This window comes from Mesoplodon densirostris, chromosome 5, assembly GCF_025265405.1.
Source record: "Mesoplodon densirostris isolate mMesDen1 chromosome 5, mMesDen1 primary haplotype, whole genome shotgun sequence".
Lineage (NCBI taxonomy): Eukaryota > Metazoa > Chordata > Mammalia > Artiodactyla > Ziphiidae > Mesoplodon > Mesoplodon densirostris.
The window spans coordinates 91,042,022-91,114,110 of NC_082665.1; the positions used below are offsets into that span (position 1 = coordinate 91,042,022).

At 37.5% G+C, this 72,089-nt stretch overlaps 1 protein-coding gene across 1 annotated transcript; it reads left to right on the top strand.

Annotated features, from left to right (window-relative positions):
* Nucleotides 1-13,907: 13,907 nt before the first annotated feature.
* Nucleotides 13,908-41,271, top strand: SERPINI1 (serpin family I member 1). Its single transcript, XM_060100020.1, has 8 exons — nucleotides 13,908-14,157; nucleotides 15,582-15,812; nucleotides 17,451-17,645; nucleotides 19,111-19,315; nucleotides 25,408-25,505; nucleotides 39,277-39,363; nucleotides 40,764-40,853; nucleotides 41,195-41,271. Exons 1-8 carry the CDS (start codon nucleotides 13,908-13,910, stop codon nucleotides 41,269-41,271), a joined length of 1,233 nt encoding a protein of 410 aa, XP_059956003.1.
* The last annotated feature ends 30,818 nt before the right edge of the window (nucleotides 41,272-72,089 follow it).

The following is a 72,089-nucleotide window of genomic DNA, read 5'->3' on the forward strand; positions in this document are numbered from 1 at the left end:
TTTTTTTTTTTTTTTTTTTTTTTTTTGCGGTACACGGGCCTCTCACTGTTGTGGCCTCTCCCGTTGCGGAGCACAGGCTCCGGACGCGCAAGCTCAGCGGCCGTGGCTCACGGGCCCAGCCGCTCCGCGGCATGTGGAATCTTCCCGGACCGGGGCACGAACCCGTGTCCCCTGCATCAACAGGCGGACTCTCAACCACTGCGCCACTAGGGAAACCCCATTTGAAGTAGTTTAACTCTGCCTTGTGGAGAAGAAGTACACTAGCTTCCTTTATTTTTATTTTTATTTTTGTCTATACAACAGTTGCATTGGCTGATTTCCTTGATTCATCTTTCTACACACTTCCTAAAGCTGTTACTATATTGTAAATATTTTTCTGAATATCACAGAGAAGTGTACCAGAATACTTTCGTAGAGCCCTTTATATCTACATACTTATGTTTTACTTGTTTGCCCACACTCAGCAATAAAAATTACAAGTTGCTTTTTCAGTCATTCACAGTGATGAACAGGAAGAGGAAACCAAAGTACTGTTAGAAATCCCCTATTACAGTGTGGCAGGTTTATAAATAGAGTTAATAGGTGGATACTTTCAAGCAGCATTAATACAATGTTAGTCAATATCAGGAAAATTTTGTACTTTAAGTTTATAAGAGTATTAAAAAACAAAGTAGTGAAATTATTTTTTGACATGTTCTTTCTCGCTTTCACTTTCCCCACAGTCTGTAGTCCAGCAAGAGACCATTTAAAAAGGAATGTATGTAACTTAATTTCCACAGGGTACAGAAAGTATGAGCCATGAGGATTTTGTATTTTTTCTTTTAAAGAAAGAGACACTTAATTTAGGTTGGTGTTTTGTATCCGTTGGAGAGTTCCTTCTGTCAGTTTCTAGCGTTTCTAGCACAAGGTGAAGAGAAAAGGATTCTAAGACAAAATCATAATTTTTTTTCCAGATTTCTTAAATAGGATGCATTTTAAAAATATGAGACGGGCCTCCCTGGTGGCGCAGTGGTTGAGAGTCCGTCTGCCGATGCAGGGGATACAGGTTCGTGCCCCCGTCTGGAAGGATCCCATATGCCGCGGAGCGGCTGGGCCGCTGGGCCTGCGCGTCTGGAGCCTGTGCTCCGCAACGGGAGAGGCCACAACAGTGAGAGGCCCGCATACCGCAAAAAAAAAAAAAAAAAAAGAGAGATATTGTGAGCTCTCAAAACAGTGAAGCAACTGTGAAATATTAAGTAACAAAGCAGCCTATGAATGTTCTAATCATCAGCCTGGCGCACAATAGATGCTCAGTAAGGAGTAGGTTGAAGCATATGAAGTTGCTGATATCTGACCACTTTGACTTACAAAAATGGCAATTTCGGGCTTCCCTGGTGGCGCAGTGGTTGAGAGTCTGCCTGCCGATGCAGGGGACACGGGTTTGTGCCCCGGTCCGGGAAGATACCACATGCCGCGGAGCGGCTGGGCCCGTGAGCCATGGCCACTGAGCCTGTGCGTCCGGAGCCTGTGCTTCGCAATGGGAGAGGCCACAATAGTGAGAGGCTCACGTACCGCAAAAAAAAAAAAAAAAAGGCAATTTCACAGGATTCGATATAATACTAATATCCTTCATTATTCACCTTGGTGTCAGAATCCCATGAGCCTAAACCATCTTACTAAAAGAGCAAGCAGATCTTGGTAATGTTATAGTTATTAGCCAAGATAAGGAAGTATATTTGTGTGGCCTTAACAGACACTGAGGCAAAGTGAACGTATGCATTTCGCCTCAGGAGAGTTTAGATGTCCCCAAACCCTCACACACAATCTTATAAAACAAGGCAAGAGGGTAAAGCTAAAGCAGCAAAATAACAACAGCCGTGAGGGCTGCATTATAGTGGGGAGAGACAGAGAATCTGAAAAGGAAAGAAAGAAGGAAAAGGAAAGAGAGAGAGGGAGGGAGGGAGGCAGGGAGGAAGGAGAAACAGAAACACTGTAATTATAACCCAAATATAATTTAATAAAAATACAAATATAAATACCTAGTATCTGAGATACTTTGGTGTGTCTGGCCAGGAGCCCTAACCACTACTGTCCTCTATTAGGATATCATCACATTACAACAGTGTATTAACACTTCTGACTGTAATTATCAAGACGTTTAAAACTGGCTTCGAGTGCTCTGAAAGTCTTTCTGTGAGAATTTTTTCTTTAGGTTGGTGCACCAAATAACTTCTCTGCATTTTTTACCTCATTTCTCAGCCTTTCAGGGTGTGCTCAAGTGTTAGTGAATGACTGCAAGATGAGTCAAGCTACTACTCCCTCCACTGGCAAAATAATTGAGAAGCAACCTTACATCTGGGTATTTTTAGATTTTTAGGGACACATCCAACTTTTAAAAACTTTATTACACAAGCCACATTTTAATACTGAAAAATTAGAAAATCAAATATTTTTGAAGCTCTGAATAAAAAGTTGAATATCTCTTTGAACAATGTAGACCTAACACATGAAGGAGAACACCCCAAAGGCATCTCTTGCGTCACCCTGTTCTCCTCTACATCCCTAGTAACTAGTTGTCAAGGATAAATATTTATCGTACGAGTGAATGAAATTCTGTATTCACATTTGAAGTTTTTGGCTTTTTTTAAAACATCCATAGTAGCTCATTAAATATCCTTTGTGTACAAGAAGATGTTCCATATAAATGACTTCCCTTCCTCATCTATAAAATGAGGGGCTGGACAAGGTGTTTCCAGCAGAAACATACAGTCTTGTAAACAGCTAAACCTTCAGGCCAGGGAAGAGAGCAAGCAGAGGGATTTCTTAAAACATTAATGGGTAAGCTAAGACCATTAATGTATGGCTTAGTTCCAAAATGGCCTTGGGCCATGCATGACCTTGCTAGATGATAACTTTTTAACCTGTCTCTCTGAAACTGTTCACTGAATTTTGCCTAAGGGCTTGTGTGTCACTTGTTTAGCTTTCCTGACAGTATATTCCAAAGGAAGTCATTCACTGGCCAGTACGAAGTCTCCCCTAGCTGTGCCAAGCAGAATCATTCATTACCATTTAATGGAGAGCCCAAATCATAGTTCCAGGAGGGCTAAGGACCTGCCAGCTCACTGGTTCTTGCTGGCATTGACTTTGTTTTCCTCAGCAGTCACCAGCAGTAACCAAATGCCTTTGGAATTCCAAAAGGAGCCTACTTATCAGTTGAGATCTCTCAAAGAAAGTATGTTTTTAAAAAGAGATGCGTTTTGTGAGGTTCATGCTACTAATTTTCTGTTTTTGATTGAAACACTTGTACTATGGTCAGGAATCAATGTTATTGAAGACTAAATCTGTTTAGCCTACTTCTAGCTCTGTACTTTCAAATATGGTAACCACTAGCCACATGTGGCTGTTTAAATTAACTAAAATTTAATAAAAGTAAAATTCTTGTTCCTCAGTTGCATTAGTCACATTACAAAACCCAATAGTTACTAGTGTCAAATGGCTACTTTATGGACAAGAACACATATGTAATATTTTTATCACTGCAGAGAGTTCTGTTGGACCACATTTTTCTAACTTTCCGAAGGATACAGAGTAATCAAGTATTTTGGATTTTAATTTTAGAATTTCTTATGGCCTAAGGTAGGAAAAGTTTTGGCCAGAGATTTATTTATCCAGCACTTATTTATTGAGTCAAAACAATTTCCCAAGAGGCTATTTCTGTTGTGAAATATTCTTATCTACGAGATAGATGATGTGGCCCAGGGAGGTTACTGGGAAAACTCAAAAACTCCTTGGAAGCCTTCGGTACTGCCAAAGAAAGGCAACCTTCTCAGTTACTGTTCATCTTCATTCCAATTAGCCTGAGGACTATATATTAATTATATTAATATATACCAAAGCACTTTATAAATTCTGGGAAGTTTTGGCACCATAGCTTCCTTTAATTATTTCTCCACATTTCTAGGACGAGTTAGTCCCTAAATGAGCAGCCTGCCATAGACTCTTCCAGCCCTAATCTACCTCTTGGATGCATGCAAAATACTCAAGAACTTTAAACCTATAGCAGAGCCAGCTCAGCACTGGCTGCTATATGATCAGTAATTCCAAGCCACAGAATTCTACCAAATCACTTTGGGATACCACTGGTACAATACTAATTCCAATAATTAAGGAATATTCAGTGATTAAGAAAAGGCTAATATTGCAGTTTTTTCCTATTCTGATTATTGAGGTATCCCATGAAAATAAACATTTTTAAAAGAAAATTTTCTAACTTTGATTTAAAAAATTAAAGGAAAATTATTTTTTAAAAGGTTATAGTCTTGATTTTAATACAAATATAAAATGAACAGATGTCAAAGATTTTATTTAGCCCATTAATTAGTGAGAGATACAGTAAGATGTTACAAACAATTCACAAGAGACTCCAGAAAGCAGATGAATATGTAAGTTTGTCAGGAATACTGAAATATGTTTGCTTAATAGGTGCAAAACTGGTCAATATCCACAGGACAATAATCAGTTGCATCCCACCATCCATGTACACTGTGCATTCTTATAGACATTTGCATCACTATCAATTCTCTGCAATTTAAAGAATTGTAAAATTGTTCAAAGACTATGAAGGGCCCAAACCCATAGTCAGATAACTTGGAACGGTATTTCTAGGTAATGTATAGTTTTTCATTGAAGACACCCAGTAATCATCTTGGTCCATTTCCAAGCCTTTTATAATTGTTTTAGGGTAGAAATCTTTATAGGTTACTCTCTCCCTAGTTCTGCTTCTTTGATTTGCCTGGCCATTTTCTCCTTGTTTGAGAGATACTTGATGAGCTTTCTTTTTTGCTTGATTCAGTAGAACAGGAAAAAGAACATAAAGATATATCTTATTGAAAACTCTAAGTTAAGAGACTATTGAAAAGGGTCACAGTGGGCTGAATAGCTGAAGGGAGAAGCAAAAGAAAGAAAAAGATGAGAAGATTAAATCATTTACATCAAAATTTCATAGATGTTGCAATTATAGAATTAAACCTCTTTGTTTCTCTTATTTCCTTGTTTCTGACCTCTTGGCTTTAAGACACATCTCAATTTAATAACACCTTTTTTAGGACAAAGAACATTTTAAAAGGAAAAAAGTGTACACTTCTTTTTAAAAATAGCACAATGGAATATATTTATTCATACCATAGCATATTATTCCCTTAATAATCAGAGTTTAAATCTAAGTCTTCCTATCTTTCTTCTGAATTACATTGGGCCATCATTTATCATGCATATGACATTATACTTTTCATAATGTATTTTCTGATCAAAATTTTTTAGTGCTGTTGTGATTGCAAATGTAATCTTAAGGCATTTCAAAGAATAGTGATGTGTTCTCTACACTTCCATTTGATTCTTTGATTAGTCCATACCCATGTACGTATACAGCTAATTTTGAAAGTTAACAGCAAGTTTTTGACAGCTTAGCACCTGAACAATAGTCCTTCACAAAGCATGCATAGGTAATTCACCTTTTCTTGCTTTGAAAACACTATGATTTATCCTGAGAAATCTGGCAAATTCTTCTGCCTTTAATTGTACTGCTTGGGATCCAACAGACAGTTCTTTGTATATATCCCAAGGACAAAAGATTTATCTACTAGTGCAAATTAACTCTTGCATGTGTCTTCTGTTCTTGGGTGCTTTAGAAAAAAATCTGGTTTTTGTTTTACAAGAAAATCAGTTGGTTCGTTTCTCTAGTAATGAATGCTTGCATCACTTACAGTAGGTTACATTCTCCTTTCTGTTCTCGTCCCTGTATGTGGTCCTCTTTCTTTTAAGTACTGCCATCATAGTATGGTCCTGATAATTCTAGATCCAGGTTGAAGCAAAAAACTTAATTACGGGAGCCAGCATCAGTGGAAATAAGTCAGCTGAGAGAATAAGGATAGACAAATAGCCTAAAGTTCACACTTTTCCAGGCTATGACACTTATACAGGCAATGGGAACAGTCTCACAATTTGCCTCTCTGCCTGAGGGCCAGCTGGACATGATTATAAGACTTACTCCAATTTCAGAAAAGGTAAAATTGGGGGTGGGGAGGAACACCGTGAATGTTACAGTTGAGGAAATTTGCTAAATTATAGGTTGCTTAAATACATATTGTTTCACAAGGTAATGATTTTTTTTTTTTTTTGTATGTGACAAGTCTTTGAAAAATTTCCCAGCTTCTTTGCTGCTGATCTAGGTTAACACTTTCTCTTAATAAATCAGGAAACACAGACCTGGAAACTTCAACTTGTTCCAAATTTCATCAAGTGAGCTACTACTAACCAAAATTAGAGTAGTGATTTCCAAACACTCAGTGCCTACCCATGAGGGAAAAAACAAACAAACAAAAAAACTTTCATGAATTCAAATATATCCACTTTAAATGACTGTCTTATTTTCATGTTGAAACGTTCACTCTTTTATGTGACTGATGTGTTCAATCTTTCATGGGATCGATGTGTTCATTCTTTCATGTGATTGTAAGAGTCATTATTCTTGTTAATTTTTTTTGCCCCCATCCCAATATATTTACTTGGTAAAATAAAAATTTAGCAACCCTATATTGGTTCCCTCAGTTAAAACATTACAAGTCCTTTACATGCAAAAATCTGAGAATTAATAGGCCAGAGGGCTTTAAGACAGTGTTCTTTGCATTAGGCATTTCTCCTTAGTTATTTCCCATGGCTGTTTCTTGCTGAAGAAAGGACCTTCTTCAGCTATTTGTCTCACCTTCTAAAGAGCACCTCCCTTGTTTTCTCTACTCAAAATTATGAAACCGTTTTTTAAAAATTTCAAATAATTGGGTTATCTAAAAAGAAATGTTTCATATATGAATAATCAGCCTCTCTATAAATAAGACTAACTACTAAGGAAGTTAAAAAAAACTATCTTTTTTTACTGTTCTAGCTTTAGTTCTGTGATTCCTCACACGTCGATTACCAGAAGATTTAGTTCTCCGACCTGTTTCAATGAAGTGTTTTCTGAAGCAGGATACTCACATACACATGCCCATAACCTACCTTACTACTGGCAATGGGAGGAGAATTGCAAGAATGAATGTGGTTTATTCACAGCTCAGCTGCCTTTGCCTTTTCTAGCACAACAGCACAGTCTACTACTAGTCTGGTACTGCAGCCACTTGCTTTTATGTAAAGGCATTTTATTCAGTAGCTTGAAAGTAATGAATCTACAAAGTAATGTTCCATGTGAGAGTAACATATTTTAGAATGCGTTGATTATTATGATTAACGGTGGGGCCCTGGCATTTTGTAGATGGATGTTAATACAGTAACATTTGGGTATCACCTTTTGCAATTTTTCAAGGTGGTATACTTGTTTGTATACACGCATCCCATGTCCAGTCATTGCATTATGCCAACATTGGTGACAGTGCCACTTTGTCAGGCTGGAAAGACAGTCTCATACTCAATAAGGAAACACATTATCAAGGGAATAAAAAATGGAAATGAGCTACTACCTGTGGGCTCAAATTAAATTAGCCTGGAGAATTTAGAAGCAGCAGCCCCTCTTGCTGTTCCTTCTAATGCAGCTGTGTGGGTCTTTATATCTCATGCTGTATTCATTCAACAAATATTTATTGGGCACCTACTATGTGTAATGCATTACATATCCTAAGATATAAAAGATGAATGCAGGGGCTTCCCTGGTGGCACAGTGGTTAAGAATCTGCCTGCCAATGCAGGGACACGGGTTTGAGCCCTGGTCCAGGAAGATCCCACATGCGGTGGAGCAACTAAGCCCGTGCACCACAACTACTGAGCCTGTGCTCTAGAGCCCACGAGCCACAACTACTGAGCCCACATGCCACAACTACTGAGCCCACATTCCTAGAGCCCGTGCTCCGAAACAAGAGAAGCCACCGCAATGAGAAGCCTGCGTACCACAACAAAGAGTAGCCCCCGCTCCCCACAACTAGAGAAAGCCTGTGCACAGCAACAAAGACCCAATGCAGCCAAAAATAAATAAATTAAATTAATTAATTTAAAAAAAATGGATGCACTTCCATTTGTGCCTTCAAAAAGCTTAGGAGGGGCTTCCCTGGTGGCGCAGTGGTTGAGAATCCGCCTGCCGATGCAGGGGACACGGGTTCATGCCCCAGTCAGGGAAAATCCCACATGCCATGGAGCGGCTGGGCCTGTGAGCCATGGCTGCTGAGCCTGCACGTCCGGAGCCTGTGCTCCACAACGGGAGAGGCCACAACAGTGAGAGGCCCGCATACCGCAAAAAAAAAAAAAAAAAAAAGAAAGAAAGAAAAAGCTTAGGAGACGAGATGACACATGTACGGAATTATCTGTAATAGAAGGCAACAGTAGTACATGCTATTGGAGAGGTAGAGATAAAATATGCCAAGATTTCAAAAAAGGCGGAAATAGTTGTTTTAACTGAAGAGCTAGGAGGGTATTCATAAAAGAAAAGGAAGTGGAGCAGAACCTTGAGGAGTGGTTAGGATTTGAACATATGGAACCATGTTGAAGCAGTTCCAGCAAGAAAACTCCACAAGCCAGCAACAGGAGAGGGAAATTCTGGGATATGTATTGCAAAAGGGATTCTGGCTAGAACTGCAGCATCCAGGAAGGAGAGTGGTGGGTAGAAAGAAATTCTGGAACACAGTGCAGTGGGTTATGTTCAAGATTTGGGGCTTTAGTCTCCAGGTATAAGGGCATGTCTAAGGTTTTGTAAATATAAGAATATCTGTTCATAAGAGCACATCAAGACAGTTCATCTGGAGGATATGCAAATGTTGGATTTCAGAGAATGGCTGAGAGTCATTGATGGAGTCCTTGGGAATGCATTAAGAGGAAGAACTGCCACCATGACCATGGCAATGGCCATGGACGATGGCTAGGAGAAGTGTCAGGGATGCGGTATGGAATAAGGGTTGATGTTCATTGAACATAAGGGGGAAAGGGATGGGGAAGAGTCAAAGACTTTGATGTTTTAAGGAAATAAAAAAGTGGGTGTGATTGATAAGACAGAGATTCTTATTTGAGCCACCTTGAATTTAAAGTGCTGGCAAGAGTAAAAGACTAAATATCGCAAGAACAGTTTGCAATGCACGTCGGAAATGAAGATAAAAAATAAAGCCGGAGCTAGAATTTTACTTATTTGGGAATAGTATGAATAGGGATAATAGTTGAAGCACATTTTTGTTTTGAGAGAAGTTCACAGGGGCAGCAGCAAGGAGAGCATTACAGAGGAGAGGGCCAGGGATAGGTCCATGGAGGATGCCTGTGCTTTGAAGGGGAATAGGAAATCTTCCCCTCTCCTCTGAAAAAGATAAAACAAAAAAACACTCATGGACTTCCCTGGTGGCGCAGTGGCTAAGAATCCGCCTGCCAGTGCAGGGGACACGGGTTCGAGCCCTGGTCCGGGAAGATCCCACATGCCACGGAGCAGCTAAGCCCGTGCACCACAACTACTGAGCCTGTGCTCTAGAGCCCTCGAGCCACAACTACTGAAGCCTGCAACAAGGGAAGCAGCCACCGCAATGAGAAGCCCGTGCACCACAACGAAGAGCAGTCCCCGCCCACCGCAACTGGAGAAAGCCCGAGTGCAGCAACGAAGACCCAACGCAGCCAAAATTAAATAAATAAATATTTTTAAAAAAAACACTCATAAGGAGGAGTCTGTGGCGGCAGAGGTGAAGGGGGCCAGGGCCAGGGGTGGAGTAGGTGGGATCAAAAAGGCTGCATCAGACTGGCAGAGGTCATTTTGCTTGCATATGGTAAATCTTGTCTTCGAAAGAAGGAAAGATCACTTAACCATAGATCAAATGTGTGTTTCCAGAGCACAGTTCTTTAAATCTTTATTAAGGAGTTTCCCAATGTGACTCAGTGTCCTGCTGCTTGCTGCCCTGGGAAGAGCCCTGTCTCACAAACATACGGGTGTTCTTTCCAGGAATCCTCTAGAAGCTTGAAAGAGACATGAGTGGTTTTGACATCTCTTTCCCCCAGTAAGGCAATGTTGCAGAGCTGCGGGTCCATCAAACACTTCTTCTTTCTGCATTGGACCATCTGCTGTAGACCAGGGGTTCCTAACCCGAGGCCAGCAAATATCCTGGCCAGTGAATGTAATGTTCTGTTCCACATGTGTGCATTTCTTGAGGAGATGATTTACCCTTCACCTGATTCTTAAAAGCATCTCTTTTCTTAAAAAGATAAGAACCACTGTAATGGATCATGCCCTGCTGCACGATGATGTAAGTTCCCTAAAGACAAGAGCCTGTCCTTATAAATTTTGGTATCTTCATGATACCTCTATCAGTTTTGGCTGAGTGAATGGGTAATGGTGCTACATTCCATGGACCAACAGGAATCATAAAATACTCATTTTGACTCTATAGCCTCTTGCTTGAATTAGCAAGTATACAAACCTAGAAAACATATTTTTTAATGATAATGTCCTTTATTAGTATAACCTGTAGCTTAAAGTGAGTGCTTCAGACACACACACTATCTCCTTTATTTCTTTAATAATTGTGCAGAGTAGGGATTGGTATCTTCATCTCATGAATGGCGCCAAGACTGAAAGAATGCACATGATTTGTCACAGGCCATACATCATATGCCAGCTATTATTATTATCTCATGGTACATACATAAATAAAAACGCCTACAAACACAATAGACTTGGCCTTACTTTCTGAGATGCTTATTGGTTGGCAATAGGTTTTTGTTTTATATGAATGTAATCTTTTTATTAGCTTAAAATGTAATCCTCATGTTAAATGCAGTGGTTTCACAATAGTTGTGTTATTGAATGACAGATACTACTATCATACAGTGAGTTTAATTTCTTGGTCTTGTACTAGATAACATTAAATGAAAGCAATGGGTCTTTGCTTGGTAGAGTGAAGATGGCACGTCAGATAGCAGTATAGTGTCATGATGAAGAGCAGGAGCTTTTGAACCAGACTTGGATTTCAGAGTTCCCCTAAACACTATTACATCTTAAGTATTAAATACCGGATTTTTGTTTGTTTGTTTTTTGCGGTATGCGGGCCTCTCACTGTTGTGGCCTCTCTAGTTGCGGAGCACAGTCTCCAGACACGCAGGCTCAGTGGCCATGGCTCACGGCCCCAGCCACTCCGTGGCATGTGGGATCTTCCCGGACCAGGGCACGAACCCATGTCCCCTGCATCGGCAGGCGGACTCTCAACCACTGCGCCACCCGGGAAGCCCCCGGATATGTTTTAAGTTCTCTTTCAACTTAGAAGAGCACGTGCTATATTTCTTCCATCTGAAAAGAGAGAGAGAGAGAAAACTCATTTCTTCCACTTAACTTTCCCTGGAGAGGACAGAGGAAGAGAGAATGGCACAGCAGCCTCCCATCAATGGCCTAAGCCAGCGGACCCGCAGGACAGCTGTGCTCTGGCATCTGGCTTCTGTCCCAGTGCTGCCTGCACTGCAGACTCTGTTCTGCAGCAACATACTTCATCTCCTGCCAGTAGCTATTCTCAGCCTCCTCACAGCGTGGGTTGTGAGAGTTCATATTTACATATAGGCTGAGCTTTACCTTCCTAAACATGCAAGAATTATTTAAACCTTAATACAAAAGTGGGGGGCAGGATACAGGGGAATTTGGAACTTCTCAGACAAAAAACTGATACCTGAAACTGAACCCGAAAATGTGAAGGACTTGCAAACTGATCAGGCAAAGTTCTCTGAAATTGGAATCAGAAATATTACAGGGCTGATTGGGACAGTCTGACTCAAAAACCTGTAGGAAACATGCTGCTCTTAGGTTAAACATGTGTGCACTCTGTTAACTGAGTAGTGGGGACTGTTAATGCTTCATACTAACAAAATACAATTTTCCAAATGTGTTTGCTCAATATCACTTTACCTGTTTTTTTTTTGAATTTTTGAATTTTATTTTTTTATACAGCAGGTTCTTATTAGTTATCCATTTTATACATATTAGTGTATACATATCAACCTCAATCTCCCAATTCATCCCACCACCCCCACCCCACCCCAGCCACTTTCCCCCCTTGGTGTCCATACATTTGTTCTCTACATCTGTGTCTCTATTTCCGCCTTGCAAACCAGTTCATCTGTACCATTTTCTAGGCTCCACATATATATGTTAATATACAACATTTGTTTTTCTCTTTCTGACTTCTTCACTCTGTATGACAGTCTTTAGATCCATCCACATCTCAACAAATGACTCAATTTCATTCCTTTTTATGGCTGAGTAATATTCCATTGTATATATGTACCACATCTTCTTTATCCATTCGTCTGTCAATGGACACTTAGGTTGCTTCCATGACCTGACTATTGTAAATAGTGCTGCAATGAATATTGTGGTACATGTATCTTCTTCTTTTTTTTGCGGTACGTGGGCCTCTCACTGTTGTGGCCACTCCTGTTGTGGAGCACAGGCTCCGGACGCGCAGGCTCAGTGGCCATGGCTCACAGGCCCAGCCGCTCCATGGCATGTGGGATCTTCCTGGACCGGGGCACGAACCCGTGTCCCCTGCATTGGCAGGTGGACTCTCAACCACTGCGCCACCAGGGGAGCCCCATGTACCTTCTTGAATTATGGTTTTCTCTGGGTATTTGCCCAGTAGTGGGATTGCTGGGTCATATGGTAATTCTATTTTTAGTTTTTTAAGGAACCTCCATACTGTTCTCCATAGTGGCTGTATCAATTTACATTCCCACCAACAGTGCAAGAGGGTTCCCTTTTCTCCACACCCTCTCCAGCATTTGTTGTTTGTAGATTTTCTGATGATGCCCATTTACCTGTTGTTTTAATGATGGTTTTTTTTTTTAAGATCAGGAACAAGGAAGCTGCTTAACTGTTTGAATCGGCAGTTTACCTTTCAGATGCCTAGAGTGACAAAGTGTAAGAATGCAAGGAAAGAGGGAATCCTGTCCCCAATGTGTGCCAGTCAGACTGTTTGTGGGGAGACAAAGCGTGTGGAATGCTGGTGTGCCAAAAGGCAGGAATATTATTCTGAGATATCTCGGCACTGACACTGCTTTCTCTTCCCAAGAGAACACGGTTCAAGTACCAGATGAGCTTGATATTTAGAAACAGTCATTTAAATACAATCACTGGAGTATTGGTGTAAGCTGAAATGGTCATGTAAATCTAAGAATGAAAGGACATTGTTGTAAGAGGGAGGCGTCTCCCTGCACAGAGATGGTCACTGAGGGCAGCAGCCTGCTAGGGAACAAATAAATAAGGAAAACCACACAAGGATGTGCCGAATCTGCTTTTTCTCTGGGTTACCACTTCCTGTGGGTTCTGCAGCCTGGGCTGAATAAACTGGGGCTCCTGGCAGATGTGTGTCTGACCTCTCCCCACTAGTTGGTGACCCAGTTGCATGGTACATTAATTTCATAAATTGTAGTAAATGGGTAAAGGGGCATTTTCAAATGCCTAACTTCACTAATTCTTCTTAAACCCTGTGAATACCTTTTGGGTTTCATTTTAATTGCCCTGTACCTGTGTAGTTTAGTGTATGCTAGAGTGAATTGTTTCAAAGTCATGACTGAAATATGCATGATGAGGCTATGAAAATTGATAAATTAACCTCACCAAACATTGTTGAATATATATCTATATATACTCAGCCCCATGAAGGTGAGACCAGGGCTATCTTGTTCTTGGGAGTATCCTCAGGACTTAGCAGTGTTATTCGCTCATCTGACTATTAATTAACTTAATAGGATCTTCCAACAAATCCTTTAATGGGTTTTTGCTATAGAGACACTAACACTGCATATGTTTAAAAACTTTTGTTTTACTCACAACTTTGCCATGAAATTATTATTATTTTTTTACCTTTCACTCCCTTTCACTGAGGTAATTAATAGTTAATATGTAAAATATTGTTCTCCAGGCTTGAAACTATTCCAACATGGCTTTCCTTGGACTCTTCTCTTTGCTGGTTCTGCAAAGTTTGGCATTAGGGACCACTTTCACTGATGAAACCATTGCTGAGTTGTCAGTGAATATGTATAACCATCTTCGAGCCACTGGAGAAGATGAAAATATTCTCTTCTCTCCACTGAGTGTCACCCTTGCGATGGGAATGATGGAACTTGGGGCCCAAGGGTCTACCCTGAAAGAAATCCGTCATTCAATGGGATATGATAGTCTGAAAAATGGTAAGTGTGCTTAGATTTAATTTCTCAAGATGGTTTGACATTAACATTCAACTCAGTTATGTTGCCTTATGCCTGAGGCAGCAGTATTTACGAAGGGTGAGAAAGAGGTCTCACTGAGGTGATATGGGTAAGAGAACCATTAGGAAACCCAAGAAAGTTCTTAGTTCCAGCTGTATCCCTGGCTGAGTTAATCCAAAGAAATTGTATCTTTTATTATTATTGTTTAAACAAACCTCACTGTGATAAACAAAAGCAAACATGGTTCTTGCTCTGTTGGAGTTTCCAGTTTAGAGGGAGGGCATATATTAATCAATTATCACATAAATAAATGAGAAATTATAACTGTGATGAGTGCTATAAAAAAACCATTATTCTCTAAGAATATCAGAAATTTTTACTTAAAATCAACAGTACCTTCATTATTTAAATGGCACCCAAGAATTTTTTTTATACATTTATTTATTTTATTTATTTACTTTTGGCTGCATTGAGTCTTCGTTGCTGCACACAGGCTTTCTCTAGTTGCGGTGAGCGGGGGCTACGCTTTGTTGTGGTGAGCGGGCTTCTCATTGTGGTGGCTTCTCGTTACAGAGCACGGGCTCTAGGCGTGCGGGTTTCAGTAGCTGTGGCACATGGGCTCAGTAGTTGTGGCTCACGAGCTCTAGAGCGCAGGCTCAGTAGTTGTGGTGCACGGGCTTAGTTGCTCCGCAGCATGTGGGATCTTCCTGGACCAGGGCTCGAACCTGTGTCCCCTGCATTGGCAGGCAGATTCTTAACCACTGCGCCACCAGGGAAGTCCCAAGAGTTTTTTTTTTGAATGTTGTATTATCATGAAAAATTTTTGTACTGGAGAAAATTTCTAGCCAAAATGTATTTTGTATTCACTTTTCAATGATGTATAATTTCTATTTTAATGTTTCTAATATACATGTGAATTAACTCATTAAAAAGTTGAGAACTAAAACAATTTCAATTGGATTTTCTAGTTGTAAGGTTAAAAAAAAGTCTACTTAAAGTAAAATTTAAAGGAATATTTTGATTTTTAAACTAGAAAATTAAACTTGATAACAGAAACAGATTATTTCTGATCATCATAAAATAAGACTCATTTAATTAAAGTAACCTAAGTACTTTGAAAGAAAACAATCCAAGTATCTCTACTTTATAGATTTTACCAAGAAAGTCAATTAAAATGAAAATAGTATCAGTTGATAATACTAAACTGCAAAAAGTTAATTTGAACATCTAGAAACAGCACAAATATTGGAACCTCCTTACCATGTCAGTGTGGGGAATAAGCCAGTGCTTTTCCTTTGGGCCTCTATTCTATTAATCCCCCTTGCTGTGTTTTCGTGCTCCTCCACTCTCCAGGATCTTTCACTGTGTTTGTTCCACTAATAAACTTATCTTTTGTCATTTTGCAGGTGAAGAATTTTCTTTCTTGAAGCATCTTTCTCACATGGTGACTGCTGAAGAGAGTCAGTATGTGATGAAAATTGCCAATTCCCTCTTTGTGCAAAATGGATTTCATATCAATGATGAGTTTTTGCAAATGATAAAAAAGTACTTTAACGCAGAAGTCAATCATGTGGACTTCGGTCAAAATGTAGCTGTGGCCAACCATATCAATAAGTGGGTGGAGAATAACACAAATAGTAAGTCATTTGGTTCCTTTCTTTCTCTAATAGCTTAGTTTTAACTCCCTTTTACTTCTGAAATTATTTGTCCCCTTGTTCCTTTTACATTTTGAAGGTTAGATTGCATTTAGTTGAGTATCAACTAAATTATTGCATTTAGTTGAGTATCTACTAATAGATTACGGCCTATTTTAGAAGGATTGTTTATGAATAAACATTTGAGAAAGGAGTTAATTCTTTTGGCATGTATAGAATATTGGCACTGATAAATTAATATGAAATCTGTGCTCTCCAGTTGGTGAGTTTCATCTGAATAGTAGTAATCTTAACTACTGTATGGAATTTTGCTTGAGCTGACCATTTAATAAGTTAGATACTTGTTAGAATCACAGTTGCTGGTTCTCTTAACAATATGATAAAAATAGAGTAAGAGAGTTTAAAGATATTTGTTGGCTTTTAAACCACAGAACTTGACTGCTAATCAAAAAATTTATACAGGATTCCTTTAAAAAAAGAGCAGCCCATTTTAAGCCCAAATAAAATATTTGGAGAGGAATTAGAAAAGGTTGCATTTGTTTCAAATTTTAATTCTAAATCATATTTTTAAAATGTATTTAAGCTCTCCAAATGTTTCATATTTTACCATTTTATTTTCCGATTTTACCAACAAAATCATTGAAATTAGGATAAAAAAATGAGACCAAATTGAAAGTAGATTACTATGGCTGTTCCTTAAATTAATTAATTCATGTTGTCAAAACTCCGAAAATAATGTTAATCTAATACATTTTATGCTGGGACAGCAACAACAAAAGACCCTCATCCCATACCCTTTGTCCTATACTCCCCAAAATGCTGAGGCACCTTCTTAAGTACCTAAAGAAGTGCTATGACTAATAAAATGAGAGAACACAGAGTGAATGTTGGTCCTATCTTTTCTAACTATTAAAATGTAATATAAACATGGTTATTTTTTAACATTCAAAGAATAAATTAAGGATAATAATTCAGCTGCATTAGATTGGATTATTGAAACCTGTTTATTTCCAAACTCTTCTTAAACAATTTCAGCCATTAATAAAGTCCCAGTGTCTTTCAAAATGGATTTAGAAAGGAACATTATAAGTGATAAAAAATAAGGTATCATTAGTTAAATTGGCTTTTACTCATCTCTTTTCACCTAATCAAAAGCAGTTGTCATATCTGATAGATATCCAATGTACATGGGGGAAAAGTTTGAATTGGATGACATTTTAATCATGTACATTGTTCAAGAATATACTTAGAAATATCTGTTGAATGCTTACTCTGTGTTAAGAGTTTTACATGCATCATTGCAACTAGAAAGTAGTGAAGCCTGAGATTCTGTTGTATGTGGTTCTGTAGTTTGTGTAAATGTCAAGATGCTACTAGTTAGTGTTATTTTAGGTGGTGTATAAGGGTATTTTTGATGCCTTTAGTCTGTAAGTATATGTGTGTGTGTGTGTGTAACATTTTTTCCTTTGAAAGTTAGATACTTTTAATTTTTTTGTAAATTTTATAATGATATAAAGTTCACCTCAAGCACTCTATTGGATGGTAGTTTGATAATCTTTTGGTTTCCTTTCACCTTCAAATTTAATATGAATTTTCATCCATTCATTTTTTCCTGAATAGGTCTGTTGAAAGATTTGGTATCCCCAAGGGATTTTGACGCCGTCACTCATCTGGCCCTCATCAATGCTGTCTATTTCAAAGGGAATTGGAAGTCACAATTTAGACCTGAAAATACCAGAACTTTTTCCTTCACTAAAGATGATGAAAGTGAAGTCCAAATTCCAATGATGTATCAACAAGGAGAATTTTATTATGGTAAGACAGTTTGGCTTTTATTTCTCTCTTCTTGCAGTATATCAACAAACTTCTAAGAAAAAACATGAAATATTCGTTACTCAGATTTCTCAACAATCTGGTTTGGGCTACAATTCAATTTTCTTGGCCCCATTTTCAAAGGCCTCTAATTAGATCCTGAGTGAATATTATATGTTTTGATAGTTTTCCAATATGTTTCTTAATTTATAAAGTTGATTACACCTACAGAGTGGCTTTATTTATGTGAAAATATCTGACCTGTGTAAGAATGTTCTGAGTCACTCCAGAAAGTCATTCACTTTGGGGTGGTTTTCAGTGAGCCATAGGTTCCACCCAGCTCTTGATTTGGACACCTCATCACTTTTTGAATTATAAGCATTCCTTTAAAATTTTGCCTTCAGACTTGTTTATGTTTAGTCAGGCATAATTATTCATTCATAGTTTCACTTACTGAGAGTCTATAATTTGTGATACAAGTCAGCATCCTTGGCATTATTTTCAGGGATATTTCATTGGCCTTTTCAGAAGTTTAGGGTGCTAATCCTTTCCCCATACCATACTGAACTATAATTATTTATTGTCATAAGCAGAAATGTAATTGCAAGCTAAGTATATGTTAGAACTAATATTTTATCCTATTTAAAGGTACACAGTAAAATTAAAATATTATAATCACAGTTAATCAAATTAACAGTGAAAATAAGAAAGGGAAATACCTATTTATTTGAGAACCAAAATGTTTAATGTGACATCTAAAGGACCTAGATCAGTTAAATGAAAATATTCAGAACAAAAGCATTACATTTGTTTTGAAAATGGGGGAAATTTTAAAGTAGTGGCAGGACCATTTGTTTTAAAGACTTTTTTTTTTTTTTTTTTTAATGAAACCCTGGTCAATTTAGCTAAGTTCATAGAACACGAAGCCAATTACCTAATTTACCTAATTATCTAATTTGGAGATTTTAATCACCACAAAAGCTCTAGATAACTACTGCCGAATGAAGTAGATTTCATTTTGGCTGTGCTACCTTGGCCTCAAAACTTTTAGCTGCGGTAACCAGGTATTATGTGGTCAGTTTTTCCCTTCTTAGAAATCAGGTGGATATTGGTAAATGTGATTTACATCCAACTTGGATCCAGGGCTTTATTTTTCTAATCATGACTTTTCATTTTTTTAATGATATCCTTAAAATATATTCATTTGAGATATCTCATTTAAAAATAAATGAAAAAGTAAGTCTAGAGAACAAATGTGAAACAATTCTGGGGATCCTAAAATAAAATAAATTCTGTAGGGCTGAGGATTCACTTGAATTTCAGGGCTTACTTTAAAATAAATCCTCTTCTTCTCAGATGCCTGAATTTTTTATATTCTACACACTATTTTGGAAGAAAGTTATAACAAATGTAAACATTTTATTTAAGCCTTGATAGGGGCCTTTTATCACCTTTCTGTTCTTTTTAGGGGAATTTAGTGATGGCTCCAATGAAGCTGGTGGTATCTACCAAGTCCTGGAAATACCCTATGAGGGGGATGAGATAAGTATGATGCTGGTCTTGTCCAGACAGGAAGTTCCACTGGCCACTCTGGAGCCATTGGTCAAAGCACAGCTGATTGAAGAATGGGCAAACTCTGTGAAGAAGCAAAAAGTGGAAGTGTACCTCCCCAGGTGAGAGGTTCCTGTGTGACTCCCTCTGATAGCATGGAGGGAGGGTATCAATGAAGGTTCTGACGCAGAGAAATTATTGCCACTGATGTTGAATTTTGTCTTGTGTTGCTCTCTTCCTCCTCCTCTTCCTTCTCTTCCTCCACCTCCTCCATCTTTTAAAAAGTATTCTTTCATACTCATTCAGTCCTGCCCAGAGACATAGGCTGACTCATTGATCATTCTATACTACTTATCAAGACCTAGTTTCAGATATGAATCAATATTCTTAGCTTCATTTTAGAAGATTTTTCAATAGATTGCCTCTGAATATCATTTGCATCTACAGTCTTCTGTATTTCATTAATATTTAAACTGATAATAGCTGGAGAAAAAATAATCTTCTACTTTGTTGGAAGAAATGCAAGCAAGTCATGGGCTAGGTGCCAAGATGCAACCATAAACAAGCAGGAAGAAGCTTAAAATTCTCCCTGTGGCTGAAAGAATAAAAATCCATGCAGGGCCTTGATGTTCTGACTACCGTCCACTTCCTCGACCCTATCTCTGGCCACTCACCACGTTCAATTTTTTGTAGTAGATACTATCCCTGTGCTTGTAGTTATGCCACAGACACCATATGCCCTTTTATGCCTCAGGGTCTTTATGTATGTTTTTGCATTGGCCTAAAATGCCCTCCTCACGTACGTTTGCCAGATATTATTTACTTAGCCTTCAGGGTACAAGTCTGGCACCAGTTCTTCTAGGAAACCTTCCATGAACCACGTGATGGAGCATTTAACCCTCACTTTGCCTCACTTATGCACCTCCCTGTTATGACAGTACATTTACATTACTACCCCACAACAAAATTACTTTTTTTGTAGGTCTTGCTTTCCTTCTGTAAATTCTTCTAGGGTAAAGTCAGTTCTCTCTCCTGTCCTAGAGATACAGTGTGTTTGCCAAATCAAACCCAACCGAAGATATTATTCTGCCCTTGAATACTTTAAAATGTAATAGGGGAGCTAGACCAGCAAACCAAACAACAAATTTATAAACATAATATATAAATTCTAGGCTAGAAAACAAAACACGCAAACAGCCAATAAACATGTGCGTGTGTGTGTGTATGTGGAAGTAGAGTTCCAATATTCATTCCATGTAAGAAAATTACACAAATATGATTAATTAGTATGAATATTGAAGGATGATAAATAAGATATTAGTATTAAAATTGAATTACTAAAACCTCATTGACTCATTCATATTTATTCTAATTTTAGGAATTGTCATTTAAAATTACATCTTATATGAATGCTTATTTTTCCAAAAACTTAGCTGGTGTTTGCTACATTATGTTAATGAAGGAGAGCTATTTGGAACTGTAGACATTTTTGGCTAGAAATATGCATATATTGATGCATTATGTTAATGTTGTAGTTCATAATATATAGCCATATATAATATATAGCCAAAAACTTCTCAGTCTACATATAAAAATTAAGGTAATCATAATCCAAATGTTTTTTCTTTTTAGCTAAGATATTTAGCTTGCATAACTTTCCATGACAATACATTTGTGTAGAAAGATTTCACTGTAAGTCTATTCTCAAGGAGAGGTAGCCAATGAATATCTAACATACAAAACCAGGGTTTTTTTAATATATGATAATTGACATCTACATATATAATATATGAACAATATATCTTAACTCTAAAAGAACAATTTACTTTTAAGTATTAATAATTAAATGTAAGTAACTAAATCAGACTTAAACCTTCATCTAGTGACCTTTTATCATTAATTTTGTATTTTTCCCTTGCATTTTTATAAGGAATTCTTTTTGATAATATGAGAAATTCAGTAGAGAGTTAATGCTTCTCTTATTAAATTCTATGAATTGACTGCAGCACCTTCAAATGCCTTAATTCTGTAGGGATGCAAAGTTATTTAAGAATATTTTAAAAGAATTCTAAAGGAATGTTTATTAAGTATCACATATTGTAATTCAACCACATTCATTAGAAAATGTGGCCTTCGGGTACTGTCCACTGAGAAACTGAATGCGGCAGCAGAAGAAAATTAAAATTTCATTTTCTAAGAGATACTCCTCAATTATGAAAGAGTTTAGCTTGCTTGCTCATATTAATGCCTGTTACTAAACTAGGCATGGTTAATTACCATGTATCCATTTCTCCAGGAGTTCCGTGAATTCTCCTTCTGCATGGCTAATGCATAGCATGGGAGGCTAAGTAGCTAGATAAGATAAATTTGGTGTCCCTTTTTAAGAGATTGACTGTTTCCAAATACCAATGTGTTGGTAATAATCAATGGGAACTACCCACCCCTCCATTTTACAGCATTACAACCCACCAAATGTTCAGTGAAGGAAGTGATTTATGTGACTCAATTTTAGCAAAGGTAAAAGTTTTCTAATAGTTGTGCTCCAGCTTTACTCAAGTGTCTGTCTTAAAGGGTATGTATAGTTTTTTCACATGGAGACATTACTCTAAAAATGCAACTTTGCATTTCTGAATTTGACCACATTCTTGTCCTACTTCACAAGTACTTTTACTTTCTATTATACCAGATTTTATACAAGTTGCTTTAAAATACTTTCCCTTAAGGGGCATAGGGTACATGGGGGGAGGGGGAGGGGGAGAGGCAATTACTTTTGTATTCATATTTTTTCCCCTGAACAATAAATCCTACAGGAATCAGATGCTGGATTGAAATTGTATTTTTATCCAAAATACAAGAATCTATTCAGAAGAGGGTGAGATTGCTATCTCTATGTGATATCACCAAATCCAGTGAAATACCACAAGGTTTATGCACAGTCATACATCTCTAAGATTTAAATGAGATTGCCAAATATTCTTCCAATTTATCCATGGTAGAAAAAATAGTTTGGCTAATATGTAAAAGTATATATATATATATATATATATATATATATATATATATATATATATATATATATATAAAATATATGTAAAATATCTAAAAAGCACTTTAGAATGATGCCTGCCATAAAGTAAGCATCATATAATTATTATCTAATATTACTATCATCGTTTATTTTTAAGTCCTACTATTTATCTTTTGTTAATCAATCTTTTTATATACTTTTCTCTAAGTAGGATTTTTTAAAACTTGGTTCTAATGAAATTACCCTCTTCATTGTATATTCTTACTTTTCAGTCTTACTGATAAAGCTTAGGTATAAAAAGATCTTTCTATTGATAAAATCAAAAGGAAATCTCTAATACTTGGGATGCAGATGTACCTGGCTGTAGTATCTTTCCACTCTTACCTTTGTAGTCTCAGGTTTGTCATTTGTGATTAGAGTACTAGAAATCAAAGGATAAGTATTCTCTATTTTGTAACCAGAAACCATCCTGCTATTCTGAAGTGATTGTCTACTAATAAAGCACATCAGTTTCATGTCTGTTAAAGAAAACCAGTGCATAAGCCATCTGATTTTATTTTTTATCATGAGTGCTTTTATTAGGTTTCTCTTCAAATAATTTGATTAATTCTTACACATTTTTATAAATCTCCTTATGTGTAATATATATTTGCTTTTTTCTAACACTTGCTCCACACCGTCCCTGCTTAGTCTCCGATGCTTCTGCCCTCCGCATACCTCTTTAATTTATTCAGATAGAAAATTGCAAATACAAGATTACATCAAATGCCTTTACAAAAACAGCCATGCCTTTTGGTTTTGAAAAGGTAGCATTGTGGCTTTTTATTTTTAAAATCAGTGGGTGAAATGTAAAATCTTCCTGTAGTTTGTTTGTTTTTAAATAAGCCATTGTTGAAATTATAGTGATTAAGTATGGGAGGACTTCGCAGTCAGAAAGATGTCAGTTCATATCTTTATTCTGCCACCTACTAGCTAGCTGTGTGATTAGGGAAGTTGTTTAGCTTTATTGAACTTCAGTTTGTTCTTCTGTGGAATAGAAGTAACAATACCTGTCGCTTAGGACTGTGTGAGATTATCACAGGGATGATTAAATGAGATACTAGGGCTTCCCTGGTGGCGCAGTGGTTGCGAGTCCGCCTGCCGATGCAGGGGACACGGGTTCGTGCCCCGGTCCGGGAAGATCCCACATGCCGCGGAGCGGCTGGGCCCATGAGCCATGGCTGCTGAGCCTGCGCGTCCGGAGCCTGTGCTCCGCAACGGGAGAGGCCACAGCAGTGAGAGGCCCACGTACCGCAAAAAAAAAAAAAAAAAAATGAGATACTAGACATAAAAGGATTTGCATAGTGCCTGGGACATAGTAAACACTCAGTATATGGGAGATGATGATAATTATTTATATTAATATTAGTCTATATAAAGAGGAAAGAGAGAGTATATGGATAATAGCTATTTTTTAATAGTTTGATAAGGAACAAAGACAAGGAACGGATAAGTGGAAATTGTTTACATCTTGTCTTCAACTTTAAACAAACACTCTCGTGGACACCTAGATTTTATTTCACTTCACCCTACGTATTTGGTCTTATGCCAGATACTACAAATATTAAAATGAAAAAAAACACTAGATCTGACAAATTTACAGTTAAAGTAGCAGAGATTAGTATACCTATTTAATCAAATTACTCCACCACTACTAAAATGCAAATATTCAACACCTTAACATCGATAATAATGTGAATGTTACACATTACTGCAATATGGTAAGTACTATTAACATATCTGCCCTTTACTGCATGCCTCCTACAAGCCAGCATCATCCTAAAATGTTTAGAAAACTTATTTAATCCCCTCAACAATACTGTGAAGTAGGCATTATTATTGCCATTTTCCATATGCCAAAACCAAGGTTCAGAAATTAGGGAACTTGCCCAAATTCAATCTAGCTAAAATATCATCGTCACCTAAACAGCCTAAAAAGTGTGAAACAAACCAAGCTGCTTTTAAGAAGTAAAATGAACCCTTACTGACATCTTCCTTCACTTTCCTATTTTAGGTAGATCAGGATATATATAATACTACCTGGATCCATATCCCAACTCTGCCACTTACTAGCTTATGAACTTGGTCAAGCTATTCCATCTCTCTGCTGCTCAGTTTCTTCAAATATTAACTGAAGATAATAATACCTACCTGAAAGAGCTGTAGTGATATTTAAATTAATCTGTTTTTGTTAAATTAATCTGTTTTATATTGTTGGAACAGTTCCTATTATCTAGTAAGCTACATATGTGACCAATAAACAAAAAACTAAATAACAAAGCACACAGAGAAAACACTTTAAGAATTCATTCAAGTCACTGAATATATTCTCCAATGTATTTCCCTACTCATCCCCCTTTTCTACTTTCACAGTCAATATCCGCTTTTTGTGGAAAACAAAATAAACAATGTTAAGTGCAAGTTAAAGTGTAAGATATAGATAAAATTTAGTACTTAGTCTAATATTTGTTATACCTTTACTCATCTGTTGGTTTTCCCCTGATTATTCCTCTAGGTGTCTGAGTCTTGTTTATAGCAATCATTCTTCTTAAAACCAGACATCAGAAATGATGCTAAAGTAATGTTTAGTGACTATTACAGACTTAGCTTTTTTAAGGACACAGCCCATTGCCTAAAAACTTATATTTATGATCTGTATTGATTAGGAGGCAACATCTTTTAAAAAGGAAATATTTAGTTCTAACCAGTTGTTTTTCACTTTTTATAAAAAAGTAATAAAAGCCTTTGCTTTTAGAAACTGCACTTGTTAATATAGTCATGCTCAGTCCATATCTTTCACTGGAAAGGTGGGTGATACAATTCATTGGTTTGATACAATCTCATTGGGAGAGATTCCATATTAAGACCAATCTGGCTTCCTACTTAATAATTTAATACTACTCTGTTATGTTATTCTTTTCGATGCTCCCTTTTTTTTTTACAATAACAATCAAATACTACTTATAGTCAAAATCCAGTTTTAGTATAATTTACCCTCTATAAAACAGACTTTTAAAGATCAACATATCTAACATTTTATTCCTGTCCCAGGTAGCAGGATGTTGTAACTAAATACTTTTTAAAGGCTGTAACTAAATACTTTTAAAATGCTGTAACTAAATACTTTTTCCTCTCTGTGTTCTCCAGGTTCACAGTGGAACAGGAAATTGATTTAAAACATGTTTTGAAGGCTCTTGGAATAACTGAAGTTTTCATCAAAAATGCAAATTTGACAGCCTTGTCTGGTAGGAAATAAACACCAATTAAAAAAAAATGTTATTCCATAAAATTTTTTTAAAATGATGGTGGTGAATCCTCTATTTATTAAGGAGTTCTGAAGTAAAATATAGTTATCAGTTGCCAGATAAATATAAGAAATATATTTAACTTCTACAAGCAAAACTATAAATACAGTCACAACATTGTTTGTATTATTCTGCTCCATGTCTATCTTTGATAGCAGATTATATTCTCCAGAAGACCTGTCTTATGCATCTTTGAATTCCCCATCACATCTGACAGAATGCCTTGTAGAGCAGATAATCAATAAATGTGTTGATTGAATATCTCAATATGTCCAGTTATAATAAATCATATGGGAAAGAAAGAAGGAAGAGAGGATAAATGAGTGTTTGCTGTGAGAACTAGATGCTTTTAAAAAGGACACCTGTGAGATGATGTAAATATTATCTTAAGTCTTCAATAAAAAACAGTGGTTTTGAAGAAGTAGCTTCAAAATATACTTCACATATTGGGTGTTGAGTAATTTATTTAAAATATCCCAAGGGAAAACAACCAGTTAAATTATTTGATTCAGATGCCCTAATTTGGTCAGGATAAAAATCTTAACATATTAGTAACATTAAAGTACTTAGAAATGTAAAATCCTTTTGGAAATATTTTTAAAGCAGCTAATCCCAAGACACGTATTGAAATAAGGTACCTCTCAGTGTAAGATTTAGTTAGCTTAGATAATGATAATTTTCATCATTTCTGTAGAACATGGGAAATAACACAATATGTTTTCTGATGAGATAAAGACAGATTTATATCAAGATAAAACAAGAGTTCAGAGCCCTAGGAGCTTGGATGTGAGCCATGAAGGTAGAATAAGTACCTATTCAAAGGGTAATGGGTACATTGTACTTGAGGCAGAAATATATATATATTTGTGGTTCAAGCACAGGATAATTTAAAGTTCTTATGCTCCTTTCCTTATGAATTCAAAGAATGCTATACTGGCCAAATTCCAACTAAATAATTATATTTTGCTTTCTTACCATGGCTCTATTTTCAGTTTGATTAGAGATTCCTCAGTGTGTCACCCAAACATTTAGGCAGTTATTTCACACACATAGAATATTTACTGCTTTTCAGTCCTGGGGGAGTATCACTGCAGTGGCAAATTAATTATTGTGGTCAGTGTAGGTCAAATTTTTTGACATATCTGGAAGGTTTATAAGGTAATGTTTAATTGCCTTTACTATGTACAGAGACAACAGAGCATAAATGTACATATGAGTGCAGATTTGAAATCACACTAGGCTCTTTCAGAGTTCATAGAGTCTATAGCGGAAAGTCTTTGCTCTTTGATCAAACCTCCATCAGAACTGAATCCTTCTCAGCATCTTGCTCACAGTTGCATTCCCAGTACCTGGCCCAGGGCTGACAACACATAGTTGGCACACAGTAGATGTCTGCTAGAGTATAAATCAAGAAAAGGAGGAGAGAATAGATTTACCCAGGGCCACCTTGTACATTATATTTCTTGAAACATTTAACTCCTTAAAATATTAGTAAGAGATCTAGGATTGGTCATCCTCAAACACTACCAAGTTCAGGTCTTCAGGATAACTGATCTAAAACCAACTTCTCAAGTTTTCAGTGGGAATTCTTTGATTCTTAAATTCCTAGTTTTGCCACAGTCTTAGAAGTCCTGGCATGCCAGCTACCTCAACCGATACATTCTTCATTCTCTTTCTCTCTCTCTCTTTCACTCACACACACACACACACATACACAAATATATACATTACTTTATGAATCATTCATTCAAGAACTTTCTAGTGACACAGCTATAAAACTTTCCTCTCTGCTTCCTCTAAATTCAATAGCCTTTATTCCCTGCATCATTTTGGGGCACCATATGCTCTGCCTTACATGATTGGTGTCCTGTTCACATGTATACTTCTTTGCTTCCCCAAATTACATGAAAACCTTGATGATTAAAGTGTTTAGGACACTTAGTAACCCCACAAGTACCCAGGAAAATTATTAGCATGTATTTGCTTATTACTTTCTACTTTAGTGAGAATTTTCATGGTGTTTAGGATATACAAATTAATTCCATTCAATGCCATGTCTATTCCTTTCATTTAACAACTCTTTGTGAGGCAGATAGTGTGAGCAAAGTACTAGGTCATAAAAATGAAGAAATAATTAAGATATCATATCTGTTCTGAAGAAGCACATAGACTCGTGGGGAGAAAGACATAAACAGCTGGATTAAATAAAAGGAAGAGTGATAGAAATGTTTTATTGTAGTAGTGGTTCTTAACCAGGACAATATTGCCCTTCAGGGAACATTTGACAATAGCTGGAGACCTTTTTGGTTGTCACAATTAGGGAGAGCTACTGCCATCTACTGTCTGGAGGCCAGGGATGCTTCTACATCCCTGTGATCTACACTGCACAAGACAGCTTCCATGACAAAGAATTATCCAGCCCAAAATTTCTATAGCAATGAGTTGAGAAACTCTGTACTAGAGAAAGCATTACGGAAGCAGAAAGGAAAAAAATCAAAGGGGAGAATGGGAGGGAGCATATTGGGTCAAAAGATGGAGGAAGAGACTATATGTATTTTTCTTCTTTCTATTTTCTTATTGAGGTAAAATTGGTAGCTAACATTATATAAGTTTCAGGTGTACAACACAATTTGCTATTTGTATGCACTACAAAGTGATCACCACTGTTAAGTCTAGTTACCATCTGTCACTGTACAATTGACCTACTTCACCAGTTTTGCCCACCCCCTTCCTCTGGTAACCTTCTCCTCTGGTAACCACCAATCTATTCTCTGTATCTCCATTTTAATGGGTCTTTTTCTGGGGTTTTGTCTTGTTCTTTCATTTGGAATACACTCCTCTGTTCCCTCATTCTGCTTGACTCTCTGTGTTTGTTTCTATGAATTAAGCAAAACAGGTGCCTCTCCCAGTCTTGAGGGAGTGACCACGTGTAGGAGATGAACCTTATTGTTCAACCTTTCCCCAGCTCTTGGTTGACTCCTGAACCCTTGTGATTGTCTAAGTAGCCTGGTTAATACTTGATAAATCCCAGTTGTGGACAGTGTGTGAAGACCCAGCAGTGTTCCAATAAGAGGGAACTCAGTCAGCACCTGGTTTTAGGCTGATTAGAAGCCATCTCTTCAGGCAGCAGCTTTTAAAGTATGCAAATCCATGCAGCCCTGTGGGTCCACAATTATAAACCCTGCTGACTTCCAGACCAGATCTGAACATGTTCCTGGGTGACAGTTTGCAAAAATCAGGATTTCAGATGAATGAATAAACTATGGGGAGGTACCAGTAGGTTGTGGCGAGGCCAAGGGAGGGCTGAAGGATGGTATTTCCCTGCCTACGTTTCCTGCGAGCTCCTCTGTAGCCCCTAGATGTGTCACAAACCTGTAGCCTGTCCCTCAGCTTGAAGCTCCAAGACAAGGAAATGGACCTTTTTCACAGGCAGACTGGGGATGGTTTTAGTCTGCTGTCTGTGCAGTGCCCCGGGGGGTGATAGCCTGCACAGAACTGTTTCTCTGATTGTCACAGTCCTTTGGGGCCCAGAAATGCAAGCCCCTCTGGCCACCAGGGCCAGGCAATCAAGGGGCGCCCCCTGTGTGGACTGTGCTCACCCCCAGCTTTAGCGATGCAGGTGAAGAGCATTGGGAGAAGGGCACACCCTTGCCTCTAGCGAGGTAGAGAAAGAGCGCTGGGAATGGGGCACACCCAAGGCTATAGCAAGGCTATGCTTGTGTGCGCCCACCTGCACGAGCAAGGTATAGGGAGAATGCAAAAACGGCGCTCACCCATGCCTCTGTCCCCAAAGAAAGTCCCAACTTGTCCCTGCCCCTCCAGCAGATGCTTTAAGATTAGCAAATGAACCTCCTTCACATATAGTCCAGGCACTTCTCTAACTGCTGCCTTTGTACTGGGTCCTGGGATGAGTGAGACAGTGTGCAAGTCCTTTCAAAGGAGTATCTCAGGTCTCTACACTGCCCTGGGTGCCCTGGACATAAGCGCCTTAGGTTTCCAAAGCCAGATGTTTTGGGGACCTCGTGTCTCCAGTGCAGGTCTCTAGGGTTGGGGTGCCCAACGTGGGGCACAAATACCCTGCTCCTCAGGGTGTAGTTCTGGACCTATGAGGTCCCTCCCTGTTGGAGGTCTCTGCACAGGGGCATGGAGTTTTTGGTGGGACTGACCCTCTGCATCTCCTACCATGAGGCCCTTTTATCCCTTGTTGTGCCTCCAGTTGGTCAGCTAATTATTAGTTCTTTTTCAACACTCGTTGTTCCATATGTAGCTTTAGATTTGGTGTGTCTGTGGGAGGAGGTGAGCTCAGGATCTTTGTACACCACCATCTTAGATCACCCCCCTCATAAGTATGTATTTAAGCTTCTAAATGCATAGAACATTTTTGAACAACATCTTAGAAAATGATAGAAGTGGTTGCCTCAAGAATACTGGACAGAGGCTCTTAGATGAGAGAAGGGGTTGCGTTTCATAGACCACTGTGTACTATTTGGAAATTTACCTTGTGTATGTATTACTTCTTTAATTAAAAGCCTTATGTAAAAACTGGGGACATCTTTTAAAAATAACATTATTAGTAGAATTTGAAAACTCGAAAGTACCCAGAAACCAATTCAGTACTACTGGGACACTGCTACATTCTAAAATCATGTAATGAGATTTTTATCTTTCTTTAAAAATAGTTAATGTGATTTAGCAGTGGACCAAAAATACCCTACATGACATTCTCTTGCTTCTGGAAAAACTGAATGACTTGAGAGTCTTTTGCTAAGGCCTCTTGAATCCATGCTTTCATTTTCTGTTCCATGGCGTCTACTTTCATTTCAGACTCTCATTACTGCTGCCTTAGACTATTTCAATAGCCTCCTAAACAGTTTCCAATCTCTCTACCGTCTAATCTGTCTTATCTACCACTGCCAAGATTAATCACCTTAAAACTCACTCTCTGATCATTCCAGTTCCTGTTCAGAGCCTCCCTTTGGTCTGCTGTTCACCGTCCACCGCTCGGCAGGGCGTTCAGACCTCATCTCTGACTGATTCCTTACACACAGCGTGTGCTCCAGCCAAACTGAACATTTACTCTGCACCTCACATCCCCCAGCCCTCATCTTTATGAAATTTCTCCCACCTGAAATACCTTTAGAACTGAGCCTCAGGTCAAATATCTCCAACTTTATTAAGCCACCGTGATTACACCAACGAGAAGTAATCACTCCTTTTTAAATACTACAGTATTCTATTATTTTTCTCTTTTTTTTTTTTTTTGCTGTACGCGGGCCTCTCACTGTTGTGGCCTCTCCCGTTGCGGAGCACAGGCTCCGGATGCGCAGGCTCAGCGGCCATGGCTCACGGGCCCAGCCGCTCCGCGGCATATGGGATCCTCCCAGACCGGGGCACGAACCCGTATCCCCTGCATCGGCAGGCGGAGTCTCAACCACTGCGACACCAGGGAGGCCCTCTATTATTTTTCTTATGCCACATACATTTAATTTCATAGTATCATTATTTATGCACTGGATATCTCCCACCAGAATTTAAACTTCCACATAATTGATCCTTATGTGTGTTTAAGAAGCACCCAGCACCGTGCTTTCTGCTTCGTACTCCCTGAATGAAGGAACAAATGAGATGCTCTGTATTTATTGTGTTTATTTTTTCACCTCAGTTTGATGTCCATTGCTTTTGACGCTAAATTCCATGAACATAAACATAGTCAAGACTCATGCAATAAACATGGAATCTAGAGGGTGCTGAGAATCATTTTCTTCTCAGGCTCTATTTAAAATGCTCATCTAGTTGCAGCGAAGATCCTGTTATAGAGTAGGGCTATTTTTGTAAGGGAAATGAAGGACCATCAGCATTTGGATTAATAGATAATCCTCTTGGAAGGTGTAAGGGGAAAGAGAAAGAGAGTACTAAATCCTTCAGCACGAAGTATGAGCTTTAATAAAGGAGCCAATGAAATAAAGGAATTAAGAAGACACAGCAAAAGCCATATTCAGGTCAGACTCAAGCGCTTAGATTTATGCTGGACTGACTCTTACATCCTGCCCTTGTTTGTTCTCTTTCTCCTTCTACCTGTAAGTCAGAGAGATGTCTTTCTCTTCCAGCACCGTAATTCCAGTTCTACCCCACTTTCTTGCTTGGACTGTTGCAACAGCTGACACAGTTGATCTTGCCCCCAGCTGATTGCTCATCCAATTCATGCTTTACAGCTGCTGCCACCAATATCTTCTAAAATTAAAGCCGTCATGTCCTGTTACTTCTGGACAAAGGCTGGGCTCTCTAGCATCATGGTCGAAGCTCTTAAAATCAAGCACATCCCCCTCCACTCCCCTCCTCCTCCTAGCCCCATCTTCAGTTGGACCTTCAGGCCCTCACCACTGCTTCTCTCACTTTGCAGATATACTTTTCTGTTTGGAATGCCCTTGTCCCCTTCTCTGACTTTCACTCTTCTACTTACTCTTCAAGAACCAGTCCAGGGCTTCCCTGGTGGCACAGTGGTTGAGAGTCCGCCTGCCGATGCAGGGGACACGGGTTCGTGCCCCGGTCCGGGAGGATCCCACATGCCGCGGAGTGGCTGGGCCTGTGAGCCATGGTCGCTGAGCCTGCGCGTCTGGAGCCTGTGCTCCGCAACGGGAGAGGCCACAACAGTGAGAGGCCCATGTACCGCAAAAAAAAAAAAAAAAAAAAAAAAGAACCAGTCCAAATGTCAGCATCCCTGAGAAGCTTCCCCTGACATCTTGCCCTTCCTAGATGGTTTACTTTCCCTTATCTGGATTCTGATAGTGCAAAGTGCTCTCACAAATTCTACTTTTTCCTTGGATTGTTTGTTCTCATACCTGTCACTGAGCTCGGAGCTCCTCAGAAGCCTGGACTGTGTCATAGACATCTTTCTGTCCTCAGAGTCCAGCATGGTGTGGGGAGCAGGATAGATGCTGGGTGGGTGCGTGCCCTGAGAAGATGGTGCTGGGCTCTCCCTTGCTCCAAGTTGGGGGCTTCTCTCAAGCCTCTGGCCCTCCTCAATCCCCATGCTCCAGCCGCACAGGCTTTTTCTGGGTCTTTGCACACACCTGGCTTGTATCTGCCTCTGCACCAGCCTTCCCCCCCAACTGCTAACTCTACCTTTAGGTCTGCCTGGGACTGGCTCCTCTGTATTCTTTAGGTCTCAGCTCAGATTAACCTTCTCAGACAAGGCTTTTCTAACATCCAATGTCAAGTCGCTCCTCTTCCCTTCCCTAGTCACCAGCCAACCCATCACTTTATATTATTTCTTATACTTACCATACCCTGAAATTGTGGTCATTTATTGATTTGCTTTTTTTGTTTGTTTGCGATACGTGGGCCTCTCACTGCTGTGGCCTCTCCCGTTGCAGAGCACAGGCTCCGGACGTGCAGGCTCAGCAGCCATGGCTCATGGGCCCAGCCGCTCCGCGGCATGTGGGATCCTCCCGGACCGGGGCACGAACCCGTGTCCCCTGCATCAGCAGGTGGACTCTCAACCACTGCGCCACCAGGGAAGCCCTGATTTGCTTTTTTATTGTCCTTGTTATTTAATGTCTTCTCTCCCCCATTAGGAATGAACTATTAAGCTCAACATAGTATACCCAGTGCATCAACAATGTCAGGCACATAGGAGGTGCTCAGTACATGAATAAATGAATGAGTGAATAAATGACTGAATATTTGCTGGTCTATAACAAAATCTATGCAGAAAAACAAATAAGCAAACACTATTCCTACCTTGAAGGAGCTCAAATTCTAAAAACCTTTCTAAACTTCATGGGTGGGGCTGAAGCTAAAAGTATTTTAGCAACTAAAGTACAGAGACAGAGACATTTTTGGTATCCTAGGATTCTGTTATGGAACTCCGTTCATTCTGTTATTTTAAGCATGTCCTTGGTGATGCAGAAATCCATTAAAATCGGCTGAATTGGAACAGTGCCACAAAGGAAGTAGTGGCATACTCTTTCATGATGGCCATCTGGCTAGCGTTATGTCAATCACAGGTACTTAGAGCCTTTGGTGCCCTGCACAATACCTCATACGAGCAGGGTACTTGATAAATATTTGCTCAGTGACTGAATGAATGCCTTAGTGTTTTGCCCTGCTTTTTTCAGAAAAGTTTGAATTACTGCCCAGCTCTTCTCTGGGGAACCTAGGGTTTGCTGGCACTGTTTGCATCTTATCCATTGTGAAAAGCCTTGCTCCACGCTGCCTGGAGAAAAGTAGGATCAGTTATTTGGCAGCAATGTCTGCTGTGGCCAAAAGAAGAAGACTGCTTGGGACCAGTGTGTGGGTTTTTTTTTTTTTTTTTGTAGTTCTGTTTGTCATTGATTTATTTATTTCCATTTTTAGAGAATAGTTAACTTTTCTCTAACAAATAAGACAAACTCATCAGTGTAAATCTCTTTAACTCCCCTCATATTATGATTCCTTGAATACCTCAGTGAGTACTTGGTGGCTGGAAGTGTGCAAGGAACTCGGGATAGGGAGAGGAGATAAATAGGACAGGAGGGTCCAGGCCCTCAGGAAATAAGTGCATGGCAGGAAAGATGGCCTCGATTGACATATAATTACACGAAAATGAGCAATAGTGGAGGCCAAACATAGAAGCTATGAACTTGCCTGTATTCCTGTATGATCTGATCTCCTTCTAAGATGTGGCAGCAGACACATTCTTGCTTAAACTACTTTCAGCTTACATTTTATTTTAATGTGACAGCTTGCAGTTTGTGCCTAGAGAAAAAAGTTTCATTTTCTTTTGTTCCCTCAGTGTTCATGATGTGATTTCTTATTTGTTACATTTTCTCCTACTTGTATATCCAAAGGGGTGGTGTTTTGCTGAAGGTTAAGTGTCCTGAAGTCTTGTTTACAACTGGAGACATTTGCTGTCCTTGGTGTAGCAGTTAGTCACCCCCTGGAGTTGGAACATTGGATTCAATCTTTATTTTGCTGTCTTTGAAATATATAGGATGACAGTGGTCTGTTAGATCCCATTCCCTTTGCTCTTCAACTCAATTAGATATTTAAGTTTTCTAGTGTGTGTGTGGTCTTTGTATTCTTTCTCTCTCTGGGGCTGTTTTCTATCAATTTTCCTAGACCATCTACTTTGGATTGGTGTCACATTTTATTTATTACAAGAATAAACTTTATAGACATAATTGTGAACAGAATTGTGGTCATGGTGCCCACAGAGTGACAACACCCAAAGTCTTACAATATGAAATAACTAACACCTTTCATTCAACAGTTACTAAATGTTGGGTTAACTACTGGAAAATTACACATTACCAGGAAACTCCCTCTACTTAGGTTAGTTCATTCATTAAGCTCCCTAAATGCCAGAAGCCAGGGACACTAAGGGAAAGGACACAATCCTTGCCTGAAGGAATTGGACAGTCCAGGAAGAGAGAGATAGCAATGTGAATATGATATATTATGAAGGCTTAAATAGAATTAGATCCTGGGTTCAGTGGGAAAGAGTGGTCAGTTCTACTTTAGTGGGGGTGGGGGTTGGGAATTGGGAGAGAGCAGAAAAGTCCTGGTAGGGTTTGAAGCTGAGCCTTAAAAGTAGATTAGGTGTCTCACTGTACAAGGGTTCAGTGAGTTTCTGGGGAAGCAAAGACACAGAAGTGATAAAGTGTGGTATGATCAGGCCATTGCCATTCAAATAATCTGGAGCACAGTGTGCAGAGTGAAGAATGCTATTTGGAAGAGGCAGAGGCAACCTCACGGAGGCCCTCATATTACATACTGAGCAGGTGTGCAGGTGTGTTATATACTGAGGGGGAGATGGGATGTAGAGCTAGCAGGAGAGGTGATAAAGGGTTTTAAGTAGGGGAGTAGCATGAATTGGTTTGTATTTGATGATCATCCCAGAGGAAGCTTTAATGTGAACGGGAGGCAGTTAGAGTAGTTTTAACTGCTGTGTCATGATACACTGACATCCCCAGAAACTCATTTTAAAAAGTTATTTGTATGTGTTGCTGGGTTTAATTTTCTGATTTTGAAGAACTTTTACCTCCATATTAATAGGTGAGTTTGGTCTATGATTTTCTTTTCTTAGACAGTCCTTTTTTAATTTTAATAGCAAGTAAGATGACCCAGAGATGACTTAGATTGCTTTTATTCTCTTTCTAGAGTCTGGAATAGTTTTATCTCAGAAAATTCTGTTACTAGAAGGTTTGGTTAAAGTTCCCTAGAAAACCATCTAGGCTTGCGGTCTTTAATTTTGAGGATGGGGGAAGATTCTGTCTACTGATTCAACTACTTTAATGGTTACTGGACTATTCATTCTATTTTTTTCCTTGATTCAACTTTATAATTTAAATATTTTTATAAAATTGTAGTTGATGGCAAATCTTCTGTTTCAAAGTTATCTGCATAAAGAAGCATAAGAAACTTGTGGGGAGAGTTGGAAATATTCTTTATCTTATTTGTAGAGGTGGGGTCATAGATATATACATCTATCAAAACTTACCAAATTGTATATTATAAATAGATACAATGCGTAGTAAATAAAGTATACCCTTTAAAGTTAACATTATCTGCAGCAAATTATATAGTATTTTTCATGATTTTTAAAAATTCTCTTCTGTTATCTTTAGGTATGTTCTGCTTTTTTGCCTTAATATTGTTTACTTGGGTAATTTCTTTCTTCTTTGTGAATCTCATTATAGGTTTGTCCATTTCATTATCTTTTAAATAACTAGCTCTCTGGGAAGAACCCTCGGCATTCTTGCTTTCTTGATCTTTCTGCCATGATGTCTTGCAGCATCCCTCCCCTCAAAACGGTTCTGTGGAGGTAAATGAGAGCACATGAGAGATTTGGGGACTAGAGGAGGGTATACTTGGGGCAGACGCCAGGGTTGAAGGGAGGAGATTCCTTCTTTGAAGATGCTTAGTACAGTCAGCAAATCAGGCTCAGGGGATATTGGAGGCAGTTTCCTTTGTGCAAATTAATGTGTCTGAAATATCATTCGGTGTTATTGAAAACTCCCCTCAAATTTTTTTCTTTTTTTTAATAAATTTATTTATTTTTGGCTGCGTTGGGTCTTTGTTGCTGTGCACGGGCTTCTCATTGCGGTGGCTTCTCTTGTGGTGGAGCATGGGCTCTGGCCGCGCGGGCTTCGGTAGTTGTGGCACGCGGGCTCAGGAGTTGTGGTTCACAGGCTTAGTTGCTCCGCAGCATGTGGGATCTTCCTGGACCAGGGATTGAATCCGTGTCTCCTGCATTGGCAGGTGGATTCTTAACCACTGCACCACGAGGGAAGTTCCTCCCCTCAAATTTCTGAACAGGGCTTACCTGGCAATGTGGACACTCCTTATCCTTTAGGAACTGGGTGCTGTCATTTTCGCATTTAGGGCCATTGATGCATGACTCTACCTTAACTGGCAGACTGATGAAAATGCACAGCAGAATCTGAAAATAGTATAGCATCTGTTAACTACTAAATAGTTATGTTTTACTGTCTTGGAATTCAGTGTTTGTTTTGCCTACTAAATTACTTTGACTAGTTACTTAATGCAATTGATATTTTTCTTTTCATTTGCTAAAAAAACCTAGTCATCTGGATTTGAGAAAGCTAATTTTACTTAATTGTTTGATGTAAAACTTTATTGCTTTTAATTTTCTTCTGGTTATCAAATGCATTCTAGAAGAAAATATCACAATATGTGAGATGGACTATTTCATAATGCAGCGCTTCTATCTTAATGCTAAATATGAGCTGAGGAAGGAGTATCCCTATTAAAATATAATCAGAGATGCCACCAGTTTGTCTTGGGGCTTATTCAAAATAAGCAGGTGCTTTGCAACAGGTGTACCAAAAATGTTGTTGGACATCATTTTCTATGGGTATCAGATAATTATGAGTCTTTGAAAGTATTACTAAGTAGTTCAATGGGAAGCCAATTGTGCTTTTACTAAATAGGGCTGGGCATCAGCAACAAAGTTATTTATCTTAAATTTGAAGTAGACTTCCTGGGATTAGAAAAAAAATGGTACAAACTTGAGTAATCCTTTATCTTGCTTCTTGTGCTATTTTCCTTTTTATATATTTGAAGTATCTTCTGTTTGTTTTGTTTTAATCATGGGGAAAAGTGAGAAACCCAAGACTGAAGGCTATTGTATTGTATGCTTTGCTAGGGCTGCCATAACAAGGCACCACAGACTGAGTGGCTTAAATAACAGACATTTATTTTGTCACAGTTCTGGAGGCTGGAAGTCCAAGATTAAGCTGTCTTCAGGGTGGATTTCTTATGAGACCTCTCTTCTTGGCTTATAGATTGCCATTTTCTCCCTATGTCTTCACATGTTGTATTAGTCAGGGTTTTACAGATAAACAGAACCAACAGGATGAATGGATATATATATATATATATATATATATATATATATATATATATATATATATATATATATATATGGAGAGAGAGGATATATGCATTTGGATATATGGTTATATGCGTATATGTAGAGAGAGAGAGAGAGAGAGAGAGAGAGAGAGATTAAGAGATTTATTTTAAGGAATTGGCTTGCACAATTGTATAGACTTTGGAAATATAAAATCTGCAGGGTAGGTCAGCAGGCCAGAGACACAGGGAGGAGTCTGAAGGCAGTCGGCTGGCAAAATTCCTTCTTGCTCAGAGGAAGCTAGTCTTTGTTCTATTAAAATCTTCAGCTGATTGGATGAGGCCCACCCACATGATGAGAGTAATCTGCTTTACTCAAAGTCCACCAACTTTAATGTTAATCTCATCCAGAAAACATCTTTGCAGAAACATCCAGAATAATGTTTGACCAATTATCTGGGCACTGTGGCCAAGCCAAGCTGACATATAAAATTAACCATCATGCATGGTCTTCCCTCTGTACCTGTCTGTGTCCAAGTTTCCTCTTCTTGTAAAGAAACCAGTCATACTGGATTAGGGCCCACCCGAATGACTCATTTAAATTTAAGACTATCTCCAAATGCAGTCACATTCTGAAATCTTGGGGGTGAGCGCTTCCACATACGAATTTTAGAGAACAAATTCAGCCTATAACAGCCATTAATTTAAAAGTAAGCGTAACTAGAAAGACAATTCAAAGGGAAAAACAGTCCTCCTAATATTAAAAATGTGTTATTTCCTCTGACTTTAGGATAAAGCATGTTTTTGAATCCTCAGATAAACCAATTAATTGGAATGGGAAATAACTTTTTAATGTATTCCTGTTTCTACAACCTAGAAGTCAATTTTGTTTTCCTTTGCCAAGGATATTTCTATTATCACAGTAATTAGAGATTAGATTTTAAAAAACTTTTTATTCTGGTTATATGTGGATTTCTGTTTTCATTTTATGTATTGAAATTTCAGGTTAGGGAGAAACATGTAAGAAGTTTTATCTTGCTATGAACTAATTTGAGGTTGCTATTAAAAACAGAGCCACGTTTCTGCTTTTCCTGGCAATACAAGAAATAAACGATGGGAAAATTACCAATAAAAATGAAGGAGAAAATCAACAAGAGAATATAAAATAAGGACAAAACAGAAAATACATCTTCAATGGTTCTTTCAAATCATAAATGTAATCTTACAACATTATCTCTTATGTTTTATATCAGTATCTTATAACACTTATATTTCTCAAATCTGTTTAACTAAAGATAAAGTGCTTCCCTTTCTCTGATACCGAAGAAATGCTTCTGTTATCTCTTTTTTTTTGCAGATAACAAAGAGATTTTCCTTTCTAAAGCAATTCACAAGTCCTTCATAGAGGTTAATGAAGAAGGCTCAGAAGCTGCTGCTGCTTCAGGTGCCAAATTATTGTTTTCCAAAATCTTCTCACTTTTTTGAGATTTGTATTTTTAAAGCAACCTTGGGTTGGGAATGGGGGTCATTTAGAACTAAGCCAAAAAACTGACCCTGCTCTAACTTAGAAGTCAAGCTAATGATGGAACCTGCTAGAATTTTCCAAATAGGGTATGAAGCATGCACTCATTTCAGTGCCCCATACAGAGTAACTCCCATCTCTAATGAGAGGCAGGAGGAGATTGTCAGCTCTGCAGAATAGATTTTCCTGCTGTGCTGCCTGTTTAAATATTTTAAATATTTCCCTGCTGCCCAGTTAATCATTTTTCTTTCTACTTAATTATTTTTGGAAGTTAGTTCTTAATTTTGTCAGTGAAGAGCTTTGAGTTTTTAAAAAGCACATGCACAAACAAGAGTGCATGATAGCATGCAATACATAATTTTAAGTTAATAATAAAATAATAATTTTAAATAAAATTTTTTTTTAATTTACCTAAATTACGTGTCCAAAGCAAAATGGTAAACGTCCTTGGTTATTTTGAATGTTCTGACTTCCTTAGTTAAGCAAGAAGGATTTTTCTTTTTTTTTTTCATTTGTTTGGATTTGTTTCAATATATGTTCAACAGCCATCATGAAATTTTGGTAGGATTTTTCCCTTCTCTGGTAAAATGCAACATATCATATTTGCACAAATTATTTTTAACTTCTGCATACATTTGCCCATTAAAAGGATTTCATCAGTTAAAATGGTGTTTTCGGGAGGAAATAGAAACAGTAGTCTCAGGCATCGAGAAAGCTTAAAATCTTACATAATTTAATCTTGGCCTTTTCCTCACAACAAATCACCCTGCAGAAAGTATAAAATGATTATCCCACAATAAGGATCTCAAGGGAATTCAATTTCCCAGCTGTAGGAAACACCACTGCATCTCTCCCTGCTGTATTTTCTCTTTAATCACTGCTGTTCTGGCTACTTGTTAGAAGCCTGGTGACTTGCTGTGTAAAAATCCCCATTTCATATAAAAGAAATAATGATTTGAGAATATAAAGAAACTGATTTTTGTTTGTTTGGGGTGGGGTTTTTTCCCCTTTCCTTGACTCAAAGGTCATTTTAATAAAGCTGTAAGTATTTATCTGAGACTGAGAATAAAAATTTGTAACATGCAAAATAAATTGTCCTATATTTTTGGTGGGATGATGGGAGGGAACTGTGTGTGTGTGTGTATTTGGGTTTTTTTAAGATCAAGTAGAAATGTTAACACATTTATAATTTTTCTCTAAGTCTTTAAAATCTTGTTTCGTGTAAATCATTACCTTTGCATTAAACATAGATAGTTTGGAGAAATTACTCATTAGTCCCCGCACATCCACAGACATGTAATTACTTTCTCTCTGTGTTACAGGAATGATTGCAATTAGCAGGATGGCTGTGCTGTATCCTCAAGTTATTGTCGACCATCCATTTTTCTTTCTTATTAGGAACAGGAGAACAGGTAAGTCTGTTATGAGAACAGAACTTTAACAAGCCAAAAAGAAATCATTTTTTAATTGAAAACATTTTCCACATTATTTATCAGATGTGTTCAAATGATTTTTTAGATGAAAATAATTTACTTACATTTTTATCATTAGAATTTATGAGTATCCAAGGACACAATACTTATCACTGAATCTTTTACTGCTTGTATATTCAGAAAACTTATAGTTTATTCATAAAGCTGAGGTTATTGGAGACCAGTGTTCTTGCTTTCATTTATAATGTACAATTAGAACATTGCTAATTGTAAGCAAGAAGGAAAATAAATATCTTTTGTTCATTCCCAACCCAATGCAGGTACAATCCTATTCATGGGACGAGTCATGCATCCTGAAACCATGAACACCAGTGGGCATGATTTTGAGGAACTTTAAATCATTTTATTTAAATAATAAGGAAAATAGTAACTAAGCACATTATGTTTGCAACTGGTATATATTTGAGACTTGTGTTTTACAATATATCTTAAGATAATACTTAAAATAGCTCCCGATAAAAGCAATGTATGTAAATTATAAGCCAACTTGTCAAGGAATGTTATCCGTATTATTGAGGTAATGATCCTGTCATGTCATTGTGTTTATTGTGCTAGTATTTAAAATAAAAGTACATAGTGAACATGTGAACAGCTCTGTTTTTCATTTTAGAAGTTGTAGTATAAAGATACCTCTAGGTGAAATTTGGAAACAGTGATGTTTCTGGACATCTTAAGTCTTTTATAATCATGCAGAAACAAAGCACCAAAGTAAATTAGCATCATACACTTATACATAACAAGCAACAACAAGTGAGGTGAAGACAGGTACTCTGCAAAAATTCTAATTGCTGTTTCTCTGAAGACAGTGTACAGTGTAATATAAAAACCTGCACACTGAACATCTTCTGTGTGGCTCCATCACAAAACTTGTTACAAAAATATAGGGCTATGCCAACCCATAGATTATAGCTATAGCTTACTGACTTTGTCTTTAAAGATCATTGGCATCATAAGGGTGATGTAGATTATGAGCCTGATATATCACCATGTTTTGCTGTGGCAAGTAAAATCTGAACTGTTAACATAGTTCCCAAAAGTCCCCCAATAAGCCAAATGAGCAAATTAATGATAAAAATATGCCCTCTGGTATGTCACCAGAGAGTTAACTAGAAAAACTCTGTTAGTACAGATATTAGAAACTAGCATATCATAGGCTGAGAGCTACCCACAGGGATGTTTTTGTTTGTTCTGTGCAAGAGGTTTTCATGTTTTGAACTTGAATGTCTGTAACTGGAATAACACATTCCTTGTTTCCCCATTGGTTACCTGATGGCTCCAGGATGCATTTTTGAGACCTCTTGAGAGTTGTAATAAGTCCTTTGCATAGTATTTTGGTCTTATTTTCTAGTATAAGAGTAGTCGATTCCAATGGGGACAGTGTCTATTTCTTAAGTTCTCCAGTAAATTATTTTGTTATCCTGTGGCTGAAATAATGGCACTCCTTTGGGGAGAAGAAAAAAAAAGAATGGTCTTGTCATGTTCCATGAATGGAACCAGGTCCATTTATTGCCAAATTTTTGATTCTATGATTAATAATTTCTGAAAAAGTTTGAAACGTTTCAAAATTTAACAGAAACAGTTTGTATGTGACTCTCTTGTGTGTTAGGTATTTTGCTATGGTTTGGAGCTGTTAAGAAGAATTGATATTATTATTAACTTTAATTCTGTTCAGGAGAGTTGTGGTTTGAAGCAACCAGGCCTGACCCTTGACATACTGAATTCTAAACTTGGAGAAAAAACTTGAAAATTTTCATTTTAAACAAGTTCATTTGGTGATTTTGTTATAGACTAAATCTTGAATATTGCTAAAATAAAGGATACAGGTGGAACACTTATACACTAGTTGTTTAAATATGATTAATTTGTAGAAAATTAGGTCAATCAATGAAGTATCCTAAATTAGTGCTTCTCAAATTTATGTGTAATGGAATACTTGGGGATCTTATTAAAAATGCAAATTCTCATTTAGTAGATCTGCGGTGGGACCAGAGATTTTATATTTCTAACAAGTTCCCAGGTGATGCCATGGCTGCTGACCCACGGATTCAGGTTGGTAGCAAAGCTCCACTTAACATAGGTTTACCTGTTTGATATTTTTACTTACGGAAACAGAAAAACTGTATAATTTTCATGCAACTTGGAGAGATTCAGGAGTTGGGGTTGTAGTTTACATTAAGATTGCTATGAATTTATACAAAAAGAAAAAAAATGGTTTCACCCTAAAGCTTTTTTTTCTGTTACACATGGAAAAATACAGACTTCCTCTGCATATTAGAACACTTGAAATACAGTTTTTAAAAATATAAAGACATTTATAGGCAATGCCCATGAAAGAATTTATGGGTATCCAAGGACACAGTACTTATCACTGAATCTTTTACTGCTTATATATTCAGAAGACTTATATTCATAAAGCTGAGGTTATTGGAGACCAGTGTTCTTGTTTTCATTTATAATGTACACAGGTTGGGCTAACTAATGTTGATTCAGTATTGATATTCTGAGTTTGTGATGTTCTTTATTACCATATCACTACTTCTTAAGCATTACATATATTGCTATACCTGTGTAGCCATAAGTCAACTAAATGAGTTACCTATAAGGAAGAGTAAACATTATTAGACAAGCATGTGGCTTTTATAAAGCCCAAAATGCAATTTGTGTTAGCTGACATAAGATTAAACTCTACCATTCAGAATGTTTACCATAAAATATTTCAATACAATTTAGATGTCCCTTAAATGAAAATGGATTCTGCCTTGTTATTAGCATGTTTGTGGAGTGCTTAAAAATAGAATACTTGATAGTACGAAGTTTTTCCTATTGCTTGATTTTGTTTATAATTTCTTCAATAATTTCCTTTCTATTGAAAAAATAAATCTTTTTTTTTAGTTTCTTTTTCTTAAATTGAGGTATAGTTGATTTACAATATTATATTAGTTTCAGGTATACAACATAGGAATTCAAAATTTTTATAGATTATACTCCATTTAAAGTTATTATAAAATATTGGCTATATTCCCACTGCTGTACAATATATCCTTGTGGTTTATTTATTTTGTACATAGTAGTTTGTACCTCTTAGCTCCCTTACCCTATCTTGCCCCGGCCCTCTTTCCTCTCCCCATCAGTAACCACTAGTTTGTTCTCTATATCTGTAAGTTTGTTAAATTTTCATTATATTCATTTGTTTGCTTTATTTTTTAGATTCAGCATACAAGTGATAACATACAGTATTTGTTTCTCTTATTTCACTTAGCAGAATACCCTCTAGGTCCATCCACATTGTTGCAAATGGCAAAATTTCATTCTTTTTTATGGCTGAGTAATATTCCATACATATACATATACCACATCTTTATCCATTCATCTATCGATAGGCATTTAGATTGCTCCCATATCTTGGCTATTGTAAATAATGCTGCTATGAATACTGCGGTGCATATATCTTTTCAAATTAGTGTTTTCATTTTCTTCAGATATATACCTAGGAGTAGAATTACTGGATCATATGGTAGTTATATTTTTAATTTTTTGAGGAGAAAAATGAAAAAATGTAGTTCAGTTCCATTTCCTTTAAAATGTATGTTAGTACAGATACACACATGCACACACACACACACAATGTGCACAGCCAGTTTATGAAAACTTTTCTATTTTTCTTATATTTTGGGGGAGGAAATCAACAACAATTATACATCTGCTTTTATTTTAAATAATTTTTCAGCTTCACTGAGGTATAACTGACAAATAAAATTGTATATATTTAAAATTTACAATGCAATGATTTGATATATGTATACATTGTGAAACGATTACCACAATCAAGTTGATTAACACATTTGTCACCTCACACAGTTACCTTTGTGTGTGTGTGTGTGTGTGTGTGTGTGTGGTGAGAATGCTTAAGATGTACTGTCTTAGCAAATTTCAAGCATGCAATACAGTATTCTTAACTATAGTCACCATTCTGTACGTTAGATCTCCAGAACTTATTCATCTTATAACTGAAAGTTTGTACCCTTTGATCAATATCTCCCTATTTCTCCCACCCACCAGCATCTAGAAACCACCATTCTTCTCTCTGTTTCTATGAGTCTATTTTATTTTTTTTGGTTTTGCATACAACTGATACCATACAGTATTTGTCTTCCTTTGTCTGGCTTATCTCACATAGCACAAGGCCTTCCGAGTTTATCTCTGTTATTATAAATAACCCCCTCAGCCCTGGCAATCACCATTGTATTCTGTTTCTATGTATTCTACTATTTTATTTTATTTTTAGATTCTGCATTATGGGTGAGTTCATACAGCATTTGTCTTTGCCTGGCTTATTTCACTTAGCATGGTATCCTTCAGAGTCATCCATGTTGTTGCAAATGGCAGGATTTCCATCTTTTTATGGCTGAATAATATTCCTTTGTGTGTGTGTGTATACATTTGTGTGTATTTATATATATGTATATGTACATATGTTACACAGGAATGCATATATTACATTTCTTTATCCATTCATATATCAGTGGACACTTAGGTTGTTTTATGCCTCTTATGAATAATGTTGCAATAAACGTGGGAGTTACAGATATCTTTTCAAGATACTGATTTCTTTTCCTTTGGATATATATTTTAGATATCAACTCCTTGTCATATATATGGTTTGCAAATATTTTCTCTCATTTTGTAGGTTTCCTTTTGATTTTGTTTATAGTTACCTTTGCTTTACAGAAGCTTTTTAGTTTGATGTAATCCCACTTGTTGCTTTTGCTTTTGTGTCATATCCAAAAAATTATTGCCAAGACCAGTATCAGGATATTTTCCCCTATGTTTTCTTCTAAGAGAGCAAACCTAGAGAATATGAAACTTAACTCAGCTGCTTTGTTTCATGTCTGCCAACTAAGTTATTCTTGAGGGAGTTTGAAGCCTCTACATGCACATAAAAATAGCTAATGAAAAAAACTGTGTGTTATGAAAACTGGGAGAGATATTTCCACAAAATAATCAGTTTACTTATAGAAGATAGTTTAACATTAATAAGCTAAAAGCTAAAGGTGCATTATATATATATATATTGGCTTCTGATTTTGATGAGACAAAGATGCATGGATTTGTGAAAAAGGTGTTTCATAAAATAAAATAAAACCAATGCAAATAAAACACATACTTTCCTTTGTCCAAATTCACCCTTTATTATGTATTGAGTATAGACACACTTTTCCTCTCTGAAAATTGCAGAGTTTTTTTTTGTCTATTTGGGGGAAAATTACATGGTTATTTGTGACATATGGCATGTTCCAGAAAATGTTTTTTCAGCAGTCATCCCAGCTACTAGCTGATATAGCAGTTCTTTCTCTTTTTCAAATAGGAGACAGTGTTTCTTCTCTCCTCTTTTCTGAAAATTTTGTGATAATTCACAAATATATAAATCTGACACTTGTTCACGCAATTGCTCTTTATCTGTTATTCAAGGAAAATTGCTGATGGAGAGATCATCTTTTTCTATATGATTGAGTCACCTCCCTTCAAGTATTTTCTGCTTAAATATTTATAACCAGGTACCTATGGAAAAACATGGGCTGTGTGCATGAGAGAGAACCAAGTTTAAACACCAGATCTGCCACTTACTAGATATCTGTCCTTGGAACAAGGTTGTTTAATTTTCATCTGTATATTCAAATAGTAACACCTACTTCTCATAGGATTATCTGAGGATTAACTGATATAATGTGTATGAGGAATATAATAAGTACTTGACACATAGCAGTCAGTCATGAAAGGCTAGCAATTAGCATTAACATTACCATATTTCAGCTCTTCTAAGGCACATGATTTTTCACATTTTAACATTAAGAGAATGGAGTGATCAATGGTGTCTTACAGTTGCTGGTGAAGGTAACAACCAAGACTTAGATGGCATTGCCCACGCACACAGTAATCTTATTGCATGACGGCTGTCTGACTGTAATCTCTTGGTTTCTCAGTCCACAAACCATTTGAGAAAGAATCATAATGGCTATTTGAAGAAGCACTGTGAATCCTGGTTATTGTCTGAAAACCTTTCATTGATTTTTCTGTCAGATAAAGTGCCAGTTTCAAAACTTGTGGAATAGTTATCAATAGCTTAGAAGAAAGTCCTAGAGACAAAAGTTGCACTACGGGCATAACTGTGTCACCAGTGCTCTTAGTGCTGTAGAGGATAACGGTGTGGGCAAACGCGGACATCAGTCACGTCACAGAAAGTGACTTGGAGCTGGACTCTGTATTTTATTTTATTTTATTTATTCTTTTTTTTTTTTTTGCGGTATGTGGGCCTCTCACTGTTGTGGCCTCTCCCATTGCAGAGCACAGGCTCCGGACGCGCAGGCCCAGCGGCCATGGCTCACGGGCCCAGCCGCTCCGCGCCATGTGGGATCTTCCCAGACCAGGGCACGAACCCGTGTCCCCTGCATTGGCAGGCAAACTCTCAACCACAGTGCCACCAGGGAAGCCCTGGACTCTGTATTTTAGAAACATTTTACTTTGCTTATATTTTCTTTTTAATATATACATAAGTATAATCTACAATAAAATGTATTTAAATAAGTCTAAATAGAAGATATACTTAATGTTTCAAATGAGTTTGAAATAAACATTCTGTTTAACATGTCATAGTTTTACTGAAAGTGATTTTTTTCTTTCTAAGCTGTACGTAAAACAAAGGAGTGTCCTACAACTGATGTCTTGAATTGGATGAACTAGCATATTATTCACAGCAAGACTTGTGAAGGAATCACATTTATTAAAGTACATAGCGAGTGGAAATGTTGTCACGTATAAATTCCCAGGGAGATTGCTTTCATTGGATCTCAGAAGGGTTATTTAGAAGATCAAACTCAAAAAGAGGGGAGGGGAGAGGGTGTGAGAGAGGAAAGGAAAAAGGGAGTAGAACAGCAAATATTCACGAGCTACTTGCAAATGGTAATTATTTTCAGCAAAATGACTCTACAGTATCTGAAGCAGACTGAACTTGGTCATTAAAAAACATCTGAAAGAAGAATTTTTCTAACATCCATCACATAGAAGTGACTGTTAATGACCGGAATGCATGCAAGGAGGGCAGAGTGGGAGGGTGGGGATATTAAATCTAGTTTATCTTTTTTTAAAAAAAATTACATCTCTTAATGTAGCGTAACATTCTCACCTTACATACTGTACATGCTAATTAGAGGCAATCCATGAGGAGGCTGATAATTATCAGATTAAATGGCTGAGGTTTAAATTTGTCCTGAAAAATTTTTTTTCTTCCAATAAAAATCTTTCCTCCAATAAGATTGTTTATAATTAGCTGGTCTTAACAATTCATAAGCTATAGAAGCTATAATCACACAATACTTCCTTAGCAACAGACTTTTAATTTTTAATTTCATTGTCTTTACATGGATTGATTTCTGTGGCATTTCCTATGTTATAATGATGTCAATGGAAGCAAATTCTAAATGAATGCTAGATCTTGGTATTTCTGAAAGAAAATATTTTTCTAATTGAAATTATTCAGAAATATTTACTTGAACCAGATAAGGTGGAATGCATTTTGTTCATTTGGCTTCTACTTCAAATAGTAGTTTCTGAGTTTTTTAATTAATATCTCTTACATTAATAAAGCTAAAATTCTTTCACAAGAACTAAAGTGTTAGCTTTTACCTGGACAAGTTTTAAAAGGGAAAATAACATGCCACAAGATGTCACTGTAATCCTCATAAACTGATAAGTGTAGTAACTGCTTTTATTTCAACATTTAAAGAAGTTAGGTGAGGAAAAAACTCCTCACAATAGGCACAAAGCAGTTGGTAGCTTTACTGTCTATCTTTTCAAATCTAAACCTAACTATAAAAAGTACACCCTGGAATGAGCCTCTGGCATTCAATGACAACTTTCATAGAATAGAGTAAGAATCTTTCATTCTTCTGAAATAAAATCATCTTCATTTTTATGACACAATTCTATCTAGCCTATTTCTGATTCAGATTTCAAGTAGGATAATACTTTTGACTCATTGGAAATAAAAACTCCAGGTTAGGGCTTCCCTGGTGGCGCAGTGGTTGAGAGTCCGCCTGCCGATGCAGGGGATGCGGGTTTGTGTCCCGGTCCTGGAGGATCCCACATGCCGCGGAGCAGCTGGGCCCGTGAGCCATGGCCGCTGAGCCTGCGTGTCCGGAACCTTTGCTCCACAACGGGAGAGGCCACAACAGTGAGAGGCCCGCGTACCGAAAAAAAAAAAAAAAAACAACTCCAGGTTAAAGATGCAATAAAAGCTCTTTATACCAGTTCTATGATGCCTTTGATGTCTGTGGAAGACTCCACTGCCAGCCAGAATGGGCATAAAATTGTGAGAAAAACACAGCGTGGGCCATTAAAAAAAAAGGAAAAAAAGTCTTTCCTGGTAATATACTCAAGACAAAAATTATAAGTGAACTACTCATTCTTGTCAACTTCCAGTTGAAAATCTCCTTCTGATTCACATCCTATAGTCAAAGCACACAGATTAAAAGGGAATGTATGAACCTCGGTTTCAACTATAATGAAACACTCATGGGGAAAAGTGAGTTTAGTTGGTTCTTTCAAGATCACTTTTACCATTACTGGTAGAGAGAACAACCTGTGATTTATTAAAGGAAGTTCTTTTAATGCTTTGAACATGTAAAATAATATTATATTCAGAAATTTTAGGCTGTAGTTACAAGGGACTGATTGTTTTGCATACATGGATTTAGAGGCTTTTTTTTTTTTTTAAAGTTGTCCCTTACTTTTTAAAAAGGAATGTCTCATTGAAAACATTTTAAAAAGCAAATCCCGTTGTACACCTGAAACTACTGGTAATATAATACTATACATAACTATACTTCAATTAAAAAATTTTAAAAAGCAAATCCCTATAACTAGTTATATGAAAGCCTTTGCCACCTGCAACTTTGGTCATCACTTTTGCTTTTACTGAAATTTTTTCCATATTTAGTCACTTAATTACTAGTTAATCATGCTACAAAGAGCTACAAAGATGAATCAGACACAGAGCCAACAGACTCTTAAAGCTCTTGAAATCCAGTTGAAGGAGGCAACTATTTAAGCAGATGATGTTAGGATAGAAGCTCATACTGGGTGCAGCTGGGCATAGATGAAAAGGTGAGTTCACCAGGAGGGGGGGTAAAGAGGTCCAGTCTATATAAATTTCAAACAGGAGGCAACAAAGCCCTTCAGATGACTGTCTTTTTCACTAGATATGCTGATTTATTTCCCTCTATACTGAAAGAAAACCTGCCAAAATGCATGATTTCAGTTTTCTTTTCAGTTTGAAAAATTTACTTAACTCATCAAACCAACCATTTCATTGTTGATGTCAAAGAAATATAAGAAATTGTTTACTTGGAGATAGAAAACATTTCTAAAGAGATGTTCTCTGAAGTAATGCTCATGTGGCTGCATAATCATATTGAATCCCACAATTATTTGCTTCAGCACATAACTTACTGCAACAAAGAAGTGCTTGTCTATTGATCTCCTGGTCTGTAAAAAAGGAAGAGGTGAAAAAAAAATTACAATACTTTAATGGAGAATAGAGATACAGCAAGTCCTATGAGTTTATCTTGTCAGCTAGAAGTTCTGTCCCATTTGTAAAGCATGTTTTCATCCCCAAACCTAGTCTCCGGAGTTAGGAAAACAGCTTCTCCTCTGTGATAGCCACAGCTAAACCTACCTGTGGGAAGTCCCAGCCCAGGCATACATGGCAAACTCCTTGGCCTTGATGTTCAGGCTCAGGGAACAGAGATTACTCCAGTGCTGGCACAGAAAGAATTTCTGTGGCCAGAGGTTTTACATCATTACAAGGTGACAGAGTTCCTACGTAGTAGATTTCTAGCCATGGACAGACATATAAGCTGATCCTGGGCAATGACCTGGCTGGAAGTTGACAAGAATAAGTTCACAGTCCTCATGGTCTTCCAACCCTGGGGAGATCTCTCTCCAAAAACATCACCAGGACCACCAATTCCCGGGTAACCTCACCAATTCCTGAGTACTGTGCCCACCCACTCACATCTGGTGGTGTTTGCATCTTTGACCGGCTTCTTTGCTCTTTGGGGAATAAACTCAAGTACTGGCCACCTAAACTAGGTCCGAGACATTCCCATACCACCCCTGCAACCCTAACCATCTTCGTTGGTCTGACCTAGTACCTGCTGTGGCTTCCTCTTAAAGTAAGAATGTCAGCTACTCTCAAACAGAAGATATTTTCCTCAGAGAATTAGATTTTTTAAAATTTTAAAACAATTATCAAAACAAAAAGCCTCAATAGCAGAAAAAAAAAATCCAAACAATATGATTATAAAAGAAGCAGAGGAAACGAATAGATATTTTTTCAGAGAAGACATTCAGATAGCCAACAGGTAAATTAAAAAGTGCTTAACATTACTAATCATCAAGGAAATGCAAACCAAAACCTTTTAGAATGGCTGTCATCAAAAAGACAAGCAGTGGGCTTCCCTGGTGGCGCAGTGGTTAAGAATCTGCCTGCGAATGCAGGGGATGCAGGTTCGAGCCCTGGTCCGGGAAGGTCCCGCATGCCGCGGAGCAGCTAGGCCCGTGAGCCATGGCCGCTGAGCCTGCGCATCCGGAGCCTGTGCTCAGCAACGGGAGAGGCCACAACAGTGAGAGGCCCACGTACCGCAACAAAAAACAAAAACAAAAACAAAACAAAACAAAAAGACAAGCAGTAACAAGTACTGGCAAGGATGTAGAGAAAAGGGAACACGTGTGCGTTGTTGGTAGGAATGTAAACTTGTGCTGCCACTATGGAAAACAGTATGGAGGTTCCTCAAAAAATTAAAATTAGAACTACTGTATGATATAGCAATTCCACTCATGGGTATACTTTCAAAAGAAATGAAATTACTGTCTCAAAGAGATATCTGCACCCCCATATTCATTGCAGCATTATTTACCATGGAAACAACCTAAGTACCCATGGATGGATGAGTGAATAAAGAAAAGATGATGTATACATACAATGAAATATTATTCAGCCATAAAAAAGCAGGCAATCCTGCTGTTTGCTATAACATGGATGGACCTTGATGGCATTATGCTAAGTAAGATACTGCATGATCTCACTTACATGTGGAATCTGAGAAGAATGAACTCACAGAAACAGAGAACAGATTGGTGGCTGCCAGAGGCCAGGGGTAGGGGGGTGTGGGCTGAAGGTGGTCAAAAGGCATCTCAAAACCCCAAACCTAACAGTTCATAGAAGGCAAAAGACAGGACTAGTCCTTTGGCAAAAAAAAAAGGCTAACTTTTCACCACTCATTCCTTTTTTATCCTGGGAACAGCAGATTCCAGCTTGCCTTGCAGTGGTGTGCAGCTAAGTAACTAAATTCTGGCCAAAGGTATGTGAGCAATTATGTACGTCATTTCACCTCTTTCTCTCCCCTCATCTGCTGACTGGGTGTGGAATATCTCTCGAGGGGCTCAGGCCCTAAGAGCTGAAAGAACTCCAAGGGGGAAGGAGACTGGTTCCCTGAGCTGCCACTTATGTCCAGAAGAGCCAAGGGGCCAGGGAGACTCATGTGACCTGTGCATGAGCAAAACCCAAAACTTGTATAGTTAAGCCACTAAATTTGAGTTCGTTTGTTTATTATAGCAGTTAGTCTACTGTGACTTTTCTAAGCATACATATGACTGATTTATTCTCATACACGTGCTGTATACCTTTTTTTCCGTTTTTCTCGTCCTTGACGTTTTATCAAAATAATACACTATGTAATATACTTATCCCAGATACAAGGTGGTCTGCAATCATCAAGACACATTTATTTTACATTAATGCTCGATCTTTGTGAGGTCGCTTTCATTAGAAACTGCTGAATAATGCAGGACATTATTTTCAGGAAGGATTTTCGAATGCTGGCACCTTATGCAGCTCCCTTGCACAGGCCTACTGTGTCAACTAATAGATATTGATAGGATTTATACCATCTCTCTGCTTCTGACTCCAAGAACCACATACCTTAAACAGCTCTTTGTGTCCTGGACCAGTCATCCTCAGGACACTGCATTTTTTTTTTTTTTTACATCTTTATTGGAGTATAATTGCTTTACAATGGTGTGTTAGTTTCTGCTTTATAACAAAGTGAAGCAGTTATACATACACATATGTTCCCATATCTCTTCCCTCTTGCGTCTCCCTCCCTCCCACCCTCCCTGTCCCACCCCTCTAGGTGGCCTCAAAGCACCGAGCTGATCTCCCTGTGCTGTGCGGCTTCTTCCCACTAGCTATCTATTTTACGTTTGGTAGTGTATATATGTCCATGCCACTCTCACACTTTAGGACACGGCATCTTTTGCCTGATTCTCTCTCTCAGGAACCTTAAACTGAACTTAAGAAGAGACCTGATTGATAGATCACCCTCCCACATGCTCAGGCTGAGGCTGCTATGGGTATTAACAACCCTTACCCCCATCATTTCTTCCCAGGTCTGAGCCACCAGGAAAAGAAGTCAGGCAGGATAATAGGAGATCCTCTTAAAGAATAGTTATTCATTTTTTAATTTATTCATTACTGAGTGAGAACCAGCAGGCTATGTGAGGTCATAGGGAAGCCAGAGAGTTTGGTCCAGCCCCTGTCCTCAGAGAGCTTACACTCTTGTAGAAAGAGATGGGAGGAGAGACAGACATGTACTAAGGCAGTTAGAATCCTGTGTGAGGTGTGTAAGAGAGGGAAGCTCAGGGTGGGTATCTGTCAAAATTAATTAAGCCGTGCAAACTTTAGATTTGTGCATTTTATTGTATGTAATATAATATATTTAAAAAATATTGCCTAAACAGGAGCCTATTAAAGCATTTTTTTAAAATAGCATTTGTTATTAGCCTTCCCCCTCTTCTGTTGCAAGGAACACTTCCTTTAGACTCATTTTCATGCTGCATTTATTTAAATATATTTACCTGTTATTCTGATTTTTAGTTTGGGTCTTTATTTTCTCTTAAAAATCAAGATATTTACTGATCCTTTATAACCTAGCCTACTTTGGGGTATTTATGGCATTCTCATTTCACAGGCATAACACAAGTTAAAACAGTGCTAAAATACTTTGAAAATACAACATGCAATGGAAGCTCTAAGTGATAACAGAGCAGATGAGGAAAGACTTGCAGGCAACGTAGCAGTTTTGGGTGCATTTCTCCACCGAGAGAGGAGTTCAAGCTATCAATATAAGAACTCAGCTCTGAGAATAAGTTTCAGAATCAAAACAGAACGGATAAAAGCCCCAAACCCAAAATGACAAGCAAAAACAAACAAGTAAAAGCAATAGCCTAAAACAATCTGCCCCAAATACCACAGTGGCAATGCTAAAAATAGAACAATTTTTAATAAAAGTATAGGAAAATAATAGATCACTGAATGTGATTTTTTTTTTTTTGGTACGTGGACCTCTCACTGCTGTGGCCTCTCCCATTGTGGAGCACAGGCTCCGGACGCGCAGGCTCAGCGGTCATGGCTCACGGGCCCAGCCGCTGCGCGGCATGTGGGATCTTCCCGGACCGGGGCACGAACCCGTGTCCCCTGCATCAGCAGGCGGACTCTCAACCACTGCGCCACCAGGGAAGCCCTGAATGTGACCTTTGATACATGTATTTTAAACTGATTTTCAAAAATAAATAATTCTATTTTTTAAGAGCTAAAATCCTGACACATTCAGCATATAATACTATGAGTAATATACCAAGTAGTAATGTTCTGGCATTATGACTGTGCATGTCTACAAAGCAGACCTTAATGTAATCAGTGTTTCCTCTAATGGTGCTAATGGTGACTATTCAGCTTCGACCCTGACCAAGACTGCTTTTTATTTCACTGGTTTAAAGAAAGTATGAACATTGCTAGGACTTGGCATCAGCCACAGATGTGGCAACGTAAACGTTATGGAAACTTAATTTGTGCACATCTCAGGAACAGAATTTTTATCTTTGTGTACTTTGCACTTCCCACCAGCCCTTAAAGACCTCCTGGGATGCCTAATTTATTCTAAGGTAATGGAGGTACAAAAGCTTTGTGCTAGATGCCCCCCCAACCCAGCCCCTAAATAATCAATTATTTGCACTTAAAGAGAACCTGGTTCAATCTGCATTTTATAGTTAAAGAAACAGAGACCCAGAGAAGTGCAGCTCTTGCCCAACATAACCATCATTATCAATTTTGTCAGCGTGTTGACACTTACTGTGCACTCTCTGTATGCTGGCCATTGTGCTTTATATGTTGTACCATATCATCCTCTTAATCCTGGGTGCTATTTTCATTTCCATTTATTAATGAGGAAACTGATGCCTGAAGCAGTTGTATACTGTGCTCAGGGTCACACAGGTAGAATGTCAGTTGTGGGGAGTCCTTCTTCAGAGCCAGCATTCTGAATCACTGCACCAATGCCTGTTGGTTATGGAATCATAGAACCCAGGCCTCAGGACTACTAAGTATAAGTCAGTAGGGTTATTAAAAAAACTTGTGGGGCTTCCCTGGTGGCGCAGTGGTTGAGAGTCTGCCTGCCGATGCAGGGGACGTGGGTTCATGCCCCAGTCCGGGAAGATCCCACATGCCGTGGAGCGGCTGGGCCCGTGAGCCATGGCCTCTGAGCCTGCGCGTCCGGAGCCTGTGCTCCGCAATGGGAGAAGCCACAGCAGTGAGAGGCCCGCGTACCGCAAAAAAAAAAACAACTTGCATTTTAGGCACTCCAAAATGCTGGTGAGCAAATGAATGAGCACAAAACATAATGCTTTGTCTTCAAAAATTTATCTGCAGCAAATTTTCACCAACACATTTGAAAGAGTGGCTCCATCCATATAGTTAGACATCAGTTTCAAGATTACCTTTCGAAATTGCTTGTACATTACAATCACTATGTTAATGGAAAATAAAATGTAAGGCAGTTCAGAGAGGGAAAACGTGTACTGTCTATAAAGAAGTTGTGACCTGAGAACATGACTGAGATATCTGAATGTATCTTAAAGAAAAGAAGAATAAATGTAAACAGCAAAGAAATTATCAATGATAAAACTGAAACTATAACATTTTTAAAGAATATAACATCAACTTTTTGAAATTTCTAATAAAAAGCTAGTCTATATAGAATATAATAATATGTATATAAATATATCTATATTTCCCTAAATGGGAGTTGATTTATATGCCAATATACTGCCATCTGATACTTCTTTATTGAAGCTTTAACATCATCTAGCAGGTACTGAGTAAAAGGGACAGCAAGGCAGACAAGAATCTATTGTAATCTACCAAAATCATGTCTCAGATTTTCTAGGAAAATACCAATTTAAAAGAGATATTCTGCCCACACTCCTTATTATAAAACACCCAAATGTTTCTGAAATTTCTACATTTTAACACCAGCATGCCCTCTCCCAGACCTTCTCTCAAAGCCAAAAATCAATATATTCAATATCAATTTATTTAACAAATATTTACTGGCCATCTATTATATGCCGGGCCCCTAGGATAGAGGAGTGAGAATTAGTCCTAACTTTAGGTTCAGAAAAATAAGTAGCTTTATGTCAACTTGATGGTAAATTGTACATTAAAATTCAGTTGACCTTTAAAAAAAGCTAAAACCATCTCTTTCTGCTGGATGTGTGATTGCCTAGGAAACTTCTATTACAAAGAAGCTAAAATAGGTTTTTGTATTTTCTTTTACATTCTTTTTAGTATTTTGGAGAGTAATTAGTCTTTTAAAATTAAAGATGAAAAATTTTAAGTTATGAGTTTAAACAGAATTTATATCTATATAAGGGGAACTTATCCATGAATATTTACATTTTAGTGGCAAAATCAGATAATCCCTGCAAGATATTGCAGCCAATGTATTATCTGAATTCCATCATGTAATATTTTTTACTACTGCTCAATAATCTCAATAACTTTTGTGATTTTGTAAAAGTAATATCTATTTATTGTATAAAATATGAACTAAATGTCCATCAAAACAGGAATGGATGAATAAATTATCACAGATTCATACAATTTAACACTGTATCAGTTAAAGAAAATAGAGTTTCAGGGATTAATATGAAAAAAATTCTCAAAAACATAGTATTGAACAAAAAAATACATAGTATGATACCATTTCTATAAAATTTTAAGCCATATAAGCCAAACAGTACTATATAATACTAAATGGATGGACACAGTAAAAATATAAAAACCTGTGTCAATTAAAAAGACTAGAAATGAGATCAAGAAAGGTATCCAAGGGAGGAAGATATCAGATGTATGTGTACTACAGTACAGCAATTACCTTTACGCAGCAAGCATAGGTGACTCTAGGGCTCATCTACCTTTCCTCAAGCATCCTAGTGCTGTCTTTAGTCCAATGTCAGAAAGTGGTTGTTTCCTATAATTTAATTTTTAAGTTGTTTAATCCTCTTATTTCCTTATGGTTTGAAGTGCAAATATTATTTAATTCTGAAAAATAACCAAAAAAAAAAGAAGGAAGGAAGGAAGGAAGGAAAAGAAAGAAAGAGAAAGAAAAGAGGAAAAAAAGAGGAAAGAGGAGGGAAGGGGAGGGAAGGGAAGGGAAGGGAAGGGAAAAACCCTCTGAAATTGACATTGTAAAAAGTTGTTAAGACTTAGCATTTTGAGTTTTCAGTTCTGGGATGTTTGTTTTGTTATACTCTACTTTCCTGTATGTTTGAACTATATCATAATTTTATAAATTATTGAAGATAGAAATAAGAGAACATTTTTAAAATTCTGACAAGCCAAAAGGAAAAAAGAATTTTTCATTACTATACCACCACAAGTTTACCATCTAGAAGTAACCACTTCTACATTTTGCTGTGTATTCTACAGTCATATGTGTGGGAAATGGCACCATACTTTTTGTTACCGTTTTAAAAAGTATACACATAATTTCAGAATATTAAATATTTATCCTTACATCTTTCCTGAATGGCATTTCATTGTGTGTCTGTAACATGCTTTACTTAATCGATCCTACCTTCCTGAAAATGTATGCTGTTTTAATTTTCATAATTTTAAATAATGCTTTAATGAATGTTCTTGTACATGTATTTTTTATACATAACTATAATAATATCCTTGAATATAGTCTTATAAGTAAAATTTCTGGGTCAAAACTATACACTGTTTTTTTAGGATTAATCAAGTTTTGAAATTGCTCTCCAAAAAGATTATATTAAGTTATATCAACAGACTATGAGACACCCCATGTTCTCAGAGTAGCATTTATTGCTTTTAAAAATCTCCAATAGTTACAGGAAATGGAATTTTACTCTTTTTACTTTTGGAAAATGTTTCATGCTTTTTGTCTATATGTTAACTACACATTTATCTGTTTTCTTATAGCTCTGTAAGATTTTGATATTAAATACATTAACCTTTTCTCATATGTTGTAAATATTTCCTTCATGTTGTGTTTTGCCTTTTATTTTGGTTTAGAGTGTTTTTAAAGTCTTGAATTTTATAGTTAAATCTATCAATATTTCTCCTTATGTTTTCTGCATATATATATATATATATATATATATATATATATATAAAATCACTTATGTAATCTTTAGCATTTCTGTTTCATTTTGCATTTGGATATTCAACCCATATGGAGTTTATTTTAGTATATTTGGACATATGGTGCTAGGAATCTATTTTATTATAGATTATTACAAATAATTGATCAGCTGTTTCAAAAGCATTCATTGAATAATCCAGACTTAACCTGCAAACTTAAACTTTTTTCAATACTTAATTCTTATATATCCTGTTTGTGAATTGTGTATTTTGTTCCCATATTCAGACAAAATGTTTCTCCACAAAAATATTTCTAGTACATTTTTGAAAGAACTTTAAGAATAAGTTTTCCTAGAGTTCACATTGTGTTAAAATTTTTAATGCAATCTACGTAACTTAAACCTTTGCTTTTTCTTACTTTCACTGCTCTTAGAATTCTAGTCTTGCTCATGCCTAGAGAAGAAAAAAAATATTGAAACATGATCTATTGGTTACTGACATTTAGAACAATTATACTCAAAATCCCAGGAATTTGAACTCATAATCAAAATAGTTATAATATACCAAGCACAAAGACAGACAATACTCACTGGCTAAAATGTTAGTAACAGGAAATCCTGAAGCTGGAATATATTAGCCTTTATTTAAGCTACTGCATAGTATATTATTGAAATCTAAGTTTTTACATCTCTGTGATTTGTTCCTCCTCTGGGGCAGTGGATGGAATGAAAATTCATAGGACCTGATCTGAATGTTCTTATTCTTATCCTCTTTCTCACCCATGTACAAGGAGTACTTGCATTTCACACATAACCCCTTCTCAAATTACATGCGGTTACACTGCTATGACCATGGAAAAAAGAATGTTCATAAGGTATTTCTTCATTGGACAAGCCTCCCTGAGCCTTAAGATCTGCATCTGTTTGTTTTCTCATTAATTGAACTGTAAATGTGTACAATTTAACTCATAGAAATTTATGGATGATTAGGCTGAATCCACCCCCAAAGAACACATTTTGGCCCTTGTCTTCCCAGGTCTCTAGAAAACTCAACAGCAATTTTTCATTATGGAAATTTAAAAATACACAAGTAGAGAATAATAATAATGAAATACCATGTGTCCATCACTGAGTTTCAGAAGCTATCAACATTCTGTGATATTTGCCTCAATAGTCTTTGATATGGTGACATCTCACTCATTCTGATAACGCTCTCCTAGTTTGCCTCTAATTCCTCTGGTGGCTGCTTCTCAGTCTTCTCCTTTTTTCTTTAAACTATTAGTTTCCCCTTAAACTCAACCACTCCCATAGCTTCATTCATCAACTCCTAAATTCATATGTCCGGCTCAGGCATCTGTTTGGGGGAACATCAAACTCAATGTGACTGAATGTAACACATTACCTTTCATATTCTCCTCAGTCCAACTCATCATTTCATATCGCAAGAAATGATATATCCACCCAATTATTTATTCCAGAAACAGAGATATGATCCTTGACAATCCTTTCTTTCACAATAAATCATCAAATTACTCAATTTAGTCTCCTGAATACTTTTCAAACATGTCTACTTCTTTCCATCTCCATTGTCAACACAATGATCAGCACCGTCTGATGAAATATAATGTAATCCACACATGCAAGTCACACATATAAGTTTGTATTTTCCAGTAGCTCCATTAAAAAAGTAAAAAGAAACAGGTGACGTTAAATTTAATAAGATATATTGTTTAATTCAATATATCCAAAATATTATCTTTTTTTTTTTTTTTTTGCAGTACACGGGCCTCTCACCGCTGCGGCCTCTCCCGCCGCGGAGCACAGGCTCCGGACACGCAGGCCCAGTGGCCATGGCTCATGGGCCCAGCCGCTCCGCGGCATGCGGGATCCCCCCGGACCGGGGCAAGAAGCCACGTCCCCTGCATCGGCAGGCGGACCCTCAACCACTGCGCCACCAGGGAAGCCCCAAAATATTATCATTTTAACATGTAATCAATATAAAATATTATTAATGCAATATTTACATTCTTTTTTTCTTACTAAGTCTTTGGAATCTGGTGTGTGCTTTATAATTACAGCACACTGTAATTTGGACAAACCACATTTTCAGGTGCTCAGTAGCCACATGTGGCTAATGCCCACCATATTGGACTGAGCAGCTCTAGTCCAAACTCTGACCAACTCTTTTTGCAGCATCTGTTAATGGGCTTCACATGCCCATTTGGTCCCCTTTCACTTCATTCTTTATGGGTAGCCAGAGCAATTTTTTTCTCAATGCAAATCTGTTTTTATGAGTAAGCTTAAATCCTTCAGTGACTTCCCATTTTTCCCTTTGGTTAAAGTCTGAAACTCCCAACAGAAACTACCAGACCTTATATGATCTGACCCCATTTGATATCTCCAATCGGTATATTGTGCAAAGTTTCTTTCCATTTCACAGCCTTTATACAAGCTTGAACTATTTTTGCTCCTATCCATCCTTAATTCTTAAAGTACCACTTAATGGAAATTTTCCTTAATACCCCTTTCCTCTCGCTTCCCCCAGAACAGGTTAGAATTCCAATTACATAGCCTGATGGCACACAGTACTTTTATTTCATGGCAGAAATTACTTGTTATTATTTGTTCAACATAGGCCTCTCATTCTTGTTCATCTTTGTTTTCTGGCACCAAGAACAATGCTCGGCACTGAATAAATATATGTTGAATGTATGAATTTGACCCTCTTAGCATGATTCATCTGAGAAAAAGCCAGGGTTGCCAAGATGGGCTTAGACCAATTCACATCCCTGGGCTAAGGGAGGGACTCTTTGTCCTTGAGCACAAAGCTATCCCATTCTTGAACAAAATTAATGTTCTGTTAACAAGAAAAAAGGAGAAAGAGTTGGCTATTGGGTAGGCCACAAATACTGTCTACCAGAATTTCCAATTTACCATTGTGATAGACTGCTCACCTACTCTGGCTTACATCAGCCCTGAGAAAAGCAAGGCAGAGCCATCTGGAGATAAAGTTGTGGATGGAGGAGTTTTGTTTTGTTTTAAACTGTAAAAATAAAGTGGAAGAAACACACTGTATTTGTCAGGTTTCGCCAGAGAAAGAGAACCAATAGGATATATATATATAGATATATATAAGAGGAGCTTTATTATAGGAGTTGGCTCATGTGGTCACGGAGGCCGAGAAGTCCTACAATCTGCTGTCTGCAAGCTGGAGAACCAGAAAAGCTGATGATATAATTCAGTTTGAATCTGAAGGTCCAAGAACCAGGACCTGCAATGTCCAAGCACAGGAGAAGAGGGGCATCCCAGCTCAAGAAGAGGAAGAGAGAATTTGCCCTTCTTCTGCCTTTTTGTTCCATTAGGGCCCTTCAAAGGATTGATGATACCCATTCACATTGATGGGGGCAGGTTTCTTTACTCAGTTTACCGATTCAGTTGCTAATCTCTTTTGGAAACACCTTCATGAATGTATGCAGAAGTAATGTTTTGCTAGCTATTTGGACAGCCCTTAGTCCAGGCAAGTGGAAACCTAAAGTTAACCATCACACACAAATTATTATCCAATATTCACAAACATTTTCCTGCATCACTGCATTTGGTCCTCCCCCCAATTCTGGGCAACCTCATTAACTTGGTGTTATTACCATTTTGCCTAATTTACAAAAGAGAAATCCCAAATCAGGAAGGTTAAGTGATTTGTCCAAGGGAATTTGGAAATTAGACATTATGATTTGGAGAGGGACACAGGTGATCTTATTCCTAAATCCAGACTCTTTTCCCTACACCAGTGGTTCCCAGTATCAGCTTCACCAAGCAACTTGTTAGAAAATCAAATTCTTGGGCCTCACCCCCAACCTAAAGAATCAGAACTCTGGGAGTCCAGCCCAGCAACCTGTGTTTAACAAGCCCTCCAGGTGATTCTGATACACACTTAAGTGTGAGAACCACTGTATAATACCCTGCTACCCATATCACTTTCCCCCAAGCTGATCAAAAAATTTTCTGGTTATTTTATGATTTGGTGAAAAAAGAAAAACACTGCCTTTTCCTGGAGATCAACCCAGGAGATCTTCGTATGGGCACTCAGGTACATGATAAGAAGCCAAAGTTGTATTTACCCTACTTCCAGATTCAAAGGGCTCTTGAAAGTAAGAATCTACCCAATGGACTCCTTTTCCAAGGTTACATTCCTGAATGAAATGAGGAGTGGCCAGTTACTATCTACAGCTTGAGCTATATTTCTATGTGAGCAGACAAGGAGAGCTAGGGAAAGTCTCTATCTCATAGAACTTATTTTCTTTTGTACTTAACAGTGAGTTACAGTGAACTCTCTCCTCTGCCCAAAACTTTCTAGTTCCCACATACTTCTGTGACCCAACCTTTTTACCACACAAAGTGCAATATTTTCTGCTTTTTAAAAAACCAAAAACATTTCAGGGTCAAATAATCATCTCTGACAAAGAGGCCCTAATTTGAGCACAAGATAAATTTGTCTTCTTCCAACTTTGCCTCTGTCTTTTGCTGTGTTTTCAGGACTACAATAATTTTAACCCATAACCATGAGCTTATGCCCTGCATACTATCTATGATCCACATTTCTGGCATATTTTGTGAGAATAAAAGGAATCATAGCTGCAGGGTCAATTTCAGGCCCAACGGATATACTGGGAAAGTCTGTCTCACTCTCCTAGTTTTGGATCCCTGCTTCCTGTGTTGGTAATGTCTGACCATAAGGATTATCCACAGGCTTTTGCTGCTGCTTGGTTTCCACAAAGTTCTACTCTGTCTTACTTTACCATTTTGTTTTCCCCCAACAGCATATCTCATACCTTAGATCCTATTAATATTTACCTCTACACAAGGAGGAAGCACTGTGCTGATTTTGAAGTCATAGCTAATGACCTTGAGCAAGTTACTTAGTCCTTCAGTTCCTCCTCCTTGAAATGGGCATATGCAGTGATTCTCAAAATGTAGGGTACCTCAGAATTACCTGAAGGGCTTGAAAAAGAGAAAACAGAGTGCTGGGCCCTCCACAGAGATTCTGATTCAGCAGGTCTAGGGTAGGGCCTGAGAATTTTCATTTCTACAAAGGTCCTAGGTGATGCTGATGCTGCTTGGCTAGAGACCACTCTTTTGAGAATCACTGAAATAACATCATTAGGATGAGAAATACTATTTATAAAGAGCTCGATTCAAAGCAACCACCTAGTGAATTACTCTCCTATCTTCCACCTCTATTCTACATGTCCTCAAAGCAAAGGAAATGGATGATAAAAATAAATTAATGACATTGGATTTGAATGAAATTGAGCTAAATGCAATTATCTTTGGGCAAGGTTTTTCTGGAAGCAAACCAAAAGAGATATTTCTGTGGAAATAAACCAAAGGAAATATTTTAAGTAAATGGACCTTTAGAAGCTATTAATAAATATTGGCAAGGGCATCAGACAAAGGGCACTCCTATACGTCGTTAGTAGAAAAATAAAAATTTAGAGGATGATTTGGTAGTACCTACCGAAATGTGAAAGATACATATCTTTTGACCCAGCATTTCACTTCTAGAAATATATCCTTAAGAAAAACACACAAATGCACAGGAATATAGTGCAACATATTTGCACAGCAGCTTCTAAACTCAAGTAGGCAAGAAATGTTATTTTTTTCCTCTAAGTCAACTTGATTTATACGTCAAGCCCATTGCACTAGGTGGTAAAAATAAATCTAATTCATTTCAGGATTCATTCCCTGACATTTTTCTGGAGTTGCATCTGAGAACCAGGAGGCATGCACAGAGCAGAGGGGTTGAGGTATCTGTGGATAGCTGGCCTTCTGTCATAATCCAGCCATGTTGTCATCTCCTGACTTGGCCATCATTCTGTTGGTACTTGGTAGATTTTATACACAGATTTCTGCTATCTTATCACAAGATTTCCTCCTTGTGGTCCCATCCTGTCTGCTGCTTCTACAACCCCCATACCGTGCTGAGCTGCCAGGCACTTTGGGAGGCTGGGACCCTCATTCCTTTGATGCCATTTTCAGATGCCTGGGATCATTCTTATGTTTTTGTGCCTTGTAAATTCTGAGGTTGTCTAGGGCTCTAATCAACTACATAACTATTTATTTCAGTCTGACTAGTAGAGTAGATTAATAAAGTTCAACTGCTGGTTTTGAAAGTGTCACGGATTGCCATTTGAAATCTTGTATTACTTTAGTTTTTATCAAATACTGAAGAACGGAAAATAACCATTTCAATGGTAGAAAATCTTGTTTTCAAGATAAGTCCCAGATGTAAGCCACTCCTTAATCAATGACTCAGTGATTATAACTTAGCAACATGCAAGTCTGGGTTAATTATATATAGGTCTATTTTTGTATGCATTGAAATGAGCCTCTGATGGTCAAAATAGCTTTTTATTTTCAAAATGATAGCAGCTGTTTATCCTTAATTTTGAGAATAATTACGGGAGCTATGTACTCCACTTTTTGCTCAAAAGACAGGAATGACTTCACTGTTTAGATGCAGAAAGAAATATGTTAAAGCATTCAACCAATGCTACTTGGAACAGACTTCTTTAAAGCATATTTTGATTGTGTAACTGTTCTAAACGAAACTTGGCTTGCCAAGTCTCTGGCTGTTATATAACCTTTGAGAAAATACAAAAGTAAGAAATAAAGAGAGAATTAAATAAATGACAATAAGGTTGAGGCATTTTAGCATGCATTTTTTAAGCACCCATAATGTGCCAGATGTTGTAGATCCAAAGATAGATCAAACACAGTTCGATGAGATCTCAGACTAGGTGGAGAGATAATCAAGTAATAGAAGGTTCCATCAAACAATAGATACAAAGTACAGAGCCAGATAGCCTTTATCCTATCTGAAGAAAAGCTTCACAGTGGAGATAAAATATTTAAGCTGTGATGGAAGAGACACATATCCGAGAAGCAGGGACAGAATTTTACCCAGACAAAAAATATCCTATTTATTAGACTGTTAGCTCTGTGTTGAAAGGAAGAATGTCTGATTTTCCTCCTACATCCTTAATGCCTAGAAGAGTGCCTGGATGCCTAAGAGATAATATATATTTGCTGAACGAGTGAAAGCATGATTTCAAGCAAAAGTGAGCAGCTCCTGGTGGTTCTCTCAGGTTAAAGCACAGAAAGATTGGGGTTAACAGATAGAGGTTAGAAAGCTGGGTACGGACCAAATTCCATAAGTATAATCTTCTAAGGAATTACAATTTTGTCTTGCAGACAATGGGAAACCATTAAAAGCCTTTGAGTAGGGCAGTGACACAAGTGAGTATGCAGTAGTATGTTGGGACTAGAGCTCATAGGTGAGGACCGATGCTAAGTACTTCATATCATAAAAAGAACAGTCAGTTATTCAGGAACAGGATTTACCTTGACCTCCCTCGACCATCACCCCCCTTCCCACACATGCATACAAGCAGCATTGGGAAAATGAAAAGAGAGAGTACAGCATTCTTGGTAAGGTGGAACGTTCCCTCACTTGGCCAGGATGCCTGGGCAACCCTATAGACTCTGCTCTCTCCTGTAACCTCCATGCCCCTTCACAGGAAGCCCTGGGAATCAAAGTGGTCCTCTTCTGTTCTTTCTGAGGGCCACAGACTTGGGGAATGACTCCCTCCCTTTGACTTTCCTTTACAGGAATATCACAGAACAGTCCCTTTTGCTGGGCAAACTATTACAGCAAGCCTCCTGCTTTCATGCATTTCTAGACTATTAGGAGAGACCAGTCTCCATGGTTCAGTCCAAGAGTCACTTTCAAGCTTTCCGAACAATTCTTCCACCACGCTCTCCACTGCACTGTGATGCATCAGTGTGGTCCCAAGATCCACCACTGATCAAGCATTCAGCCAGGGATGGAAGCAAAATGCGTAGCTCTGTCTCTTGCAGTGACCTTCAAGGCCTTATTCCCAACTCCTACCTCCAAGCCTCATCGCTTGGCTTGAAGGTGGATGAAATGTGCACACAGGAAGGAGGGGGGAAAGTCTCTCTCCACAAACATTGCCCTTGGGAGTGTATTGTTTGGTGGAAGTTGGGATTGTAGAAGAAATTGTTTCCCCACATCTTAGTTTAGAGGGTCGTTGTTTAGCCCAATTTCTGGCTGCTGTCTTTGGAATGTGGAGCTAATTAGCACTTCTTGTCCTGATCTGTAGGTCCTAGAGGCCAATTTCAGGGCAACAGGAAAAGTTTCACTCAACATTCAACACTGGTTCCCAAAAGAAATATAATGTAAGCCACATATGCAATTCTAAATTTTTCTAATAGCCACATTAAAAAGGTAAAATAAAAGGGAATTCCCTGGTGGTCCAGTGGTTAGGACTCTGCACTTCCACTGCAGGGGGCATGGGTTTGACTGGCTGGGGAACTAAGATCCCGCAAGCTCCATGGAGCGTCAAAAAAAAAAAAAAAAAGGTAAAATAAAAGAGTTTGCAATTAATTTCATAACATACTTCGCCCCAACCAATCCAAAATATATTTCAACATGTGATAAATATAAAAATATATCAATTAGATAGTTTTCATTTCTTTTTTCATACTGTCTTCAAAATCTAGTGTGTATTTTATAATTACAGGACATTTCAGTTTGGGCTAGACTCATTTCAGTGCCCAGGAGCCATTTTAGACAATGCTGTTATAGATTATCTTGTGATGAAACCTAACAATGGTTCCTTATTGCTCATAGAATAAATCCAAATTTCTATTACAAATATGTTTGTGTTCTAGACGACTGTCCTGAAGGATGAAGGGGAAGGTGCTTTCTCTTACCACAGGCTTAGAGATTTCACCCTCTTCATGTCTTTACTTATGAATCAATTATTTAGAAACTCAGTTGTTTTAAAATATCCTTTAGAAAAGGATTTTTTTTCTAACTCAGGTTACTGCCTAATTAAATAGAGGCAAATATCTAGAATAATTTTTCTTTAATCTTTGTATCACAACTTTTAAAAAATTGATGAAATTTATTATCTCTTAAAACACAAATCAAGGCAGCTTCTTCCATAAAGGCAGCTCAATATAGCCCTTTGCAGATGGATGGGTCTACTTCAATGGCCTGGTAACTGAACATAGGCTGGATGTGCCCCACCTGCTCTGTTTCAGATTTATTTCTTCAGACTGAGCAAGAAAGAATCAAGAGTAAAATTGAAGTCATTACTTTTTAGTTTTTTTTCTTTTTTTTGGTTTGGCAGTTTGCCTCATTCCACAGAGACTTTACGAGGTCCTTATGTCTTAACTTTTTGAAGGTGACAACTGTGATCTAATCTGTATTCTGTGGGTTACTCAGCACACTGAGGGTGCCCAATAAATATTAAACAGGAAGACGTTATTGAACCACTCTACACCATACACTTCCTAGTTCATCCATTGTGCCAGCTTCCAGGGCAGAACCATTATGAATAGATGGGTGGTTGGATAGATTAATGAGTGAATTTATTTGATTGCTGCCAAAACTTTGCTACCTATAATTAAATCATATTTCTTGGTCTCTCCCATCAATCACAAGGAGAATAGTCTCACTTACATTAATAAAAAGCCAAAGTCTGGACAAATACAGAGTAAGATCCCTGTCTCTAAAAAGTTTAAAGTAGAGGTTAAAGCCTAATAGACTCCATTTCCATCAACCCATAAAACCAGAACCCCCAAATGACCTTCTGTCACCTCAAAATCAAAACACTTTAAGGATATCAAGATATCTGTAAGTCAATGTAATAGACTTTGAATTATTCAACATTGAATTATATGCAGTATAGTTTTAATGCTAAAAGGGTTTTATTTCTCCATAGCTATTAATTTATTAAACTCATTGATTTTAAAAGATTTTATAGAGCACCTATTAAGTTCCAGGCATTATTTCCAGATCTGGAAAACATAAAAACTCCTGCTTTAAGCAAGTTTACAATCTATTTGAATATTTAATTCAATAGGTACTCAGTTAAAATAGTTAAAACATTTAATCTGACTATTTTAATTTAATTCCAGTATTTAGTGATTTAATTCATTCCTACTTAATAGAAAATCCAAAAGGTAGGTACTGGAACTAGGCCAACAGCCAAGATTATTTGATTTTAAAATTTATGTTCTTTTCACAGCACTGTGACAAGTACTTGTCTTTCTATTCAATTTGTTCAGGGTTAGGTTAAGAAAGCTACACGATCGCTTCCAAATATCAGACTTATTTTTTCTAGCTCTGTAATAAAATATTGTAATCCAAATACAATCTCAAGAAATGTGGGTGTTGATTTGATAGTGAAGATAATAAGGCTGAAGATAATACTGAGAAAACAACCCGTTCCTAAAGCATTTTTACAAGGGAAGTTTATGAGAAACTTGAGCATAACAGGGCAGTATAATCCTATCTTTATAAATTTGATTAAGATGACAGAAATTATATGGTAGGCTGGCACCATTCCCTTTGATATTCAAATATATTAACGCCTACTCTTCCAGAATTGCTCTGAAATGTGTTTCTCAGACTAATTAAGATTTGACTGTTTTCCTATAAATCATATATATGCATTTCATGAATGCCCTCAACCTCCTCAAATAATATGACCTTCTCCCTTCACCTGAAATCCTTCCACAGCTGAACTTCTTCACATTACTCTTGAAGGCCCATTACAAACATATTTATGTTTTAAAAGGTTTAAAAGGTGGTAGAGAGGAAAGGTAATATGGGAGACTGAAAAGAAGCTGGGAAAGATAATCTCTTAAATAATTAAACACCATTCAATTATTTTTAAAAATCACTTATTTTTTGGAAAAATCACGTTTTAAAAATTCTGAAAGACGTGTTATTGTTCCAGCCTGTCTTATTAAAATAAAGGCTAGTGTCTAAAATTAACTTGTCTTTGAAATTTGTATCACAGCTTTAAAAAAATTAAATAAATCTATTATCTCTTAAACCACCTGTCAAGTTTCACTGTGTACTGAGGCAAGTCAGGGCATCCCACTTGTGGATGAGAGGATTGATACCCTCAGAGCCGTGACATTCTGAGCCCCTGGATCATCTCCGTAGTTTCACTCTATACTATAACTGCTTTCCCAAATTTTGGCTTCTTAAAGAACCTGCTGGTACCTCAAAATCAAAATGACACCTTCAAGTTCCCTTCCTGAACTTGTCTGGACTTCATACCTTCCAACAGCATTTATTCAATAATTTTATGTGTCAGACACTATTTCCCAAGGATGCAAAAATCCGTGTTTTACTACTTGCTCTCAATTTACTCATAATCTGGAAAAGAAGAGCGATACAAGAAAAAAATGGAGTTAGTATAATGATAGAGACATGCATAGCCTAATGGAAGTACCATGAAAGGGTCTCTAGCCTAAACTAGGACTCAGAGAAAAGGTTTCCTGAGGAACATGATGCCCAAGAGAATCAAAAAGAGCAACTGGGATTTCTGAGTCATAAAGGCAAATCGCCTCTGCATTTTTCTGGAATGTATACTCATTGTGAAGGTTGTTGTGAAGCTCATCATGAAGCTCATCATTAGTACATTCCATATGGCATAGCTCCCATTCTAGACAGTGAGTCCTATGAGTCAAGTCTTATATTAGTCATAGATTTCTCTCTTTCACAGGGTCTAGAATAATGATGTCTTTAAGACATCAGTTCTCTGTCAAGCAATCCCATTCTGCAGTAAACAGGTGATTTGGGATTAAGAGGTGTACAAGCCCAGTGAAAAGGTTTATATTAATTACATCAGACCTACATCTTGCAGGACTTGACATTTTTCTCATATTGAAGCAGATATAGACATTTGAAACCTTTTAAGAAATAACTCCCAATTTTTATTTGCTTACTAAATCAAAGGCCACGAAATAATTCTAAGACTCCATTTTGAACAGTGTGCACATTTGTCAAACCTCACCTAGAACAGGGTAGGCAGCATAGCGAACACTGAATGGTGCTAAAGAGGGCAATTTGCCATACCATATATCAAAATGATAGCATCGAAAATCAATGCAAGACAAAGCAACTTCAACCGAAAGAGACTGGTTGAATTGTAGCTTCCTTATCCCTCTTCTGTCTCCTCCACTGTCGTGGGACTCCAGGAATTCACAGTAAGATACCAATACATGCATTTATATTTGAATATAAATGCACACAAAATCCTGGTAAATATAGTCCTAAATGTTTATAGCAGTTGTCTCTGATTAATATGTTAGAATCAAATAGCTTCTTTTATTATTTTCCTGTATTTTCTATTTTTTGGCAGTGGATATGTATTACATTGATAATCAGAGGATCTATTATACTGTTAAAAGTTGAATCCCAGCTTTCCTCATTCTGTGTGTATGTGATGGGTATCTTGATATGGCCTGCAAGTTTCTCTCCATTCCCAGCCCCATGGCATGGACCCTGGTCCCTAACCAGTATATTTGTCATGAGTAGGACATCATTCTGAAAATTTTTTTTAGCTAGAAGAGAAAGAAGGTATTTGAAATTAGAAATGCTGGAAAAGGCATTTTGGAGTTTATCTGCACACAGGTGCTGGCTGACATTGAATTTTTTATTCCCATACCCACATTCACTGAGTACCCTGACTTTGTTTATGTGGAATGTTCAAGTCACACGTTATGTATGCAGATTCCTACAGCAAGTAATGGGTTCTCTCCTCTTTGACCTTCAAGCTATGCAGTACAACCATGTGATAATATTCAATTTTCTCTATTTTGTGGATGTGACTCTAGACTGTAAACTGAGAGAGGCCTTGTTTTTCCTTTTTGTGACTCCACAGAGATGAGAATTCAGCTGGTTAAATAGAATACCCTATTCACTTCTTCAGTATCATGGTGAGAAAGTTGAGTGCCTTGGGGAATTTGAAAATGTGATGTTTAAAAAGATACTTTTCTGGTCCTTAAAACTGGTCTCACCAAGCACATGTATATAATAGATATCTGGAAATCTTCCTCACGATGAATGGACTATTTACTAATCCATACTTCACTGTAAACAAAATGATGATGAAAGTGTATGCTGTTATTGTTGAAATCATGCCATAGAAATATAATAGATTGTCTAAATCAAACCTAGGAACATTAAAAAAACACAAATAAAATTGCCCCTTCCTGAGCAGTTAATTTCTGCATTTTTGTTAAATCTTGGCTTGCTTATAAGAGATTGTTTCCTTCAAAAGAAGGGAGATGAACAGGTCACATATCTGACAGGTCACTGTAGTGTAGGAAACAGAAGCACTGAGTGTAAGGTGGTGTTTCCTAATGAATTTAGAATTTGAAGCCCTGACATTTTTTAAGATGAGAACTAACTGGTTCAGGGTTCTGAAAAGGATAAACTCATCAGGAGCAAGTCCTTTGCTGTCCAACTGAGTGGCATTTACATTACATTCCTCAAACAGCAGGGCCCCAGAGAACATTGAGAACTACAGACATTAGAATCAGATTTGGGGCTGCAGGTAGGAATGAAACAAGCCACATATGCTGACAGCAATTCTCAGTCATCCATAGGTCCTGGCGTTCAAGAGTTTTTCAGGAACTTAAGCCGGAGAGAAAGATAGAGAGCTGACAACCACACACCACTCCAAGATTTTAGCTTTAAAACAATTT

Bases quoted from the DNA above. Each gene is read 5' to 3' on its own strand.
- SERPINI1 (XM_060100020.1), top strand. From the start codon at position 13,908: ATGGCTTTCCTTGGACTCTTCTCTTTGCTGGTTCTGCAAAGTTTGGCA. The intron at 14,158-15,581 runs GTAAGTGTGCTT...GTCATTTTGCAG, and splicing joins ATATGATAGTCTGAAAAATG to GTGAAGAATTTTCTTTCTTG. The intron at 15,813-17,450 runs GTAAGTCATTTG...TTTCCTGAATAG, and splicing joins GGTGGAGAATAACACAAATA to GTCTGTTGAAAGATTTGGTA.